The sequence below is a fragment of the Lactuca serriola genome, chromosome 7 (assembly GCF_051521515.1).
Source record: "Lactuca serriola cultivar US96UC23 chromosome 7, Lser_US96UC23_V15, whole genome shotgun sequence".
In the NCBI taxonomy this organism is placed as follows: Eukaryota; Viridiplantae; Streptophyta; class Magnoliopsida; order Asterales; family Asteraceae; genus Lactuca; species Lactuca serriola.
In genome coordinates, this window is record NC_136414.1 from 48,139,362 (window position 1) to 48,211,450 (window position 72,089).

The window sequence follows — 72,089 nt, forward strand, 5'->3', positions numbered from 1 at the left end:
TTCATGTTCCCCATTATCGAGTGTTTGAAGTTTTCTCCGATTGCTCCTGCACTTACAAGAGCTGAAACTGTTCCGATGGGGTTCTTGTCACAGATCTTTGCGACTGCTCACTACGACAAGGTCGTTGACATAATCTTTTTTGATGTCTTTGAGCATAAGGCATCAGTTTCAAAGAAAAGGTTTTGCTCGCTGTTAGGGTTTGAACCTTATTCTACGAGGGTTAACCCTGAAACGATTCCAATGGGGCACTTGTTCAACATGTTTTATAATATGGGTTATACGGAGGTGCTTACTACGGTCACGAAGTTCAAGAAGTCGTGCCTACCTCCACAGGGGAACGGGATGTTCACTGTTCTATTCAAAGGGTTATCTGAAAGAAGTGCTGTATCTGATGGTGCCAGTCGGTTATTTCTGTCCATAATGTATGGTATCTACAATGGCATCAACATGGATTATGGGTCTGTTTTATGGCAACAACTCATCCAGAGTCTCTCCTCTACCTCCAGACATTCTGAAATTTCATACGCTAGGTTCTGGACTCTGATCACGAAATGGGTGATGGACAAGTACCACGTCCCCATTGTCGCTGGTGCTCCAATGTCTTCGATTGGTACCTTCCATACCACGAAGATCATTGTCTCGGACGCTTCCAAGTTTCCGTTCAACGGTTCAATTCTAGAAACTATGTATGGCGATGTTCCTGCTGATAGCCGGATTATCAGAACATATAAGGAATTCAAGCGTTCTGGTCCGAGGGATCTTACTCCGGAGATGTTGAAGTCCATTCATGACGCCGAAAAGCCTGCTCTAAGAGGCAAGAAGGCTGATAAGGGGAAACAAGTGGAAAAAGGAGCTAAAGGCCCGTCTCCAAAGAAGAGGAAACCATCCAAGGCTGCTCAGTCTCCGCAGCAAAAGAGACGAAAAACTCAACCGAGGCGAAAGCTGATCATCGCTTCCTCCTCAAGTGAGTCTGAGGGTGAGAGTTCAGATTCTGATGACTCTCCACGTGGCAACAACCCACCCAGATCTCCTACCCCAGAAGTTCATGCCTCTACTTCTCCCATTAATTCTCCACCTAAAACCATTCCTATTTCTATTCCCCCCATAACTTCCACTACTTCAACACCACCCACTTCCATCCCAATACCAACACCAATATTCACCGACGCAACCACAACATCCACTGCAGATGTTAGAGCCAACGTATCTGATACAGGGGTTCATACTGATGCTCCCGAAACCACTCCAGTACCTGAAACCAGAAAAGCACCCGAACCTACACCTATACCCGAAACAACTCAACCCGAACCTACCCATACTACTACACCACCAGCTTCACCACTACCACCTTCTCCTGGTCATGCTTCAGAGGGAGACGAACCTTTCCTTGGAGGGGAAGATATGACATTTGACTTGGTCTACTATAGTCTGTTTCAAATACAGAGTGATGACGATGACGATGCTCCTGTCACAAAACGACATCTCAAGGAGCTCCATGACAAAGTTGACTTGCTCATCGCCTCCTCTTCCACTTCTCAGTCATCTCTTTCTGAAGATGCAGTTCAGAAGATTGTTGACGCTTTCTCCAAGGCTCAGCAAGATTCCATTGCTTCTGCCACCTCCGCCATCGATGCCTCAACAAAAGCCTGTCAGGATGCGACCGAAAAAGTCGATAAACTATTTTCTGATGCCTCTTCCTTGTTAAAGTCTTTACAGGAGAGTGCAAATGCTGCCAAGACTATGTTGGAACCAATTGTTCAATAGTTAGCAACGTCAGTCTCCACTGAGTTGAAGTCCTTCTCTTCTTTTCGTCAAATGCTTTCAGACGACAACTCAGCCTTTCGCACAACAATTGACGAGCGTCTCTCGAAGCTACAAGAAGGTTTGGCTGCTGAGAACTCTCTTATGGATGTTCTTGCCAAGAAGACCACTGCTCTGAAGGTCAAGAGTGTTCAACTCTCCAACTCTCAACAGGAGATTGACTCTCTTCGGTCCAAAAGGGAGGTGATAAAGTCGTGTGTTTCGGATGTCCACTCTGCCATATCCAACATCTTCGAAGCACATGATCCTATCCTTAACTACACTGTGAGGCGTGACCTTGCAGAGAAGCTGTCTCCCGCCCTTTCCCTACTCAGCAAACTCGAAGGGCTACTTGATTTCGTGTCCATTCCGAAACAAGGGGGAGAGAAGGAATCTATGTCCCAACCACCTCCTTCCTCAAAGGCAACTTACACTACCGAACCTCCTCCAGTAGGCCAAGCCTCCGGTTCGGGTGTGAAAGACAAAGGCAAGAAGATTGCTGAGGAAGAAGAGGAAGAAGACAAAGAAACAATTGCCGACTTGTTGAAGTGAAGAAGTCGACGCAATGAGGCTGATATCAGTGCTCGTGTGGCAAGAGAGGCTGAAGAAGCCGAACGTAAACAAAAAGAAGCCCACGACCTTCTTGAGAGTAGGAAAACTCTGTTTCCTGCCTGGACTCTCGAGAGGATGATAAAATAAGCCATTGACACACGGAGCATCTTGTGGCTGGAACCTGTAATTTCTCTTGATTGTTCCAACACTGTCGACTCTCAGTTCGACATGCCACTGACCCGAAAGGCGTTCATCTTTCATGCCTTTTCCAACGTTGCAGAGTTCCCTCATCCTCATCCATAGGTTGATCGGGACTTAATTAATTTCTATCTGAAGGCTGCTCAACCTCAGTATCAAACTTGGAGTGCTCAGAAAATTATCAACGTTCGGGTCTTGAAGCCGTATAGTGAAGGGAACTTCATCAACATTCGGTTCAAGGTACTTCCGGGATTTGCCAAAACCGAACATGCTATTTCCCTTGCAGATCTTCCAAACCTTAATCCCCATGATTGGATTATCTTGCACAACATCCTTCTCACCAACGAAGCTGAATATGGTCCCATCATCGACCATCTCAAGAGGATGCTTGTGTGCTACATCATGGAAGTTGCACTGATGGATCAGGAGATTGCAAGCGTATTTAAGAAGAAACCAAAAATATCTCCTGTTGGCTCTGCCAGTGATCTCAACCAAATGCAGATGGGTAAAATTGACTCAAGAAGGAATTCGGTCATGTTCACCAGGAACGAAGGACAGAAATGTCTTTTCGCTTTGGCTGACAAACACCTCTACACCACTGCTTTCTTAGAGCACGTTTTGGGGATCATCCACAGATGCAAGTAGAACTCAGCGGATGATGTCAAGTACTTCGATGACATGATACAATGGTACATTCGGTTCAGACAGACTATTCTCGCTCTTATCACACGTCTGTTTGATAATGTAAAGAAGGCTCCCGCTGCTGGCCCGAAGAAGAAGTAGTCTCGCTCCAATTTGACGCAAAGGGGGAGATTGTTGGGTCGTGTTTTGCATTAAGTGTTGCGTCTATTGGGCTCGTTAGCTAGTCCATTTTTGTATCTCCGGTATGGGCCTGTCCATCCTTGAGTTTAATAGGGTTGTATATAAATATAGGTGCTTGCATGCATCTTAGGTTAACGATAGAAACGATAGAATAGAACGATCAGAGCAATATTAAGAAGTTTATTATTATCGTTCTTGTAACCCTAAATCCTCTACAGCGGAAGTTCTTAGTCGAGCTCTGCTGAGGATTGTTTGATCTAATCAATTGACATATTTTGATCCATACTTGTCTTATTTATTGTTTTGAGTTCATCGCAGTACCTATTTCATAGATCTAATCGATCTTCACGTTTGTTATTTTAACTTATCAAGTATGATCTTAAGCTTGAGCTTTTTGACAAAGTTAATGTTGAGGTAAGCAGCCATTTATATTCTAAATTACTTTATTATATCATTATGTCATTTTCCTATATACTATATCTAGATTCAAATATATTCATATTTAAACTCCATTTATATTCTAAATTACTTTATTATATCATTCATTAGGCATGGAGGGTACCTAAAGTCTTGCGTCCTTTATATGATCTCCAACTGTTCTCGCTCAAAAAAACAACAATGATGGTAATACAACATTTTAAATCCATAACGTTTCCAAATATACCCTTATGTCATTTTACTTAATTAATAAAAAATTGAATATGTGACAGGCTTTACGCCAGCTAAGGCAGATCGCTCTAGAAGCTTCAAAAACCTCATTGATTTCAACATCTTCTGATTCTTGTGATTGCAGCTAAGACAATCAGGTATAAATATAATTATGGTCTTTCTTATAATCTTTTGTACTTTACTGACATATTCTTGCGGTTGCAGCTTGTTGAACATGTTGCTACATGCTTAATTAAAATAGAAGAAAGAGTACAAGAATCCAATGAAATGCTTGATGAACTTTCTAAACGTGGATTGATTCATCAAGTGGCATATCTGATAGACCTGATCAATCGTACCACTCTATCTTATTCTGTTCATACTGTATGTCCATCTTCTTCTATTTTTAGCAATTTTTGTTTTTTTTTCCAATCTTTTTTGAAGAACTCTTGTGTATTTTTATGTAGGGTTTAATTGGACTACTTGTTAAACTTGCTTCTGGTTCTATGGTGGCTGTGAAGACACTTTTTGATATTAATATAAGTAGCATTTTGAAAGAGATCTTGTCAATATATGACCTTTCACATGGAGTCCCTTCCCCTCGAACAATTGATGGACATTATAATCAAATGCATGAAGTTTTGAAGTTGTTGATTCAGCTTCTACCCGTTGTATCCATTAGCTGCAGAAAAAGAAGCTTTCTTGGTGACTCATCCTGATCTTGTAGAGAAATTTGGGAATGATTTATTACATGTCTTGATCCAAGTTGGTTATCATTTTTCAATCATGTTGTACTGATTTCTTGCTAACTTTTACAATTTCCCTGATATGCCCTTTCTTTTCTTCTCATTTCTGAACAAGTTGTTGATTCTGGGGTGGACGTATATATCTGTTATGGGTGTCTATCTGTTATTGACAAGTTACTTTATTATAGTAACTCTGATATGCTTCTTGATTTGCTTAAAAGCACCAACATTTCAAGGGGACATAATCTTGAATTCTTGATACTCAACTATACTTTTTTCTATCAAATTTCTTTTCAGTTTTAATGGTTTCATGTTGGTAATTTCTCAGGTTATACAATCCATAACTTAAAGCTGAATGGGATTCAGCCAAAATGGCCAATAAATAGAGATTAGCACAGTACATATCGAAAGTAACAGGCGAAACAATTGACCCAAATACCCTTTTTGACATTCAAGTGAAGCGCATCCATGAATATAAAAGACAGGTGTTGTATATCTTGGGTGCTGTTTATAGATACAAGAAACTAAAGGTACATATCTTATCCTATTGTTTCTAGTTAACAACTGAATAGATAGATAATCATAATCATAGGCATGGAAGTGGAGGAAATATGGTCCTGAGCTCACGCTCACACACCCCAAGGTCCACTGCCAAGGCAGTAAGAGATATCAGACCAGAAGTACAAATGAATGGTAAACATGATAAAGAAAAAGGTGTTAATGTTCAAGTCATTGTGCGATGCAGGTTGATAGATCATTTGTGTTTGATAAGGTAACTGTCTTGTCTAATATCATTTATTCTTGTTCTTTCTAAATATATCCAAAGAACCACCTTTCATAGTATCTCAAGGAACAAAAGTCTTTCGTTCCCTATTCTATTTTAATAAAAATAATGTCTTTGATGGTGTTCCCAATCACTAATATGGATAGGTATTTGGTCCAAACTCTCAACAAAGGGACTTGTATTATGCAACTATCTCTCCTATTGTTTTTGAGGTTCTTGAGGGCTAACCATGCTTCCTTTTTCTTCACTGCTTCTTCAACAATGGAATGAGACCTATCTTCATTGTCACAAAGTTGATCCAAAGCAAACATACTATTTATCCATGGAGTTTCTTCAAGGGCGAGCATTGACTAATGCCATTGGGAATCTTGATATTCAAGATGCATATTCCAGTGCTTTGAACAAACTGGGACATGAACTTGAAGAAATCACTGAGCAGGTAATCCTTTAAAATCTTTCTAACATGATTAATATGTTCTATTTTTTAACTATTGCATTATAAAAGTTTTAGGAGAAAGATATGGCACTTGGGAATGGTGGTTTACAAAAATGCTTACATCATCCGAGAAAATCTTGAAGAAGGAAATGGCTGCAGTGAGAGCTGCTGTTGGGCGATCTGTTACTCTAGTTATCAAAAAGTCAGTCTTGACACCTATCTCAGAGGCTTTCCAGGTAACTGATTTTAACATACAATTTCTCATTTAAAATTAAAAAAAATCTAATTTAAAGTCTAAATTTGCTTGCAGAGAGGCATAGGTGATAAGGCTATAAATCAGTTGGAAAAACAGTTAATACTAAGCTTGAAGCAACTGTTTCAAGGCAAATTCAAGTCCAATTTCAAACATATGGAAAACAAGCTTTACAGGTATGTGATACAACAATAATAGATCTTTCTAAAATATAAAATGATGAATTTTGTTTTTTAAATTGTAAACCCTTTTTTACAGGAAGCACTGAAGAGTAGTATGGAAGCTTCTGTTCTTCCTGCTTATGAGATGTCCTGCAAAACAATGTTTGACCAAATTGAATCCACATTTCAAAAAGGAATGGTTGAATTTATACATTCACCTTTAGCATTTTCTTTGAGGGTAAGAATAATAGAAAGCACAATTCCTTCCTTTTTTTTGCTTCTTTGATGTTCATTTTTGTTTTTTTTTTTCAGGATAGTATCAATTTTGATATGAGGATTTTAGATCATAATAAGTCGGTTGTCCGCATGGCAAACTTCTGTGTGGTTTCTGGGCATACGGTAAGGTGTTTGAATACTTTAATATAGGAAAAACCAACTAATTTTATCTTATATTTTGTGCTTTTTTTTAGGGATAATTTAGGCTCTATCAATTCAGCCCATTTGTTTTTCTTTGTTTTGGCAGGTTAATGGTGTAGCACAATTCCACAGTGTCATCTTAAAGGCTGAATTATTTGCAGATTATGTGTCAATATGGCCAAACAAGTTTCAAAATAAGACCAATGGCATTACTCCTAGATGTTGGCTCAAATTTTGTAGTCCTGAACTTAGTCAGATCATAACAAAATGGTTAAAAACAGACAAGTGGGTCACTAACCTAGACCTACTTGTGTGTCTGTGGGAGGTGTGATGCTTTCATTTTCATTCTATTATTATGTAAAAATGACCAAAATGCCCTATAGTGGGACAAGTAATATGAAGTTTGCACTTAATGGATGTCGTATTATAGGAACATTAGATGGGGCTAATGTTGAAATCAGGGAGGAAGTTGGAGAGGAATTTTTCTTCCTTTTTGGAGCAACAACAGATAAAGTTCCATTTTATTTCTCATTTATTTCTAAGTTAGGGTATATGGTTTTAGTTGAAAGGTGAAGATGAACAAAGGTTTGTCTCTTTTTATTTCTCATTTTTTACTAAGTTTAGAAAATAAATGGAGACTAAATAAATGTCATAATTTTTGTTTATATCTCCTTCTCTTCAGTTTGCTTCTTGCTTCCAATCTATGCCAGATAACAATGGAGATTAATGTATGTCGGTTAATAGCCTCTTCTGGAGCATATAAAGCAGTAAGTTATTAATATTTTTTAAATAAATAAATGCTCCTCAATTTGCAAAATGAAAGGGAATAAAAGTAAATAAATGTCAATATTTTTAATTTGAAGGTGGTGGAGTGTCTAATTAGGTTGGTTGAAACCTGATGAGGTTCCCATGGTAAGTGTAATTTGGTGTTTTGCAAGTTTGTGTCACCACAACAACTAATTTCTCATGTTTGCTATGATACTATTCTGCTTGTGCAGCTTGTAGAATATGTGCTAAGTAAGGTCATGGAAGAGCTTGAGAATCGCATTACTAGTCAAGTTGAACAGGTAAAGCTTCTTAGCTATGTTGTTTCCTAATTTCCTTGCTTGGTGTTTCAAGGACATATAATAATAAGCTACATTTCCTTCTATATAACTTTTTAAACAATTTTTAATAAGACACAAATATACAATCTTATAACTTTCTACTTCATATAATGTCTAATCATTTGTTTTTTTTTTCAGTCAACTGTTAACTTATAAGTAATTGGAGGTAAGGAAAAATTATAACCATGGATGATTTGCAAATTATCAAATTTTGATTTATTAATACACAGTTAAACGAGGTGAAAGGAGAGGATGTTATTTGTTTGATAAAGAATTATGCTACTCTATCTGGTTCGTTATTCACCTTGCATGTATCCCAAATATGTATTGAGCTGCCAACTCTCACTGATAAAGATAAGGAGGTGAGGTTTCTCTTTTGTGATTCCATTAGATGTTTCTTATCATATAGTCATTTAAGTTGTAAGTTTTATGGAAAATTGTAGGTTAATTAGCACATGGGGAGTGCGTAACAAGATTTTTGCAAAGATAGAAAATTTTGAGGTCGGATGCCCACATTTTTCAAGTTGTATGTAATCAAATTGTCTCATATGTCACATTGGGGAGATTACTTTAATGTCACATTGAAATTTCATCGAATAGTATAGCGATAAATAGAAGAAATAGCAATGTACTTTCATCTATTATTTTTATGACATTAAATTTTATGCAATGGATTTTATTTTTTTGTATATGATATTTTATTTTTTATTATGAGACATTAAATACAAATTTAATTTGAAAATTAGTAAATCAATAAATAATATTTTTTTAAACATTTAAAATTATGATACGCAAAAATGTGTGTCATCTTCATTTATGACATGGCCTTTCTTGATAGGGGCTTTCTTGATATGCATTGCGTTTGATTAACACGCGCGTCGTAAGGTTACGACACGCGAATGCGTGTCGTCATCCTTTATGACAGGGCCTTCCTTGATACGCATTGCGTGGTGTAAACGCGTGTCGTAATTGCGCGTCGTAAATGTGCGTCGTCTATAGACAACGCGCAAAAGCGCGTCGTCTCTCTTTATGATAGGGCCTTCCTTGACGCACATTTGCGTGTCGTCTGAGCATTTTACGACGCGCAATGACCGTCGTAAAAGGCTGTTTTTCTAGTAGTGTAATTATAACATGCCACTGTTGCTTCCCTAGCAACTTGTAAAATTTACTAATGAATCTTTATACTACTTTAAGGAAATCTGTCTTCCTTGCCCTTAATCTTTTAATAAAACTCCCAAGGGTTTCAGTATCTTAGTGGGTTTTTTTGGGGATGAAAAGGGTTATTTAAAAAAAATTTCATTATGCATGTCGGGCATACGATACGTGCGTTGCGCACTGACAAATCAAAATTAAAGCCGAATTTTGAATTCATTCGAAATTTTCCCCATACCTTCCTTCTGTTCTTTTCTGGTTTGTTTTCAAGTGGTTCTAACGCACGACACACCCTTTGTGCCTTCCTTCATTTCGTTCGACAACTCTACCATCAGGTAACCCTTATACTGAATCTTAACATAAAATTTGGGCTAAATTTCAAGTTTTTAGGGTTTTAGGAGGTTTTTTTTAATCGACGAATTGGTGTTAGTTTTTGTGAAATAGATGATCCCTAAAGCATCTTATACTACAAACCCCTAATAACAACTCGTAAACAAATGAGATTTATAATGCAAACACTCCACAACAGACTTTCTGATGCATGACTGACACTCCTAACAACCCTTAACTACTCATTTTATTGAAACCAACTAGTTCGTGAGTCTCCCGGCTTCCAACAATGCACCAACACCGAAAGTACCACATGCAAAAGAAAAAAAACAATCATGATCATTAGGCCCATAGCCTATGTCTGGAATGCTCCTGGTATTCCGCCGATCTTGTCGACATTCCATCATTCGCCTGGATACTCACGACCAACACCACGGGGCCTAAAGATACTAATCCTCATTCAACCGCCTTGCAGGAACCCAATCAACGTCCCTATCAACGCTAACCAAACGCAACAATGCCAAACTCTTTTACCACACATAATTCCTTTCACAGTACAAGCTGTTACCAACGTAAAATCTGACGAAGACATGGTCGCACACAACCAGATAATGTGATAGACGGTCACGCTCTTGTTCAAATTCAAAGGCTATAACCTAAATAAGAACCATGCATATAATTCAAACCAAGTGATCATTGCTATCTTTTCCAACCCACATATACCCCTCACGACAATATCTAATGAACTTACCACAACACACACCCTTAGGGAGCCCATAACCTTAACCAAAATGGGAGAAGTACTAGAGTTCTAACGAAATGATGAACCCTAATCATTAACAGAAGACATCCTCATGAACTATCGAAACAAGATCCCACACCTTGATTAAGACTGAGCAAACCCTATCAATACGTAACTATCTTGATAAAACTGTTAAGGTTATCCAGAAATGCTGCTAAGAATCTAGTTGGATCCATCCAAATACCAACCCTGCCAGCACGACATGCCAAAAAAAATTATATTCCATGTAGATCTAATGTCCCATCTAGAAAACTAAGCAACACTGTCCCAAATTCTACTATTCTAGACTCCTAATAACCAAGGATATCTTCCAAACTCGAGCCGAACTTGTTGATAGGTTGATGAATCCGCTGAGCTTCAACTGATACCGTTCAAAACATACAAAAAATCTCCGCTTTGATGATGTATGAAATGACCAACGATCGAGAATGCATTGACACCTAGTCTAGTGAACCAAAACCCACGCGGAGCTGAACATACCCTTCTCTGAAACTGACTTGCCGATCGAAAGCTGCCCAATCTAGATTGTAGGTAGCAATCCATACAAATGAGCTGACAAGTCCTTCAACAAACGATACTCAACCTGAGAGATCCTAGCGCCTCCTCGTCTATTCATTGGCATCCCAAAAGGAACCAATGGCTACAATGAGCTCCTTTACCAACTGCTTCCTGCTATGAGACAAATCGTGTATTTCCTAAACACATACATCCGATAGCCACTTGCTCTACACCCTTGACTTGACCAAATCTTAAATTGAAATCCCGCATATCCCGCACCGTAGACCCCTATGAACCATTCTTTTGACACCACACACACTCGAACATATCGATGATCCTCCTAGTTGAATACCTAGTTCTCCCCCACTTAGGGTTCGAACTACCACCCACTGGTGTTGTAACCAAACCATATCTCAAACTAGCTCCACCAGGTACAAACCATCCCCGACTCTGGGAATGTATAAATATTATAGGATGTTCTTTCAGATAAGGACCAAGCAAAACCTAAGAAATTTTGATCTCATATGAAGACATCAGAAATTTCAAATCATAACCACCTTTAACATTAAGGATTTCATGCAAATACATATGCAAAACACCAAATTACTACCCAAAAACATACCCTCCTCGCCTGCAATCTCAACCTTCAATTCATCGCAAAAATAGTTCATAAATACGAAAAGGCATCATTCTTATAGTCGGGATACCTCAGAGATAACAAAAGTTTTCGCTCCCGATTTGGCTGAAACCATCAGCTAGCACCTGACCTGCCTATATCCCAAGAAGCAGACCCTTGGTCTCATCACGAGGCAACCATACCCCAACAATCCTCTTATGCATTCCAACACTATCATACAACCTCCAAACAACATAGCCAAGTAGTCACATGCTGGGTTTACATCCCAACTCTGAAATTCACAAGCCTGCCCACTCCTTCTCTGAACTTGGAAAACTGGAAGGACATAACCCGTGCCATAGATAGTGACATTCCAATCCATCTTCCCATCATTCATCCTCCGACCAAAACTCTCGATCCGTTCTCGACAACTGCTTCCTTCTTGAGTCCCGCGGCCCAACTGACACTACTTGAGCAAGGTTCTTGAGACCTCAAAATAAACTAACTCACTTATTTCTGCACCATTCAAACCCAAATTTACATGAAATCTAAAGCACGACAATCACCAGAATCATCCTTAGCCTGAACAACCATAACCAAAAGATTGAAAGATACATGAAAGTTGCCACAATTCATGGCTATCAAACCATGCTATCTAACCTCAACCAACTCCTTAGAATCCACGTGACTTCCTTGATCTAAGTATGGATCCTGTGCTTCTAATAGTATGAGCCCAATACTACCTTCCTCACCTATCCATACTTTCCTCAAGAATCACACTGAGCCCTCTAAGTTACGTACTCAAAATAGTACTTCTAAAACCTACTAAACAGCGTAGCGACCGCACTAAAGCACTTCCTAGGCTCTCTTATGATCCACACCTCACCATACCATCAACGGAAAAATGACCCCCATTGGTGCTAATTAACTACTGCATGAATAGAATCACATACAACATAACTTTAATAATTTTTTATTAACATATTGAACCCTACAATGGTTGGACTCAAATTAGAGCTGCGCCATAAGACCAAATCCTTCACTCAAAAATTATTTAACCCGTGCAACTGATGGGTTATGAGAATAACCTCAATCCTATGGTGTTCATGCAACCCTAATTTCTTTGATATAGGTTTTTCTAAGTAAACATACAATATTTAATACCAAAGCAACAAACTCTAATTGACTAGCATACAAATATGAAAATCACATATAATTAGGGTTAGAAAGTTTACCTTGATTGTTATGTAGCAATAACAATCACAATCCTTCTTGATCTTGATTTCTGAAAGCCTTGTGCCTCAAATGTTGCACCTCTAATGGAGTCACAAACACCACTAGCAACAAGGCGACTTAGGAGAGGGAGAAAAGGCATCAAAACATCCAAGTTCCTCTTAGGAATGCTTAGCCACGAATTTGAGAGCCTTAGGGGTCCTTATATAGTTGGGGCTACTAGGGTTTTCAACTCGGAAACACTAATCCAGCTACTTAGGTAGCCCAATGGATCCTTCCAAAAGGCACTTGGACGATTTTTATATGCACTCTCATATAGAATTTCTCCATTGCATCCTTATGGATCCTAAGCCCAACTCTGTAACTATCTTATAATTACAGTACCGGTCCCCTTTATTTAATTAATCTCTTTTGATCAGAAAATTAATTCTAATTAATTCTTGATCAATATTAATTAAACAATATGATTTCTCTTTTAATATATTATTCATATAATATATTAATAAATCATAATTAATCCTGTTTCTCCTTAATTCATCATATCAGTTGCTATGGTGAAGGCAACCCAAAAGGATGATGCTCATAATCGGGTCAAGTGCATACCAAAATAGTTATGGGCTTAGACACCTAATCCAACAGTCTCCCACTTGAACACGTCTAATAACTATTTTGTATAGAACTTCAGAACCTGATCATCAATCATAGCTTTCAAAAGCCGCTGTCAACTTTGATCTTATCAGAAACGTGTCCTTTAGATAAGGGATCATATATTCATCCATTCTAGATATCATATGAACTAAGACATGGATTTTAATCATACTCTCTGTCCATGTGTTGTTTCCCGATTTCCGATTTATGACGACTGAAAACAGACTACAATTGAACACATCAACTTAGTCCCGACTTGGCCAAGCGCTTAGGGTGTCATCACTAAATCATCGAGGGGCTTACAGATATCGCTTTTATCCCACTTTGGGTAATAGGAATGGATAAACTTTGACTCAAATGCTCGCTTGTATCTACTCATCAAATCACACACAACAATATGTTTTATAACACCAAGTTACTGGCGCGTTTACATATTATCAATGTGCAACCGAATTGTAAATTACAACTCACATGTCTTGGTTTCAAGAATATATGATGTTATCATGTCACTAATCACCCATGATGAAATCCATGAAGTGATTCATGTGCGAGTGGGTTTAATCCAATACTCAAATCTTATTTTAGGAGCACTCATGAACACTACATCAAACTTTTGCTATGTCTAAAACTCTTTAGACAATCTATAGTCGAATTCATGACAGTCTAGCTTCAATACCTAATTCCAAAGTATTTATCGACTATGGATGGTTTGAATAATCTTATTATTCGGGAAGTCAAAACATGCGAAGTGAAACACAAGAATAATCGAATCCAATATCGTCTCAAGCTTTTGAATATAAATAAAACACCTTTTATTTAGTCACCATATCGATTACACATTATTCATTGTATAATGTTTCGGATAATCAATGTAATAATTGAATTGAAAAACAATAGTTGTCCCATGCTTCAAGCATGCACACTATGCTTACCTATGGTCGTTACATTGAAATAGATCAAATGAACACATTTCCAATGATGCTCATTTCATAATTCCTAATCCTTATCATAAGTGTAAGAATACCAAAATTCTTGCCACTATCAGAATATGTTAGATTCTAAAATTTTATGCAACGATCCTTTTGTAATGTCACAACACGAAAGCCACCAAGACTTTTCCAATGATATTACAAAGTACTCTATGAAGTCTCACATTCAAAGTACATTCCTTTGAACATCATTATTGCATAAAAGTTTCTAATCTACATAGATTCTTAATATCCAACTCCCATTATGGAAACATTTCCATATTTGCCATATGACAACTGATTCTAAATAGAATCCTATCTATTCATAATAATGTCGATATGGTCCATCCATTACAATACTTCAAACTGCCCACATGTAACCAATCCTTGGCAAACCTTAGATTTTCCTTGATAGTTGTTTAATTAATTTTAGTCATATCTGGTTTTGGTCCTTTTTTCCCTCTTAATGCCCAGGCATTTGGAAAGGACAAAATCGTCGAATATTACATTTTTTGTAATCGATCCTATACCCGAAGTGTATGGGATACGATACATGAAAACATGATACTTTACCAGTTTCTTGCTATAATATTGCCATATATAGAATTCTTTTAAGTTGAACCTTTTCAACATAACATTCATATATGTCCTTTGACTAAATTTAATTAAAATTTCTCGATCCAATCTTTTAGATCTTTGAAGTGAAGTATACTATTCTCTCCCTTAATTATAGCAAAACATATCGTTAACCCCTGCAACTTTGCTAAGTGAAACTTTTGTTTTCTTTAATTAATATTGATAACTTGCAATACTTAACATAATAATCTTGCTCCCACTAACATGATAATTATATCCTTACCAACATAACACTTATGCTCCCACTAGCTTTGACACGTATTCAGAAAATAGTTGGACTTCTAGAAATCAATACTTATTGCCTTCCAAAGTTCATATTTCTAATACGATATGTCTTTATCTAAGCTTCTTAAACTCATACACCTTTCCTTAGATAGCTCACATGTGTGTCTAAACTATTTCGGAACCTACAATAGTAAGTCCCGAGTATTCAGACTTATTGCTATTTCTCACAATTCGAACTATGTAGAGGGATGCTGTAATCATAATCGAATTTGAGAATTCAAATATTACAATTTCTATCTCCTTAAAATCTCTCTTAGTGAAAGCGTTTCCTCACAATCATTTTCATGAAGCGGAGAGAAACCTTATCACTTAGATTTTATGGTGTATGTGTTCCTATCCATGTGAATTGTCATAACCATAATCATAAGACAAGGTTTAAGACAAATCCAAGCTCATATGGATTGAACTTGTTCATTCTTAATTTATTTCCATCAAGGGTCCCACCATTGCTTCCAAGTTATTTAGCAGCTCACCTATACTAGTCAATGTACTTTCATTGAACAAGGTGCTTGCCTTTATGTAGTCTAAGTAACTTTACTGGAATGGCACAAAAACAAGAATATGTCAACACGATAGGTTACAAAGCTCAAGTCATGTGCTAGTGTCTAATATGTTTACTCTTGATTAGTTCTTGAACCTTTTCAAGATTATATAGACTCCCACTGACCTCTTGACATATAAGATTCTCTTGTTAAGAAACATTTATTGACAAACAAATATTTAGGAGTTAGTGAGGATTCTTATCAAGACAAACACTACATACAATTGATCTTAGTTGGTCTTTGTCTTATCCAAGACATCACAACTTCCCAATTTCAAACGTGCAACAGTAAGAAAAACATTTTTCTACTCCACATTTGATGAGTGTGTTAAAAAATTCTTAAGACGTGTCACTCAAGTCACAATCTTGGAGTATGACTCTAAGACTTGATTTTGGAATGAAGTATGATTCACCTTTTGATTTAACCATTTCAACAATTTCCTATTCCACTTCTTAGCCACACTAGTGCACTAAGGTGTCCTTCGAGGATCAATTGTGATATAGTTTCAAATCACTAAGACGATCATAAAACATGATACTAAAGTACTCTCCCATCTTTTTAGATTGGAGAAACTTTTATCTTTCTGCCTAATTGATTCTTCTTATTCGTTCTGCCATTCATTGAAACTTTCCAATGATTCTGAATTATACTTAATCTTGTAAGCATAACCACATTTACTAGATTTTTAGTAAATCATGACGAATAATCTTATTGTTATTTGTGGTGGACTTGACCAGTGTATAACATTGTGTACCAGATCTCCTTAGTCTTTCACTTGACTCACATACTTATGTGAACAAGGAATTAATCTTAATTTTCGAAGTACCAAGATTTCCATACACCACATGACTCAAATCATATGATTCCAAGCTTCTGTCCAATTGAAACTTGGGCGATGTGAATCTTTCCTTACTTAGAAAATTTCGACACTACCATAAATAACATAACTAAGAATTACATCCACTTAATATTGCTTATAATAGAAACACACAAGCATTAATTTTCACAAATGACATTGAAAGGAGATACAAATAAGAGAAAACTCAAAATTTATTTTATTTATAAAAAGGTGCAGAAAACTTGTCCTTACAACACAAATTCGAATGAAAACTATGCTATTACATATTCCTAAGCAATCTATCATAATTTTAAGTAGCAACTCAAAAATCGGATCATTGAATCATGCGATCGAAATCCATTTCTTCACGATCTGACTCAACTCACTTCTTCCTTTAAGCTTCATTTCTTTTCTTCGATCCTACAAAACATCAAAATGTAATGTTATCACATCATGTATTTAGAATCTAAAATAGAAAACTTAATAGAGTTAGATAGTGGATTTTACCTGAAGCAGAGTCATACATCTTGACTCTCCCATCTCGTAGATCTCTCAGGTAGTCAGGGCAGCTTCGTAACCAATGCCCCCTCTTTTGGCAGTAGAAACATATGGATTCTTTTGGAATGGTACACGGGAATATCTCAGACTCAGCCTTTCTCTTGTGTAGAGAGAACTTATCTGGACTTCCAATGTTGCCATTGCCTATAGAAGGTTGGGTTATTGATTTATTAGACAAATTTGCTCGACCAGTGCGCTAAATCATTGCTGATTCAACAACAATAAGCAAATAAGTCAAATCAATGAGGGTCACGTCGTGGTCCATCACATAGTACTCTCTAATGAACTTACTATATGATTCAGGAAGTGACTGAAGAACCAAGTCAATAGCCAACTTCCTTGAGACATCGACACCTAACATTCCCAATCTATCAATATGCAACTTCATATCCAAGACATGAGCACATACAGACTTTCCATCTTCGTGTCTTTTTTCCAATAAGGCTTGAGTGACCTTGAACTTTTCAAGTCTTTGAACACGTGGGTTAGGGAGAATTATTGGAAGAGGTGGAGGTAGTGAATCATGATTTCCATTTCCACAATCCAATCGTGGAACGTCATCTTCATGTGGAAAATTTTTTCCAAAGGATTCGGGAAGACCATAGTTGATAGACTTTGACATCTACAAAATGGGAGAAATTCAAGTTAGTTGATTAGAATCCTTAATATAACCCCCAAATGAAATATCAAGGCTAGGACCCAACACAATATCCTACAATATGGAAGAGGGATGCCGTAATCCAAACTGAAGAATATTTGAAGGTAGGTAAATGACGATTTACCAATTTCCACCATGAAAAACGAAAAAGAAATGTAAGTTTTAAATGAATTGAAACTCCTAGATCTTTTGAGATTCATTGAACTTTTCAATGGCATGTTTAGCTCTCGATTGTGCCCTTCATGTTTGCGACTGGGATGCCGAGGATCACAAACAAGGTGTGGATAACCATGCAAATTAGCATGGTACTCTCGATGTTACAAATCACCTAATCAATGTGTCGGTTAACCACACACGCTCCATTGATCTTTGATAAATTATGAGCTACCCATTGCCAGCCTTCATTGGTCCCATATTAGTGTGCCGGTCAACCATACACGCTCCATTAATAACCAACAAGGTGCAATGTGCAATTTCATGGATTAGCACCAACTCCACATTTTTCCTAAAGTAACTAAGATTAGGGAATTTATAAAGGTGTTTAGTTACTTCGTATTTCATTATACTTATAATGGAAGGTTGTGTCCTATCCTACCCGTTTGGATAATGACTCTCCACTAGTCAAGAGTGCGGTGTGTAAGAGTGGATACCCATTCAATCACCATTTTATAGGCAATTTCCCTAAACACCCCTTATAGACCAGCTTCATGAATGAGGCCTACTAACGGTAAGACTGACTCTTTACTCATATATATATATATATATATATATATATATATATATATATATATATATATATATAATATTAGACTTTTAATTTTATATAGTATAAGGATGTATTTTACACTTTTAAAATACTAGGTGGTCTAATTTAATAAAGTATACTTTTAATTTAATTAAACTTAAACCATATCATTATGGATTTATTAACTCTCTTTTAATTATACACTTAATTAATTAATAAAGCCATAAGGGTGTAATTTGAACTTTTTCAAAATACTAGGGTTTTAGAATTTAATATTTCAAAATTAAAACCTTTTAATTAAATTTTAAATTCCAAAACTTGAGGAAAAATTTTGAAACTTTTCAAAACATTAGACTTTAACTATTTAAATTTCAAAAACTAAAACTTTTAAGTTCAAATTTAAACTATAAAATCTGAAGAGTGTAAATTGAAACTTTTAAAACTTACTAGGTCATATATTTGAATCATAATAATCCTATATCATCCATATTTAACCAAATCCGTTAATTTTAATAAGGATAATCATTCCAAACATAAAAAATTGATTTTAGGCAATAAAAAACGAGTTTTGGTAATTATCCGTAACAAAATCTACTCAAAAAATCGAAAATCCCGGCAATAGCACCCTGGACTCTCCGAGTCCACTAATGGACTCGCCAAGTTTAGGCAACTCGCTGAGTCCACTGATGGACTCGCCGCGTTCAGGCAACTCGCCGTGTTCAGGCAACTCGCCTAGTCCACTGATGGACACGTCGAGTCGGCGTCGCAGACAACAAAAATTCGACTTTTTGATCCTTTGGCAGTTCACTTTTGCATCTATTCAACTAGAAAAATGACCTAGACTTTGATACCACTGATGGGTAATTAGCATAACATCAATCCTATGGTGTTCATGCAACCCTAATTGCTTTGATCTAGGTTTTTCTAAGTAAAAATATAACATTGAATACCAAAGCAACAAACTCTAATTGAATAGCATACAAATCTGAGAATCACATATAATTAGCATTAGAAAGTTTACCTTGATTGTTATGTAGCAATAAAAATCACAATCCTTCTTGATCTTGATTTCTGAAAGCCTAGTGCCTCAAATGTTGCACCTCTAATGGAGTCACAAACACTACTAGCAACAAGACGACTTAGGAGAGGGAGGAGTGGCACCAAAACATCCAAGATCCTCTTAGGAATGCTTAGCCATGAATTTGGGAGCCTTAGGGGTCCTTATATAGTTGGGGCTACTAGGGTTTTCTACTTGGAAACCCTAATCCAACTACTTAGGCCTTAAGCAACCTAATTGATCCTTCCAAAAGGCCCTTGGACGATTTCTATATGCACTCTCATATAAAATTCATCCATTGCATCCTTATGGATCCTAAGCCCAACTCTATAACTATCTTATAATTACAGTATCGGTCCCCTTTATTTAATTAATATCTTTTGATCACAAAATTAATTCTAATTAATTCTTGATCAATATTAATTAAACAACATGATTTCTCTTTTAATATATTATTCATATAATATATTAATAAATCATAATTAATCCTCTTTCTCCTTAATTCATCCTATCAGTTGATATGGTGAAGGAAACCCAAAGGGACGATGCTCATAATCGGGTCAAGTGCATACCAAAATAGTTATGGGCTTAGACACCTAATCCAACAACAACATGTGACTTAACGTATCCAGCTAATATTGAATTCACACTAGAAAGAGTCCTACAACAATAAGCAAGAAAACTCAATAGGAAATAAGGCATCATACAACAAGAAATTCTATCATGCAATCCCTGAAGATCCCTATACTACAACTAGCATGTTGCTCTGCCATATCATAAAAAATAATAGTGCGGGTAACTTGGGGTATACTTTCTTGCTCCGACTGATTGTACACATCGCATCCTTCATTGGCTGTATTTTCAAAATAATTTTGAAAACCATTCAAAAACTTTTGCAATTCCCTAGTTTGAGTATGGATTCACACAAATGGTCATCCAATTTCCTCATACCAAGGCTCTGATACCAACTTGTAACAATCCAAAAATAAAAAAAAAAATTTCAAAATCAACCATTAACCAATATTGTTTACAAAAGGAGTCATTTTCTAAAAAAAAACATTATTTCAAAATCAGATTTTTCCTAAGACCTAGTGACATAAAACGGGAAGATGTGCATGATCACGTCTTTTCTTTCCCACGATCCTCATAAGTACCTGAAACAATAAACTAAAATTGTATATCAAAGCTTAGTGAGTTCCCCAAACGTACCAACACACCACATAGCAAACAAGCATACAAATATAAGCAGCCAGTCTGACTGGACCGCCTTGTAGGGCCTACAAGCCATCTGGACCACTCTATGAACATTTGGCCTGATTGGAGTGCCTCGTAGATCCTACAGCCTATCTGGACCACTCTATGGGCCGTCGGCCTGACTGGACCTCATCGCAGAGCCTACAATCGATCTGGTCATCCCCGGGTGTATTGGCCTACAACACAAAGCATGACTGCCTCAACCCAACACAATATGTCGACATATGTAACAAAAAAACTTAAACACATATCCAAAAATATAGATAATCATACAAATCTACCAATCAGTCATATGTGCCTTTGACCCACGGTACTGTAAGGAAAACTCACCTGTCAGTCCGAACAAATAGTTGAATAAATCACTACTTCGAATACCGGCTCTACCCGTCACCTATTATTCAAATCATGGCCCAAATTAACTTAATATCTAAATACCCAAAATACCCTTTGGTTAAAATTTGTCAAATCATGGTCAAAGTCCAAAAAGTCAAAAAGTCAACCAACTCAACTAAGTTGAGTACGCCCAACATACTCAGCTTGTACGCTTAATGTACACAAGGTCCATAATCGGGGATCTCATTGCGTATGTGCGGCGTACGCTCTTATACACCCAACATACTCAGCTTGTAAGCTTAGCATACACAACGTCCAAAATCAGGGATCTCATTATGTACGCACGACGTATACTCATGTACACCCAGATTACGTTGGCTGAGTGAAATCCATCCGTTTAAGGGCTTATTCCATTATGTCTTTTCGTGAAAACGCAAATCTGGTGCCTAAATATCGTCTTAAGTCATAAAGTTTCCAACTTTATGACTAACTTTGCATGGCTAGGAAGTGCTCAAAACTAAAAGCACTAAATTCTTAATCCATTAAGACATCGAAACTCTTTCATTGAAGGGATAGAAGGGCCAATATCACATTTTTATTGTTCATAATAGCTCCATAATGGATAAGGTTTCCAACTTTATCCATTACAATGGTCACAACAAAAAAAAATCTAGTCTTTATGTCTCAAAGGTACCCAGAAGCGCATCTTTTTCAACTCAATCCATTAAGTCCAAGTCTCCAACCTTCAGATTTGAATCAAACGATGTTTAGATGGATAAAGTTTCCAAATGTCCATAACAAGGTCATAAACTTTGAAGATCTAAACTTTATGCACTTAAAGTGACCAAAAGCTCATAGCACCCAACACTAGCTAGATCTAATAATTTCATCATCAAGATTTAAACTTTATACCTTTAAAAGAAAGATCAATGTGAACAAAGTATGGATCTACAAGCTCCAATGCAACCAACACCTCTTCAATGAGTTCCTTCTTCTCCAAGGTGCACCAAGAACACTCCAAAGCACTTAAAACACCTTCTTTTTCCTTACAGGGATTAATATAGGGTTAGGGTTTCAAGAAAGGGTGTTGGAGAGGTGGAGGCTGAGAATGGAATGGGTTTGGGGAAGTTAAAGAGATTAAATAGGGCTCAAACCACGAAAATAGGGTTTGGGCACTGATCGCGCACACCATGTGTACTCCTGGTACGCCCAACGTACTCTACAGAAATATGTAGTAAAGCTCTACAATATTATCTAAATATATTAGACTAAAAAAATTCTGAAGAAAAAATCCATATTTCATGCAACAACCCAACATATGACTTTTCCCTTTCTACCCTTCAGCCCAAAGCACAATTCAAGGGTAAAATCTCTTAACTATCACTACCCCCTCCCACATGGACTAAACTTTGCCTCTTTAAGGCCCAAAACATTATGCAATTGACTTTCGATCCATGGCTCAAAAGTGGTAGGAAACATGAAGTTACATATAGTGTCTAATCCCAAGGTTTCAATGGACATTGGCAATGGTAGCATTAGTGATAAAGAAAAGATTTCTCTTCTCAATCGAAAGGGATTGGCCAAGGTCAAACCATTTGATTGTATGGTAAAGAGAAAGGTTTATTTTGAGATCGTTCCATATTTTGACCCCATTGAATCCACTTTTTTCTACTGCTATTTGAAGGGACATTGGAAAAGAAGCTTCCAAAATACCTGAAAGATATTTAAGATGGTAAAGTTAATTTGAGTGACTTTACTTTAGGTACATCCATTATCTAAATCTATAAGTTCCTATTCTTAGAATCTCAATACATATTGTGATGATCAAATTTTGATGGTATTGCATAATCTAAAAGAAAGAAGGAAGCTTGGAGAAAGTGAGCTAAATCTAATCGTGAGAATTAGACTTTTATTGCATGGTTTGATGGTCAGAATTTGGAGCTACTACCAAGGAGTTAGGATAATTTAATAGATTTCCATTACTTTTCAACGATGTTTAGAAACATAGTTTTTCATATTATGCATTGTAAGGAAGAGTTCTAATTTTCTTTTTATAAAAAAAATGAAGTTTTGTTTTATGAAGTTTCCTTATTTATATTTCCTTGCAATGAAATTAATGAAAGTGTTGCTTATGTTTCTAATAATAGCAATATTAATTGTGGATTTGATTCTTCTAGAACATACTTGTGGCATTATCATTTTTAACCAAGTCAAAAGAAATATCATCACCATGTTTCAATTGGACATAAACTTTTTAATGCCAGATACTAGGTAATTTCATTTTTGACCCAAAAGATTGAATATGTTGTAAAATTGGACCTTACGCTAAGCGTACTTGGGGTGTACGCTTAGTGTAGCCCTTTTAAATGAGTTGCATGTTCAGGTGAGTACATTGGGTGTACCCATGCGTACGTTGGGCGTACGTGATAAATGAGAAAACCCTAATTTTCGGGTTTGAGCATTATTTAAACATCCTTATCCCCTAAAAACCTTTTCCTTCATCAAAGTCCACATCCCAAAACATCCCTTGCTAACCCTAATCCATTGTGTAAGCATTTTTGAGCTTGTGAGTGTGTATTTGTGCTCTTGAAGGGAGAAGAAGATAGTGGATTCATCTTGGAAGCTTCAAGCAAGTGTAGATTTGGAACTTCCTCCTTACAAGCAACCTTCCGTAGGTATAAAGTTAGAAAATTGATGAATATTCTCCTTGGATCTTGCTAGTTCTTAAGTTTTATGCATTTTGGTTTTTAGGTGTTAAGAACCATAAAAATGTGATCTTGGTCCTTTTCTTAACTCCATGTAAGAGTTATGGTGTTTGGTTTGAGTATTAAATTAGGGTTTTGGTTTTTGGACCACTTCTAGCCAAGGAAAGTCATAAAGGTGGAAACTTTATGACTTAGAATGATATTTGGATCGAGATCTAAACTTTGGACGTTAAATCTTAATCGATTAAGCACTTAACAAGAAAAAGTATATTCATGCTGTGTACACTGGGCGTCTTAGGGTCCCGTATTTTGGATGCATCGCGATTACACTCGACGTAGTGACTGAGTACGCGGGGTGTCTCAGTTTGTGTTGATTTTCCTTTGACTTTTGACAATTTGACTTTGACCAAAATTTTGACCAAGTTTGACTTAGGGGCATTTTGGGTATTTTGAGTAGATGTAGGATGGTGCTATGGTGTAGTGCTATGTGAATATGTATGATTATCTGTGTTGTTATATGATTTATCCATTGCATATGTCGACATAGTGTGGTATGGGTTGAGGCTTTACTAATATGTGTATAAGCCAACAAACCTGGGCATTATTGTGTGATGACTGTGGGCCGAGGGTAATCAGACCTACAATTATGAACCCGAGGGTAATCCAGTCTGATGATTGTGGACCAAGCATGTATGTTTGTATATGTTATGTTATGTGGGGTATTTTAGGGGAAATTTACTAACCTTTGCTATAAAATTGAAGTGTTATGTTTCAGGTACTTTTGATGATCGGGTCAAGGCGAAGGCGTGATCATACACATCCTTCGGTGATATGTTTTAGGGATTTCATGATACTTTGATTTTGGGATATTTGTATTTGATACTTGGGTTATGACTTATGTTTTGATTGGAAACAATGATTTTACTTAATTGAAAAATGAAAAATTTTATCGTGATTTTTGGGATGTTAAAAACTTGGAGTTATACAATTTGATTTGAATGATGCATGAGAATTTTGTTCATTGGAAAGTTATGACTAATTCTTTGCTCACATATTTATATGATGAAAGTGAATATTCTTGTGTTTTTTCGGAATCACATCATAGCTACACGAGGGAATGTGATGTTGCCTACTCTGCTCTGCCGCAAAAGGGGGCCACTTTCTTGCCCCCAAAAAATGCCAGTTCCACCATCAGGGTCCATCAAGCACCATAATTCTGTTCCGAGGCTGCATTTCATTCCATGCTCAAGACTAATATTTTGCAGTTTGTGTCTACCCAACGTTTCCGTACTCTCTCCAAGCTTCAGGATGCCGCCCGAATACAGGAGATAAAGATTGAGACTCAAACGAGGGAGCAGGGGCAAGGTCCCATTCAGTTATAGCCTGCAGCCAAACAGTTCAATCCCGTTGATGCAAGATTATGAGGATAGAGGGGACACACTTGTGGCAAGTGTGGAAAGGCGCATGAGGGTGTTTTTCGATCAACTTATGGGTGCCACAAATGTGGAAGTTAGGGCCATGTTGCTAAAGATTGTCGCAAGCAGGCCTTGTTAACGAGCATCATGATTTTTTTACCATTATGAGCAGGTTGTCCATGTGAAGACTAATTGTCCCTTGCTAACCGCCAGACCAGTGCATGCACTAGCCCCAACTACTTTGATGATCACGGATGGATGCCAGGGCAGGGAAGATCCCCTGAGGGCTTGAGGTCATGCTTTCTAGCTCATGACAGAGGAGGCCATGGCAGCGTCGAGCATCGTTATTGGTATGTTTTCATTTATGGTTATGTTGATTTATTTTATTGTATGCTTATGATTTTATTTATGTTAGATACCTTCTTAGTGACTTCCTTGCCAACTCTTGTGGTTTTTGACTCAGGTGTGAAACATTCCTTTGTGTCTCAGTTGTTCAATAGGAATTTTGATATGTATCTTGGAGAGTTGGAGTGTCTATTGCAGGTTTCGATCACTAATGAGCCTGGGGTTTCTACATCGTGTGTTTTTCATGATTGTACCTTGGAAATTTTCAGGGTGTCTTACCCGATCAATTTGATCACTATCCCTATGAGGGATATGTGTGTGATAGTAGGGATGGATTGGTTGAGCATATTTGGTGCTATGATTGACTCTGAGGGACAGCAGGTTGTGGTTCGAACCCCAAGTGGGGAAGAACTGATCATTTATGGGGAGGGTAACAGGGTTGGATCAACCTTTTTTTCTACTAGCAGGGCTCAATAGTATCTTCATCATGGATGTTTGGGATATATTGCTTATGTGATTGATACTAGGGTAGAGAAAGGGTTTCGGTTTCAGATGTGCGTGTAGTCAGAGAATTCCCAAATGTATTCCCAGAGGAATTACGCGACGTGCCTTCCGCGAGGCAAGTGGAGTTACCTGATCCCTGGTGCAACGTCGATTGCTAAGGCGCCGTATCCCTTAGCACTGCCAGAGATGCAGGAGTTGTCCTATCAGCTTTAGGAGCTTTTGGGTAATCATTTTATCAGACCGAGCAGTTCTCATTGGGAAGCATCGTTCCTGTTTGTGAAGCAGAAGGATGGTTCACACTGGATGTGTATTGATTACTAGGAGTTGAATAAGTTGACAGTGAAGAACCATTACCCACTTCCATAGATTGATGATCTCTTCGATCAGTTGTAGGGTGCATCTTGGTTCTCCAAGATCGATTTGAGGTCGGGGTATCTTCAGGTGAGAGTTGAGGAGGAGGATGTGGAGAAGACAACGTTCTGAACTCGTTATGGTCATTATGAGTTCATGGTGATGCCGTTTGGGCTCACCAATGCACCAACAAAATTTATGGATTTGATGAATCAGGTTTGCAGGCCAATGGTTGATTGATCCGTTATTGTTTTTATCGATGATATCTTGGTCTATTCCAAGACCATGGAGCACCATGGGGAGCATCTTTGAGAGCTGTTGGGAGTTTTGAGGAGGGAGAGGCTTTATGCCATGTTCTCGAAGTGTGAGTTTTGGTTACGGAAGGTCCAGTTCTTAGGACTCCTCGTTAACCAGAATGAGATTCTAGTTGATTTGGCCAAAATGGAGGATGTCATGTAGCGGGAGGTTCTGAAATATCCTTTGGAGATCAGGAGGTTTTTTTTTTTTTTTTTTTTTTTTTTTTTTTTTTTTGGAATTAGCAGGATAATATCATTGGTTTATTTAGGATTTCTACAAGGTTTCCATACCTCTAACTTGTTTGAAGAAAAAGGGTGTGGATTTTCGTTGTTGGCTTGAGTAGCAGGCTGCATTTGAGACACTAAGAGAGAAGTTATATGAGGCCCTGGTGTGATCCTCCCAGTGGGTGTGGAGGGTTATGTAGTTTATTGTGATGCTTTTACCACTAGTTTGGGGTCAATGCTCATGCAGCGAGGGAGAGTTATTGCATATACTTCTAGGAAGCTGAAGTCGCATGAGGTTTGATATCATACGCATGATCGGGAATTGGAGGCAGTGTTGTTTGCCCTCAAGATTTGGCGGTGCTATCTATATGTATTACGATGTACCATCTACAAGAATCACAAGAATCTAATATATCTTATGGACCAGCCAAATCTGAATATGAGGCAACATATATGGCTTGATGTGGTCAATGATTATGGCTGCGGGATTTTGTACCACCCGAGGAAAGCGAATGTGGTCGTTGATGACTTGAGCGATAAGTCGGCTAGTTCTTCAGTTAAGGGCATATGTGTGACGATTTATATTGATTCGCCGCTTCTAGATTTGATCAGGGAGGATCAAGGCGAGGGAGTAAAGAAGGAAAATCGGAAGCATGAGCGAATTAGGGGTGAGTTTGAAAAATTTTCTACCAAATTTGTGGATTATTGACCCAATGCGGTCGATTTTTGTCACACCCCCAAACCAAAACGGCGGAAACGTTCGGGGGCGGAGGACGTCATATTCAGTATCATAACAATTCATAGTAAGGAAAGTACACACCACCATATATATAAAAAGGTTTCAAAATGTTTACATAATTGTATTTCTTACATGTTCAAAAGATAAATACATAAACATCTTTCAAAAGAAGTAATTAACGTCGGAGCGTTAATCCCCAAAAGTTGGTTTCCAAACCTGTTTAGCGGTTCCCTGAGAATACAAGTTATTTCAAAGAAAAAGTGTCAACAATTAAGATGGTGAGTTCATAAGCGGTTTTGAGAAAATGTATGCCATTCCAAAGTTCGTGCGTTTTCCAAGAAAATCCCTTATTTTCTTATAAAAGTATGAAATTGATATGTGCATAATTAGTTAGTTATTTAGCATACATTTTTATTCATTTTAACTAATTACGTGAATAATATGGACAAAAGGTACTTAATATTGTTTAAATTTTGTTTTCAGTCCAAAAGACATGCTTGGGAGTGAAAGGGAACAAGGGAAAGCAATTGAAGGCCAAATAGTGAAGATTGAGGGACAAAAGTTCAACTACTCGGCGAGTACACGAGTCTACTCGGCGAGTCCAACTGAATATTCCAGAAGATAGCCACGACTCCTGATTTAAGACGGATAACAACGAGTCTACTCGGCGAGTTGGGTCTGCTACTCGCCGAGTACACCCAGTTTTGAGATATCTATAAAAACCAAGCCTTTATCCGATGGGACTACTTTTCTGGCGCTTTTTGAAGATCCTTCTGCGATTGAGAACCCTGGAAGACGCTGAGGAATTCTAATCTTCAACCTTTTGAAGAATTGAAGCAACTAGGTTAATCATTCCACTTAGCTTTAGGATTTGAGTATGTCTAATCTAGTTAAACTTGTTTTTGTGTGTGATTTTACTGCAACTATGAGCTAATTTCGTTTTTTTTTCTGTTTGGGGAATACCAAGGAACTCCTATGGTTTAATTCTTAGTTTTTGATTAATTGTTTATTGGTGATCTATTAAATTAAGTTTGTTAAAGACCCTTATGCATTAATCACAATTATTTTCTGTTAATTGGAAGACAATTAAGCTGCATGAACATCTCTTAGTTGTTAACCTCATATGTCTATGTGAACACTAATTCATATGCTTAGGAATAATGATTATGAAACTAAGATTAATAAGACAATAATTAGATTAATGTGTGAGCTTGTTTGAGAAACCATCAAACAAGAGGTTAATTGAATCACTAAATTGATTAACCCTACAAATCTTATTTAATCCAAATCATTAATCTAGGGAATTAATTAGTTTAAACACTTGATCACCGCTCAAATTAGTTAATTGTCTAAGGGTTAGGAGTAATCAACATGAACCTAACCACTATAATTGGTAGCCAATAACAATTAATCTATCATAAATACAAATAACCATAGGAGTGAATTGGTTGAACCTAAATAGAAACATCTTTATCAAATTTGGTGAATTAGTTGTTTGCTTTAGTTATTTAGTTAATTAAGTGTTTTATGGTGTGCTTAAGTTTCTAGTCTTGTAAAACTAGAAGAAAACATTTTACTTTCATTAATTGTTTTAGTTAAAATTAGTTATTAGTTTAATTTTCCGTTCCCTGAGTTCGATACCTTACTTACTAAATTATATCACTAAAAGACAGGTTCACTGCCTTTGTGTGCTAAATTTATTAATAAAAAGTAGGGATAAAACAAGTGCATTTTACACACATCAAGTTTTTGGTGCTGTTGCCGGGGAACGGTTCTAAATAATTAATCTAATTCCTAATTTTTCGATCCTTTGTGTGAGTTTACTTGCATAAAGTTACTTTATTGCAATTTAGTAGTTAGCAATTAGGTTTTAGTTTCTGTTTTAGTTTTAATATTAAGTTTATAATTTTTTCAAAAACACACTGGTACTCGCCGAGTGCAGTCGCACCTACTCGGCGAGTACAAGCGTATTCAGCAGTTAATTTTCGATTTAGTACATTTTTTTTGTTCTTTTTACGCTTTTATTCTGTTTATTTCAGGACTTTCATGACCAGAGGATCAAACACCCCGCTGGTACCCCCGTTTGAAGATCCCGAATCCGCATTAAAAAGGAACAAAGGAAAGGATGTGGAGAGCTCAAGTACACCAAAGAAGTCACCTTTGTCCAATTTGAAGACTGTTTTTGGGAAAAAGAAGAGCAGCAAATCAGGAGCATCCAGTGCCTCTTTGACAATCGAGGACCCAATTCAAGAAGATATTGAGTACGAGACCGAGGAAGAAGAGGACCCGACATACGAGCACGAAACCGAGTCCGAGGAAGAGTTAGCTATCATAATGGATAACATTGATGAAATCCCCATGGGAGAATGGAAGAAGAGGATGCGAGACGACACTGGCCCGGGACTTGTGCAACCCGCAATTCCCGCGACTGCTACCTTCGAGCTAAAGGGTCATATCCTATCTTTACTTAAAGAAATAACTTTTTATGGAAAAGACCATGAAGATGCCTACAAGCATTTGGACGAAGTCAATGATGTAGCTGATTACTTCAATGTTCCAAATGTGCCCCGCGAGACTCAGCTACTTCGTATGCTTCCGGTGACATTCAAAGGTGCTGCAAAAGACTGGCTCAAGTCACTTCCCCTCGGATCAGTCACCACTTGGGCCAAGATGAAAGAAGAATTCATTGATCACTTTTGCCCACCTTCCAAGATAGCCAAGTTGAAGAAGGCCATTGCTAACTTTGAACAACAAGCTGGAGAGTCGCTATACGAAGCATGAGAGAGGTACAAGAGCTTACTAAGAAACTGCCCACACCATGACCTAAACAGCCAGCAAGAAGTATCCATCTTCTATAATGGAGTTAATGTCACAACCAGACAGTTACTAGACTCGCAAGGCCCGCTCACAAAGAAGCCGCCCCCAGTGATCAAAGAATTTATTGAAGAATTCTCTAAACACTCTAGAGAATACCACAACCCTAGACATGATGTCACTAGGGGAGCCGCTTATGGAGTTACTGAAGACTTATCCGCGGTCATGGCTATGCTAAAAACCATGGATAGGAGGATGGATAAGATGGATCAAACAATCCATGCTATTCGGGTGGGTTGTGAAAACTGCAATGGGCCTCACCTCACTAGAGACTGTGATTTAGATGAGAATGGCAACAAGAAGGCGCAAGTGTGTTACTCAAGTGGATACCGATATAATGAAGACTGGCGCAAACAAAAGAAAGATTGGCTCCCTTATGAAGAGTACAAGAAATCCAAGGAGGAAAGGTTTAGGCAAAAAGGGAGAGGGTTCTACCAAAAGGAGGAGCCGGTGCAAGAAAGGAAGCCAAGCTTGGAAGAAATGCTCACAAAATTTGTAGCTGCTTCAGAAAAAAGACATAGTGACCATGATGCTGCAATTCAAGAAACAAGGACCATGCTTAGGAACCAGCAAGCATCTATCCACAATATAGAAACACAGCTTGGGCAACTTGCTCAACAAATCAACCAAAGGTCACCGGGCGAACTTCCTAGCAAAACTAAAAATAACCCACGAGGCGCGCACATAAACATAGTCACAACAAGAAGTGGGAAGATAATCACTCCCCTGGCACCTATTTAGACTGAGTCATCCAAGAAATCACAGAAGGAGGAGGCAGAAAAGCAAGCAGAGAACCAAGACATACAAACTGAAAGCTCTACTCGCCGAGTACCACGTATGGAGTCGGCGAGTACATCACAAAATCCCACCGAACAGATTCCTGAAAAACTTTACCAGCCTCCCATGCCATACCCAGCCCGAGCTAAGAAGGAGAAGCAGGAAGAGGAGTATCAGAAGTTTCTAGATCATATCAAGACTCTTCAAATAAACATACCCTTCATAGAAGCCGTCATGCAAATGCCCAAGTATGCAAAGTTCCTTAAGGAACTTCTCACTAATAGAAGGAAGATGGAAGAAGTGAAGAAGGTAGTGCTCAATGAAAACTGCTCAGCTGCCATGCTAAATAAGCTACCAAAGAAGAAAGGTGATCTGGGGAGTTTGACTTTACCTTGCCAATTTGGCAACTTGGCCACCATTCATGCCTTAGCCGATTCGGGAGCAAGTGTGAATCTAATGCCATATTCATTCTTTAAGAAGCTGGATCTCCCGGAACCAAGGCCAATTCGCGTGGCAATACACTTGGCAAACAAGACAGTTACCTTCCCAAGAGGCATATGCGAAGACATATTAGTCAAGGTGGACAAATTCGTCTTTCCCGCTGATTTTATCGTTCTAGACATGGAGGCGGATCCACAAGTGCCAATCATCCTTGGAAGGCCCTTCCTCAACACGGCAAGTGCTATAGTAGACATGAGGGACTCAAAGCTCACCTTGCGGGTAGGAGAAGATTCAGTCACATTTGGGGTAGACCAAGCTATGAAGTATTCAAGGAACAGTGACGACAAGACATTCTCAATCGATATGCTTGACGAATTATTGGAGGAAGGCATAACTGAAGACTCCAGCATGTTCACAACTGATGATGAAGAATTTGATCCAGAAAAAGACTTGATGGAAATTGAAAGACTGCTGGAAGAAGCAGATTATGAAGAATTGGTAAAACAAACTAATAGTTCTATGCGCCGAGTTCCTCTGAAGAAAAGGCAGAATTCGTGAATACGGCCACAAACTCGCCGAGTACCCTACCTGTACTCGGCGAGTCCATCAGTCAGAACCAAAAAACGGAGCTCAAAACTCTACCAGAACATTTGGAATATGCTTTCCTTGAGGAAGGCAACCAAAAACCTGTAATCATAGCTGTTGACCTGTCCAATTCTGAAAAGGAAGAGCTAGTACAAGTGTTGAAGAAGCGGAAGCGGGCCATAGCATGGAGCATCACCAACATCAAGGGAATCAGCCCATCTTATTGCTCCCACAAGATCAATCTGGAAGAAGGAGCAAAGCCGGTTGTACAGCACCAAAGAAGGTTAAACCCGAACATGCAAGAAGTAGTCAAGAAGGAAGTGGTCAAACTCTTAGATGCGGGAATTATCTATTCCATTTCCGACAGTCCATGGGTGAGTCCGGTCCAAGTGGTGCCCAAGAAAGGAGGGATGAAGGTCATAACCAACGAAAAGAACGAACTAATCCGACATGAACGGTAACCGGTTGGAGAGTGTGCATCGGTTATCGAAAGCTAAATGATGCGACTCGAAAAGACCATTTTCCCTTACCTTTTATTGATCAAATGTTAGAAAGACTATCGAGCCATAGCTATTATTGCTTTCTAGATGGATTTTCGGGTTATTTTCAAATACCCATAAACCCAATGGACCAAGAAAAGACCACATTCACTTGCCCAAGTGGGACTTTTGCTTATAGACGCATGCCTTTTGGGTTATGCAATGCACCCGCGACTTTTCAAAGGTGTATGACAGCTATATTCCACGATATGGTGGAAAAATTCATGGAAGTTTTTATGGACGACTTTTCCATTTTTGGATCTTCTTTCCATGATTGTCTCACTAATCTTGACTTAATGCTTGCTAGGTGTGAAAAAACCGACTTGGTCCTCAATTGGGAGAAATGTCATTTTATGGTCAAGGAGGGTATAGTGTTGGGCCACAAGATTTCCAAAATGGGAATTGAAGTGGATAGGGCAAAGATTGACACCATTGCCAAATTACCCCCACCAACTAATGTGAAGGGCATTAGGAGTATTCTAGGACACGCGGGTTTTTATCGGCGTTTCATAAACGATTTTTCCAAAATAACTAGATCTCTAACGCAATTACTACTAAAAGATGCACCATTTAATTTTACTAAAGAATGTTTAGAGGCATTTGAATTTTTAAAGGAAAAATTAACTAATGCCCCGATCATTATTGCACAAAATTGGAACTTACCTTTTGAGATCATGTGTGATGCTAGTGACTATGCATTAGGAGCTGTCCTTGGTCAAAGGGTTGATAAGCACTTTCAACCCATATATTATGCTAGCAAGACTCTAAACCTAGCCCAAGAAAATTACACCACCACTAAAAAAGAATTATTAGCTGTGGTGTATGCCTTTGACAAATTCCGCCCTTATTTGGTTTTATCTAAAACTACTGTTTTTACTGACCACTCGGCTATCAAGTATTTTTTTTCCAAACAGGATGCCAAGCCAAGACTGATACGATGGGTGCTAATTCTTCAAGAATTTGACATATAGATACGGCACAAGAAGGGAATGGAGAATGTAGCAGCTGACCACTTGTCAAGGCTTGAGAACCCGCAATTGCAAGAAGATAAAGTTGGAGACGACTTCCCGGACGAGTACATTATGGTGACAGTGGGAGAAGAGCCATGGTTCGCGGACATAGCTAATTATTTAGCTACAAAATACATCTCGAAAGATTTTAGCAGTCAACAAAAGAAGAAATTCTTTGCTGAATTAAAATATTACTTTTGGGATGAGCCATACCTCTTCCGAAGCTGTACGGATGGGATCATACGAAGATGCGTATTCGGGAAGGAAAGCCGGAAAATACTAGAGCATTGTGATAGCGGGCCCACGGGTGGACATCATGGAGCACACTACACGGCGAAGAAGATCTTTGACATTGGGTTTTATTGGCCCACAATTTTTAAAGATGCAACCCAATTTGTCAAAGAATGTGATGCTTGTCAAAGGGTGGGAAACATTTCATCTCGAAATGAAATGCCACAACATAGTATCCAAGTGTGCGAGGTGTTTGATGTGTGGGGAATTGACTTCATGGGACCATTTCCCATGTTTAAAGGGAACAGATACATACTAGTGGCGGTGGATTATGTATCCAAATAGGCGGAGGCACAAGCATTACCAACAAATGACGGTCTAGTGGTGGTGCGTTTTTTAAAGAAACCATTTTCACGATTTGGAGTCTCGAAAGCCCTTATAAGTGACCGAGGCACACATTTTGCCAATGACCAATTGGAAAAGGTGTTAAAGAAATATGGGGTAACCCATAAGTTTTCCACATCATAGTATCCACAAACTAGTGGGCAAACCGAAGTGACAAACCAAGCCTTAAAGCGAATTTTGGAGAAATCGGTGGGGAACAACCGCAAGGAATGGTTGGATAACCTAGATGATGCACTTTGGGCTTTTCGTACATCTTTCAAAACACCTATTGGTACTACACCATATAGGTTAGTTTAATGAAAGCAATGTCATTTACCGGTGGAGCTAGAGCATAAGGCGTTTTGGGCTTTAAAGAGTTGTAACTTCAACATGGAGGAACTAAAGAGCAACCGGTTAATGCAAATGAATGCTCTTGAGGAGCTGAGGAATGAGGCATAATCTAGTTCATGGCTTTATAAAGAGAAGACCAAGATGTGGCATGAAAAAAGGATTAAAGATAAACAAATTCATGAAGGCCAAAAAGTGTTGTTCTTTAACTCAAGACTAAAGCTTTTCTCGGGAAAACTCAAGTCAAGGTGGGATGGTCCTTTTCTAGTGAAGACGGTGTTTCCGCATGGTGCTATAGAGATATTATCAAGAGATGGCATGCCTTTCAAGGTCAATGGTCATAGGGTTAAAAAGTATGAAGAAGGAGTCCCCGGGAATGAAGGAATGGAAGAGTTGCTGCTGCTGGAAGGGATTGCAACCACATAGAAGGGGAGGAGTCCAACTGATGACTCCCTAAAAAGAAGTGCTTCTCGGGAGGCAACCCGAGTTTCAAGTTTGCATTTTCTTTCCTTTTCTTTATTTTCATTATTTTTTCTTTTCTTCATCTATTTTTGAGAACATAACTGCTTGAGGACAAGCAATGCCTAGAGTGTGGGTGGATGGTTTAAAAAAAATGAGAAAATACATAAATTTTTCAAAATTGTCAATTTTTTTTCAATCTGCAAGGTTTACTCACCGAGTAGGCACGTATACTCGGCGAGTACCTGCCCGAGTAACCCGAAAAAACACGTAACTGCATTTGTACTCGGCGAGTAGGTCCTTTCTACTCGGCGAGTAGCCGATTTACACGGGTGAAATATAAGTCTGTAAAAAAAGAGGGTTTTTCACCCATTTCATCTCATACTCGCCGTGCACAGCAAATCCTCGAGTAGCCCCAGGCGATTTTCGCGATTTCATCCGATCTCTCCAATTTTCTACTCGATTGTCGTCATTCAACCAAAAAGGTAACATCTTTATACTATAAACTCGTTAAAGGTTCGATCTTTATCATAGATTTGCCTCGATTTTGCTTGATTTCGGATTTGGGGGTTTCCTCAAATTCTAGGGTTTCAAATTAGCCATAAATTAGGTAATGTTAGGATGAATTTCTTTATGATTTATGGTTAGATAGGTCATTACAACAAACCCCTGTGAAAAATTTGGATTCTTGGACAGTTTATACAGGACTGGCACAAACAGTCCCGATGTTCATCCTACTCGCCGAGTAGGTCGTGTACTCGGCGAGTAGATGACTATTCAGACCCAATTTCTTCGTTTTTAATTACTGGGTATTGTTTGTTTGTGTGTTTTTTGATGTTTGTATGCAGGAACAATGTTTAGAAGGGGGCAGTCTTCTCGTGGGGGAAGCCAAAGTGATATTCCATGGCTTTCTTTTCAACAACTAACTTCCAAGTCATCACAAACAAGGGCCAAGAATAGATTGGAAGCGCTCAAACAGAAGGAAATTCATTTACCTAACGCAGTTGACTGGGGGTGGTTAGAAAATGTAGGATTGGAGGAGGAGCTTACACCTTACTTGGTGAAAGAATGCAGTTTGGGGTATACCACCATCACATGTGATGGGTGGTTACAATTATTCAAGATTCAAGAATCCGTGTATGTCGAGTTGTGCTGGGAATTTTTCGCTACCATCTCATTCCGAGGTGGTAGTGAGTATTACAATTCCATCACAATCTCTTTTTCTTTGGGCGCGGAGCTGCGACAATGCAGCATTGCTGAGTTCTCTTGGAGGTTAGGCATCTATGACCAGAGCATGATGATGACTGAAGACTTTGAAGCTTTCTTGGAGAACTACCATAAAGAACTTCCGGAGGCAGTTGTGGCCTCAACATGGTGGAACCAGATCGCTAACCGAGTGTATATTCCTTCCACCGCCCAAGAAGGCCACATTCGCTCACCAATCCACCGCCTCATTCACCGATTTGTTGCCAGCACCATCAACCAGAGGAAGGATTGGGACAAGGTCCCAACCCTTGACATCTTCTATTTATGGAGTATCATTACTCCCGACGCCTTTTGCAACCTCCCATATTGCATTGCCAAATTCCTCGCTGAAGGGGCGGTTAAAGAAAAAGTCAACACAAAAATCAATGGAGGCATGTTTGTGACTAGGCTAGCGAGGTCGTATGGGATTTTAGATTTGCCACAAGCTCGGGCACTCACGGTTATCCACCCTCCACCATTCAACACTGCACTATATCGGAGGGCACTGATAGTCAAGAAGTTTGGCGATTCCTTCACTATTCCACATGAAGACAAGCCGACGATTCCCGAGGAGCCGGGAAGGCGGGTCTGACAGCGTAGCGAGCGGGTGCGGGAAGACCCACCGGTTATTCCGGTGGAGGAGGACAATGATGGATGGAACCAATTGGAGTACCGCCGCTACTTGGACGACATTGGACAAGGGGTGAATTACAATAACCAATCTTTTGAATACCTTTTTCAACAAATGAATATTGCCCCAAGACCCGGTCCCGGATATCCATATATTATGAATTGGGATGAGCGGATGAGGAGAAGAGAAGGAGAAGGAGGAAGTGGCACGGGAGGAGCCGATATGGAAGATGAAGGATGAAGAATTGTTTTCTTTTATGTTTTTATGTTTATGATGTTTTGGACAAATGTTAAAACACTTGGATGATGTTTGTTTTTGTGGGTTGATTATTATTGTCACTTTTAGTTGTTTAATTTTTTTTTTCAGGATAGAAGATTAGGAGGCATGCTAATTTGTGAGGGTCAAGAAGGGATTAAGAGATTTTCAAGAAAAAAATGGAGTTTTGTCCTTAGGATTGAGTCCGTGAAAGTTGAGAGCAATAGAGTGTGCTATTACTGAAGGAAATTAGAAGAGAGGGTCAGTTTGCATTTCCAATTTCAGAACCAGAGGAAAAGGGAACGTCAGCTGGACCAGTTTTGGCAACACAACGTCTAATCGCTGAGTGCACACACTCTACTCGGCGAGTACATGAGTTATTACACGATATAGTTCTAAGACAAGAGCTACTCGCCGAGTCCACGATCTACTCGCCGAGTATACTGCCAATTTTCGATTTCCAGAACTGCTTTGGGCACTTTCACTGCAACATTTACTGACTTTTTGGGAGGAATTACCAATGGAGATTTTCTTAAGAAGCTTGTTCCGTGAAATTTTCAAGCTATCAACCACACGATATTTGACACCCGAGCCATGGATGATCTGTTCCCATGGCTAAAGTCAAGAGAAGAAGGAGATAAAGAAAAGAGTATCAACCTATCGACTGCTACCCCAGTGGAGTTTGTTCCAATTCCCTCTATATATTTGCATTTTTTTTTGCATAGTATGCAATGAGGGCATTGCATAAAATAAGTGTGGGGTAGGGGGTTGGTCACATATTAGAAAACTTAGAATCTTAATTTAGGCTAATTTAAAAAAAAAAATTGTTGCATACCAAAAATATTACTTAGGGATTTAAATTAGAAAATTTTGGTAAAAGTAAATTAGGATTCCATATTAGAATTGTGTTGATGATTGCATGAAAACCCAAATGTTTAGTTGAGCCTATGTTTAGCAGCCTAAACCTGAAATGTATCCAGGAACATTGTTATCGTTAGCCAATAAAGGTTGAGGTTGAGCGCCCCTGCTTAAGCATGTAGGGATTTGAGTAAAAAAAAGAGAGGTACATGTTAAAAAAAAGGAGAGAATTACAAGAAAAGTTGAAGAATTTTGGAGCAAATAAAGTGAAGATCAAAAGATCAAAATTCCGAAGATTCAAAAAGTTGAAGACACCAAAGATCAAACAATAAAGGTGGTGAATTCAAAGAGATCAAAGATCAAATTATCAAAGGAAGTGAAGAATTCTAAAAGAGCTCCACAGTGGTATCAAAAAGTTGTAATTCTAGATTATGTATGTTTGGGTTGCTCAATTAAAAATACCTTGAGGGTAAGAGGTTTTCTGCGGATGGATTCAGTGGGTTGCATAAAATGAGCATAGTTCGGGGTGAGTGGGCGAATGTTTATGAGTATTGTGAGTATTTGGAGTATGGGGGGTCCTTAGGAAAAATTTTAGACACAAATGTATGTGTTGCGGTCTTGGCATAATGGTTGGGTTAGATTGGAGTTGTTATATGTGATTCTGATATGTTTAAAATTTAGTTTTGCTTGGGGGCAAGCAAAAGTCAAGTGTGGGGTAATTTGATATGTGCATAATTAGTTAGTTATTTAGCATACATTTTTATTCATTTTTAACTAATTATGTGAATAATATGGACAAAAGGTACTTAATATTGTTTAAATTTTGTTTTCAGTCCAAAAGACATGCTTGGGAGTGAAAGGGAACAAGGGAAAGGAATTGAAGGCCAAAGAGTGAAGATTGAGGGACAAAAGTTCAACTACTCGGCGAGTACACGAGTCTACTCGGCGAGTCCAACTGAATATTCCAGAAGATAGCCACGACTCCTGATTTAAGACGAATAACAACGAGTCTACACGGCAAGTTGGGTCTGCTACTCGCCGAGTACACCCAGTTTTGAGATATCTATAAAAACCAAGCCTTTATCCGATGGGACTACTTTTCTGGCGATTTTTGAAGATCCTTCTGCGATTGAGAACCCTGGAAGACGCTGAGGAATTCTAATCTTCAACCTTTTGAAGAATTGAAGCAACTAGGTTAATCATTCCACTTAGCTTTAGGATTTGAGTATGTCTAATCTAGTTAAACTTGTTTTTGTGTGTGATTTTACTGCAACTATGAGCTAATTTCGTTTTTTTTTCTGTTTGGGGAATACCAAGGAACTCCTATGGTTTAATTCTTAGTTTTTGATTAATTGTTTATTGGTGATCTATTAAATTAAGTTTGTTAAAGACCCTTATGCATTAATCACAATTATTTTCTGTTAATTGGAAGACAATTGAGCTGCATGAACATCTCTTAGTTGTTAACCTCATATGTCTATGTGAACACTAATTCATATGCTTAGGAATAATGATTATGAAACTAAGATTAATAAGACAATAATTAGATTAATGTGTGAGCTTGTTTGAGAAACCATCAAACAAGAGGTTAATTGAATTACTAAATTGATTAACCACTACAAATCTTATTTAATCCAAATCATTAATCTAGGGAATTAATTAGTTTAAACACTTGATCACCGCTTAAATTAGTTAATTGTCAGCCAATAACAATTAATCTATCATAAATACAAATAACCATAGGAGTGAATTGGTTGAACCTAAATAGAAACATCTTTATCAAATTTGGTGAATTAGTTGTTTGCTTTAGTTATTTAGTTAATTAAGTGTTTTATGGTGTGCTTAAGTTTCTAGTCTTGTAAAACTAGAAGAAAACCTTTTACTTTCATTAATTGTTTTAGTTAAAATTAGTTATTAGTTTAATTTTCCGTTCCTTGAGTTCGATACCTTACTTACTAAACTATACCACTAAAAGACAGGTTCACTGCCTTTGTGTGCTAAATTTATTAATAAAAAGTAGGGATACAACAAGTGCATTTTACACATATCAGAAATGCATATGAATGTTCATGTTGTGAATCGTAAATGGTTGTACCAGGAAAATCCCTTATTTTCCTATTAGTTGATTGTTTTGGATACAGGAAAATCCCTTATTTTCCTAAAGTAATAGGCAGCCTCAAATGTCCAAGACCCAAAATCACAAGCAACTGACATGCTTAAAAGGTTAAGGCAGAGTTTTATATAATAAAGCTATAAGAAGACCGCACTTGTTAGATGAAGAATAGTTTTAATAGCTACCCATTCATAAAAACAATATACCATAATAATTGTCTATCCGGTGAGTTTTATAACCATACTAAACAATATATGCCTGTGGCGACGGTCTTCAGGCGTCGAAATGTTTATGACAAACTGTCACCCAAAGGACTGTAGCTAACAGTCATGGCGCGAGATCATGACTTCCCGTATAGATCTATACACATTTGACACACTCTCCAAATGGGAGACTCTGGTTATAATAGACAGGACTTTAGGTAGTACCTTTTAACAAAAAGGTAGCATTGCAGATGTAATCGTCTCATGGATTCTCATCTAACTCTGTATTAAAGTGATAGTTTTGTATGCACTGTTTATCCTCTTTCATAATGTTTGACAAAGCATAAATCATAAGTTCTTTGAATGCATAAAATGGTTTAACAAGGATGGCTACCCTGGATAATATGCATTTTGTATAAATATGGTGCATGCAAGGTATAACTTGAGTTTTCTCGTTTTCACTCGGGATTAACCGGGTGTTTGCTTGTATTCTCCCCCAAAATGTATGAAAAGTACATTATAAAGTGTTTGAAGGTCTATAACAGGGGTATGAACTCACTTGATTGAAGTGGTTGTTTTGAAGTAGTCGAGAGAAGAATCGAGCAGAACTTCGACTAGAGAGAGTTGAAATCTCGGGATCCTCAGGGATCTCAGGAGTGTAGAACTTCCTTCGGGACTCGAGTATGAAAAATCGAGGCTTCGGGAAGGCTTATCGAGGTAATTACGTAGAGTAACGACACTTAGATGGAAAGAGATGAGCACCAAACTCGGCACCCTTAAGCTTCTATTTATAGGGCTGATTTGGGGTCTCACATCGTGAGTTTTGGATTTCTCACGTCGTGAGGCTTAGTCAGCATGATCCTCTTCGACGATTTGATGTGGCTGACACTCTGGAACACATCAGTCACGAGCTCACGTCGCGAGCATGGTTCCCTCACGTCGTGAGGCTGAGTCAGCTTCGGATTTTGTGTCCTGAACTTGTAAAATCCGTAACTTTCGCGTACGAGCTCCGATTTCGACATTCTTTATATGCACGTGTAGGTGTGAAAAGGCTCTACAACTCTCGTTTAGACTCTGTCGGCTAATTTTGAATTTATTTTTATTATACTATTTTTAACAGGCCGGACCTAGAAAAGGTCGTTTAAATTCCGTAACTCCTTCATCTGATGTCCATTTTCGTTAGACTTTTTACTGTTGTACTCCTATTGTCGGGGTCTTCCACTTTTGTTTAGGTTGTGTTGGCTAAAGACCGCTCGATCTCTATTTCGAGGTTTTTAGCTGTCTACTGCTAGATCAGAAACTTTCAAAAATCATAACCTCCTCATACGAAGTCAGATTTGGGGCATTCTTTTTGTGTATGTTCACGGTTTTGAGATATCTGTGACTTTCATTTAGACACCTAAGGTTGAAAAGTAACTTATTGAAATTTCTCGTTTTATGCTTAACAACGTATTACCGGTAGCGTTACGAATCTTTGATTGGTCATAACTCCTTCGTTATAACTCGGATTTTAGCTTATATGTCTGTATCGGAACATGACATCCCGAGGTTTTATTATTAAATGAAAATAAATTCTCTTTGAGAAATGTTTTGATAAGTTATTATCATATCTTGTTTTGGGAACAAATTTCGCAACCGTTTTCTTTAAAAGATTACTCTGATTTTATAAAACAAAGCATAAACAAATCGGTCTTTTCTGGCCGTGAAAATGGGGATGTCACATTTAACAATGATGGCTACCCTGGATACTATGCATTTTGTATAAATATAGTGCATGCGAGGTATAACAAGAGTTTTCACATTTTCACTCGGGATTAACCGTGGGTTTACTTGTATTCTCCCCCGAAATGTATTAAAAGTACATTATAAAGTATTTGAAGGTGTATAAAAGGGGTATGAGATCACTTGAGTGAAGTGGTTGTTTTGAAGTAGTCGAGAGAAGAATCGAGCAGAACTTCGACTAGAGAGAGTTGAAATCTAGGGATCCTCGGGGATCTCGGGAGTGTAGAACTTCCTTCGAGACTAGAGTATGAAAAACCGAGGCTTCGGGAAGGCTTATCGAGGTAATTACGCAGAGTAACGACACTTAGATGGAAAGAGATGAGCACTAAACCCGACACCCTTAAGCTTCTATTTATAGGGGCTGATTTGGGGTCTGACGTCGTGAGTTTTGGATTTCTCACGCCGTGGGGCTTAGTCAGCATGATCCTCTTCGACGATTTGACATGGCTAACACTCTAGAACCCATCATTCACGAGCTCACGTCATGAGCATGGTTCCCTCACGTCGTGAGGCTGAGTCAGCCTCAAATTTTGTGTCCCGAACTTGTAAAATCCGTAACTTTCGCGTATGAACTCCGATTTCAATGTTCTTTATATGCACGCGTAGGTGTGAAAAGGATCTACAACTCTCGTTTAGATTCCGTCGGGTAATTTTGATTTTATTTTGATTATATTATTTTTAACAGGCCAGACCTAGAAAAGTTTGTTTAAATTCCGTAACTCCTTCATCTGATGTCCATTTTCGTCAGACTTTTTACTGTTGTACTCCTATTTTCGGGGTCTTGAACTTTCATTTAGGTTGTTTCGGCTAAAGACCACTCGATCTCTATTTCGAGTTTTTAGCTGTCTACTGCTAGGTCAAAAACTTTCAAAAATCATAACTTCTTCATACGAAGTCAGGTTTTGGGCGTTCTTTTTGTGTATGTTCACAGTTTTGGCATATCTTTGACTTTCATTTAGACACATAAGGTTGAAAAGTATCTTATTGAAATTTCTCGTTTTATGCTTAACATCGTTTTACCGGTAGCGTTACGACTCTTTGATTGGTCATAACTCCTTCGTTATAACTCGGATTTTAGCGTTTTTTATATTTTTGGAAACCTTATCACGATATGTACCCCATAGTGTACCCAAACAGATCTTTTTGAACATTTCATTTTCGATGATATTCTTATTACTTTACAAAGAGGTTACAAGACTCGACTTTTAGTCATTACATTGACCTGAAATAACGGGTTGTTACATCATCCTCCCGTTAGAGGGAATTGCGTCCCGAAATTAATTACAAAATAAAAGTTTAAGGGCTAGGTAAGAGATGTGGATACTTCTGTTGCATCTGATCTTCTCGTTCCCATGTGAATTCAGGTCCCCGCTTAGCATTCCAGCGGACCTTCACTATTGGTATGCGACTCTTTTTAGTTCGTTTGATTTCCCTATCCATGACCTCGACGGGTTCTTCCACAAAGTTAAGATTTTCGTTAAGTTCGATTTCGTTGAGTGGAATTACAAGAGTTTCGTCGGACAAACACTTTTTCAGGTTAGATACGTGAAACACTAGATGTACTTTGTTAAGCTCGATCGGAAGTTGAAGTCTATAAGCCACTGGACCAATCCTTGAAGTAATTTTGAAGGGTCCAATGTACCTTGGATTTAGTTTTCCACGCTTCCCAAAGGGTATCATTCCCTTCTAGGGTGAGACCTTCAGTAGAACGCGGTCACCAACCTGAAATTCCAAGGGTTTTTGTCTTTTGTCGGCATAGCTCTTTTGCCTATCCCTCGAGGCTTTCAGACGTTCTCGAATTTGAACGATCTTTTCAGTTGTTTCTCTAATGATCTCCGGACCAGTGAGAGTGCTATCAGGGACTAGACCTTTTGCCAACTGCGTGTCGCCTACTTCCGCCCAACATAGAGGTGATCTGCGCTTACGAACGTAAAGGGCTTCAAATGGAGCAATCTTGATACTAGTATGATAACTGTTGTTATAAGAGAACTCGACTAATGGTAGGTGAACATCCCATGCTTTATCAAAGTCAATTACACATGCTCGCAACATGTCTTCTACGGTTTGGATCGTTCTCTCACTTTGTCCATCAGTTTGTGGGTGATAGGCTGTACTCATATCCAACCTTGTTCCCATGGATTTTTGCAACGATTGCCAAAATCTGGAAGTGAATCTACTGTCTCTGTCCGAGATTATAGACATCGACACTCCATGAAGTCGCACGATCTCTCGGATGTAGGTTCTCGTTAGCTTTTCCATCTTATCAGTTTCCTTGATCGGTAAGAAATGAGCAGACTTGGTTAGTATGTCGACGATCACCCAAATGGTGTCGTGACCACCCTGAGTCTTGGGTAGTTTTGTTATGAAGTCCATGAAAATCTGTTCCCATTTCCACTTAGGTATTTCGGGTTGATGAAGTAGACCTGAGGGCTTCTGGTGTTCTAGTTTTATCTTGGCGCAAGTCAAGCACTTGCTCACATAGATAGCAATTTCTGCTTTCATGTTTGGCCACCAGTAGGGTTGTGTGAGATCCAGATACATCTTATCTGAACCTGGGTGTACGGAGTATGGAGTCTTGTGTGCTTCGTTCATAACTATCTCTCTGAACCCACCAAACTTTGGTGTCCAGATTTGGTTCATGAGGTAGCGCACTCCGTTACTCTTGATCTCTAGATTCTTGTCCATCCCTCTAAGGGTTTCACCTGTCACATTTTCGGGTTTCAAGGCTTCTATTTGAGCTTCCTTGATTTGCGTCGACAAATGCGAATGGATCGACATGGTTAATGACTTCACTTTTCGACCAGAGTACTCCTTACGACTAAGGGCATCAGCCACTACATTTGCCTTTCCCGGATGGTAACGAATCTCACATTCGTAGTCGTTGATCAATTCGACCCAAAATCGTTGTCTCATGTTTAACTCCTTCTGGTCGAATATGTGTTGAAGGCTCTTGTGGTCTGTGAAGATGGTGCACTTGGTACCATATAGGTAGTGCCTCCAGATTTTCAGAGCGAAGACCACAGCTCCAAGCTCTAAGTCATGCGTGGTGTAGTTGACTTCATGCGTTTTCAGTTGTCGTGAGGCATACACAATAACCTTTCCTTACTGCATTGGAACACATCACAACCCTTGGTTCGAAGCATCGCAATACACCACAAAATCTTCGATCCCCTCTGGAAGAGAAAGAATGGGTGCACTGCATAGGGCCTGTTTCAGGGCTTGAAATGCAGCACCTTGATTTTCTCCCCGGTTGTAGGTCACACCTTTCTAAATTAGGGAGGTAAGAGGCTTTGCGATGCTGGAGAAGTTCTGAATGAACCTTTGATAATAACCAGCAAGGCCTAGAAATTGGCGAATCTCCGTTGGTGTAGTTGGTGCAGACCAATTTTCGATAGCCCTGATCTTAGATGGGTCCATGTGGATTCCTTCTTCGCTGATCACGCCGAGGAAGTCCACCTTCCTAATCCAAAACTCGCATTTTGAGAACTTCGCATAAAGTCTCTCAGCTCGTAATGTCTGTAAGACTTGTCTCAGATGTTGGCCATGCTCTTCTTTACTCTTTGAATAAATGAGTATGTCATCTATGAATACTATCACAAATTTATCCAAGAATGAACGACACACCCGATTCATTAAGTCCATTAATACGGCAGGGGCATTGGTTAGTCCGAACGACATCACTACAAACTCGTAATGCTCGTATCTTGTTCGGAAGGCCGTCTTGGGAATATCACTCTCCAGGACTCACAGCTGGTGATATCCCGATCTCAGATCGATCATGGAGAAGTAGTTGGCTCCTTGGAGTTGGTCGAATAAGTCTTCGATTCGTGGTAAGGGATATCGGTTCTTGATGGTAAGTTTGTTGAGCTCTCGGTAGTCGATGCACATCCTAAATGATCCATCCTTCTTTTTCACAAACAACACTGGTGCTCCCCAAGGCGAGAAGCTCGACCTGATGAATCCTTTGCTGAGTAGATCATTCAGTTGGCTGGATAGCTCTTGCATCTTCGCTGGGGCTAATCGATAGGGCGCTTTGGTTACTGGGGTAGCTCCGGGAATCAGATCGATTCTGAATTCGACTTGTCTCGCGGGTGGTATTCCTGGAAGAGCTTCGGGAAAAGCATTGGGAAATTCTCATACGTCAGGCATGCTCTTGATGTCCTGGACTTCGCGTTTCACATCCACGACATTTGCTAAAAACACATGACATTCCTTGCGTAGGCACTTCTGAGCTTGGATACACGAGATAATACGAAGAGTGGTACTGGGTTTGTCGCCATAGATTATGAGGGTTTCGCTGGTTGGTAGATTAATACAAATAGCCTTATCGTAACATAAAATGTCCGCATGATGAGAACTCAGCTAGTCCATGCCTATGATGACATCAAAACTCTTAATCGAGACTGGCATGAGGCTGATTGGAAAGGGATTATCGTTTAGAGTTAGGGTACAGTTTAAGTATATCTCCTTAGTGCCCTCTGTTTTACCGTTGGCCATTTCTACTATAAATGGTTCTCTTAATGATTGGGGTGTTTGTTTCAGCAGGCCTTTAAAATTATGACTTATAAAACTCCTCTCCGCTCCACTATCAAACAAAATGCATGCATATGAGTTATTGAGAAGAAACGTACCCGTAACAACAATGGGGTCTGCAACGGCTTCTTCCTGTCCCATTGCGAACACTCGGCCCCTTCCGCTGGTATGCCTGTCGTTTGCCTTCGGGCAGTCCCTGTGGTAATGTCCCGTGGCTCCGCACTCAATGCAGGCGCGGCTTACTCCGGCATTAACAGTAGGGACAGCTTGTTGGGCTGGCTCCTTGCAGAAGCGGACCGTATGCCCCTTCTTGTTGCACATGATGCATTTGAAGTCACTGCAAGGACCGTGGTGGTGGAAGCTGCAGTGGTTGCACTTCGGAAATCTGCCACTATATGAACTTGTGGGTGTAGTGGTGGAAAGAACAGTGACAGCGTGAGCCGCTACCACTTGTTGTTTCTTGGGATTCCCCTGTAGTGTTTCCCCCCCTTCTCTTATTCCAAGGCCTTCCATTGCCCTGTACCTCCTTTGATGGGTCGGGAGTAGCTGCAACAGTACCCTGTTTGACCCCGTGGTCGATGAGTCGCTGAGTCAGGCGCTTAGCGCTGTTGAAAGTGATAGGGTTGGAGGCCAAGATGTGACCTTGAATCTGGGGTGACAACCCCCAAATGTACCTCTCAGCCTTTTTTGCTTCTGAGTTGACCATGACGGGGCACAAAGCGGTAAGGTCGCTGAACCTGGCCGTGTAGGCTACTAGGTCAGACCCAGTCATCTTCAGATTCCAGAGCTCCTGCTCTAGGTTTTGTATCTCGCCCCTTGGGCAGTATTCCTCAAGTACCAGGACCTTTAAGTCCTCCCAACTTAAGGCCTTGGCGACGGTGAGAGTCACGGACTTCACATAGCTTTTCCACCAGGTGAGGGCTCGATCAGTGAGGGTGCAAGCGACGAACTTGACTTTGCTCTCTTCTTGGCAAGAGCAGATCTCAAAGACCGTTTCGGTCTTTTCGAACCATTGCATCAGTGTAATGACTCCCCCTGTTCCATTAAAAGCTTTTGGCTTTGCGTTGGAGAACTCCTTGTAATTACATTCCCTTACTTGACCATGACCAGTGCCATGGTTGGAATGATTCGGGCTGCTTCTTGCCCCTCCATTTTCGTTGGAGTTTATTTGAGAGAGGGCGGCGGTTATTGCTGTTGTGATAGCAGCCTGGACCATGGGCGGATCATAAGTTGGTGGTGGAGGTGGTATTGGTATCGTGCCCGGCCTGGGTCTTAGGTTTGGACAAGGAGGCATCGTGCTGCCCAGAATTAAAAATGAAAGATCATTAGTTTTGGTGGTCGAGGGTTGAATGATAGTGAGTTAACTATCTTTAATAGTTTAAAATTTTGGTTTGACCTACACAGAGCTTCGAGTTTGATTAACAAATGGAGTTTGAATAGCAATAGATAAACTCATGAACTCGAATGAAATGCACAAAATTAACACACGAAAGAGATATTCCCTATATATATATATTAAACATATGGTTGCGTTACATCCGAAGTTAGAACAAAATTGACCTTTCAAAAGGTCTCCGATTACAGAACGTTAAAGAAAGTAAGGCTTTTAGCCGATGGTCGTATTCTATATCAAAATTTGGGAGTTAGGCGAGCACTGCTCGCGGCGCGAATTGCGCTTGGAGCTCGATTCCGCATCTGATTGCTTGGCTCCCATGAGATGCCTGTCAAAGGCAGCTTGTTGCTCCCTCAAATCTCTCATTTCGGAGAGAGCTGCAGTCATTTTCTCTTAGACAGAGTTGGTGTGGAGTTGAGCATTCCCTTGTAGCATGTCAAGGTGTCGGATATCAGCTGCGTTATCCTCCATCCTCATGTTAACCTCGTGAATCCGGTTTCCCTGGACTCCGGATTGATAAGCGTGATTGGGAAGTTTGCCTACCATAACTATGAGTGCTCGATCAACTGAACTTCCTCCGCTGACATCGTAGAAATCCCGACACATACGGTAAGGAGGACGCAGTCCTTGCTGCTGCCTCCAATGATGGACGTGGCTTCCCCAGACGAGAGTTGGTCCTTGAAATCCTATCCTGAAAGGAAGTCGAATGGATAGAGGTCGGACGGCTGGTAGATTGATTACCTCTGGCTCTGAGGCTGAGCTATCTGAATCTTCTTCTTCCTCGTCTTCCATGGATTCCTCCTCGGGGTCATCTACAATCCATCACTCATTACCTTGGTTGGTGTAGTAGGGGTCGCCGGGGTGATGGAATCCAGCCATTGATTCTACACGAGAATAGGGTTAAGAATTGACTATAAGCTAAAGCATGTAAAGTTTTAGCCTTAAGTTTGACGGTTGAAGATATCCAAATACTCCCATAGTATTCTTAATGATATGCTCTTGGTAAGTTTTAAATTTGTTGTCCACTGCATACACTCCCTGGCATACGTTAGTCAGCTCTCAGACAAATATAGTTGATCAGGCTATATTCATCCTAGTTCCGATTACATGTCCCAAGGCACACCTGCACTGCACAATTTATTTATAATACTTCTATATTGATTTATTTATGACACTGTTATTAATATGAAATGAATGCATGCCTACTTCACAAAAATTAAACAAATTAAATTTTTTAAAAGTGTGACTCTTACTCATAGTGTTTTTTCCTAGTTGTGTTTATAGTTGTATACCAAAAATTGTTTTGATATACTTAATTCACTATAAACAATGCTCTTATACCAATCTGTCACAACCCAAACCAGAACGGCGGAAACGTTCGGGGGCGGAGGACGTCATATTCAGTATCATAACAGTTCATAGTAAGGAAAGTACACACCACCATATATATAAAAAGGTTTCAAAATGTTTACATAATTGTATTTGTTACATGTTCAAAAGATAAATACATAAACATCTTTCAAAAGAAGTAATTAACGTCAGAGCGTTAATCCCCAAAAGTTGGTTTCCAAACCTGCTTAGCGGTTCCCTGAGAATACAAGTTATTTCAAAGAAAAAGTGTCAACAATTAAGATGGTGAGTTCATAAGCGGTTTTGAGAAAATGTATTCCATTCCAAAGTTCGTGCGTTTTCCAAGAAAATCCCTTATTTTCTTATAAAAGTATGAAATGCATATGAATATTCGTGTTGTGAATCGTAAATGGTTGTACCAGGAAAATCCCTTATTTTCCTATTAGTTGATTGTTTTGGATAGAGGAAAATCCCTTATTTTCCTAAAGTAACAGGCAGCCTCAAATGTCCAAGACCCAAAATTGCAAGCAACTGACATGCTTAAAAGGTTGAGGCATAGTTTTATATAATAAAGCTATAAGAAGATCGCACTCGTTAGATGAAGAATAGTTTTAATAGCTACTCATTCATAAAAGCAGTATACCATAATAATTGTCTATCCGGTGAGTTTTATAACCATACTAAACATAATATGCATGTGGCGACGGTCTTCAGGCATCGAAACGTTTATGACAAACTGTCACCCAAAGGACTATAGCGAACAGTTAGGGCGCGAGATCATGACTTCCCGTATAGATCTATACACATTTGACACGCTCTCCAAACGGGAGACTCTAGTTATAATAGAAAAGACTTTAGGTAGTACCTTTCAACAAAAAGGTAGCATTGAAGATGTAATCGTCTCACGGATTCTCAACTAAGTCTGTATTAAAGTGATAGTTTTGTATGCAGTGTTTATCCTCTTTCACAATGTTTGACAAAGAATAAATCATAAGTTCTTTGAATGCATAAAATGGTTTAATGTAACGCCCGAAGATCAGGGCTAGTCAATTTAGAGATGATAGGCGTCAAAAATGAATTTTTGATGAAAGATTATTTAGAATGAATAATCTTAACTAAGTTGTAGTATATGTTACAAGGATTCCGTACATATAAAGAACGCTGAAATCCGAGTTATAACGAAGAAGTTATGACCTGTCGAGGTTTCGCGACAAAACCGGCACGACACAGCGCGACGTAAAAAGTGAATTTACGTTAGAGTGATATTTAGCCTTAGCGATCTAAACGAAAGTCGTAGAGTTCGTTAAACCATGAGCGTGCATAAAAACAACGCCCAAATCTGACTTCATATGAGGAAGTTATGATTTTCGAAGTTTCGACTTAGCGGTATGCAGCCCGAATACTCGATTTGAGACCGAGCGGTTTTTAGTCGAAACAATCTAAATGAGAATCGAAGATCTCATTAATTGTAGTAAAACGATAAAAAGATAGGCGAAAACGGACGTCGGATGAAGAAGTTATGATTTTATAACGGAGTTTTCCTGTCTCGGCCTACTAAAAATAAATAATAAAAATAAATTCGAAATTAGCCGACGGAGTCTACACGAAAGTTGTAGAGCGTAGTCTCACCTACGCGGGGATATAAAGAATGTCGAAAACGGAGTTCGTGTGAGGAAGATATGAATTTTTGAAGTTTATTAAATATTTTCGATATTTAATTTATATATATATTCTGATATTATCCGAAGGGGGGGGGGGGAGTCAGCGATCTTATCGTCATTACGCCCAGCGTAATCTCAAGTTAAGGAGGTCGAGGGCAACTGAGTTATTTGCTCATTTCTTCCCTTTCTCTCGCGTTTTTGCATCATTTTTCGTGCAAGAATTATCCCAAAGCCCCGATATCATTCCCGAGCCCCGAAGCAAGTCCCGAGGCCCCGAAGATCCCGAGAAGTGCAATTCCCGAGCCGAAGCTCTGCCCGCGAGGAGTCCGGTTTTTGTGAAGATCTTCCAGATCTGCCGAAGAATACTACTTCTACAAGCCGTAGTGCTGTCCGATCATCTTCTAATCAAGTGAGTGTGTAGTTACTTTCTTCTAACACATAAATATTAAGTATTTGTTATGAAATACGTGCTATGTGTATAATATAAAGTTGTTTATATGTGTGGGTGTATAGTCCCTTTCATAAACACGGGTATAATACAAGTATTGTTTGAATGTATTAAGTATATGTTTGGGTGAGTGTGTGGTCACTTTCTTCTAACATATAAATATTAAGTATTTGCTATGAAATACGTGTTATGTGTTTATATATGGTTGTTTATTTGAGATGAGTGTGGAACGGATGTTTTATATAGGTGTTAAATGAGTTAATATGTATATGTATTTTATATCTACAAATATGTTGGGTAGAACATGGGTAGATGAATTAGATGATGTGTGATGATAATTAGGTGATGAGAAATAGGTGATGAGAAATATGTGATGATAATTAGGTGATGAGAGATAGATGATGATAGATAGGTGATGATAAATAAGTGATGTGATATGAGAGGAGATACCATAACCTTGACCGGCGATGTGGAAATTTGGCGATGTAGTCATCTACCAGAGTATAGATGGCGACCACGGACTATTCTAGATGACCCCGTGGAAACACCAGTAGGATCATAACCTGTAGGTGATGAATTACGAGTCTAGGCAATGTTGTGGCTACGTATTCATGCGATGATACTCTAACCCATAGGTGATGAATTACAAGTCCATGCGATGTTGTGTCTACGTATTCATGCGATGATAGTCTAACCCTTACTATGAATTACGAGTCTAGGCGATGTTGTGGCTGCGTATTCATGCGACGATAGTCTAACCCTTATTATGAATTACTAGTCCAGGCGATGTTGTGACTACGTATTCATGCGATGATCCTTAGGAAAAAGTCCTTAGGAACAAATATATAAGGAAATGTGATTTAAGGAGATGAGAGGTAAATACGATGTAGGAGATAACCCTTAGGATAATTCCTTAGGGAAGGTACTTAAGATTAAACGAAGATAATGGGGATGGGTAAATGGGTTGATTTTATGATGATTATATATATATATATATATATATATATATATATATATATATATATATATATATATATATGATATAATATTGTGGGTTGAAAACCCTATATGCTCACCAGGCTCCCAAGCCTGACCCACTCAGTTTAATTGTATCACAGGTATCGATATGAAGTTGCTTTGAACTGAGAGATTAAAGGAGATGTAAATCATTAGTGTAATTGAATGTAAGTTCTGTTTATGCTTATATGTCTGTATCGGAACATGACATCCCGAGGTTTTATTATTAAATGAAAATAAATTCTCTTTGAGAAATGTTTTGATAAGTTATTATCATATCTTGTTTTGGGAACAAATTCCGCAACCGTTTTCTTTAAAAGATTACTCTGATTTTATAAAACAAAGCATAAACAAATCGGTCTTTTCTGGCCGTGAAAATGGGGATGTCACATTTAACAAGGATGGCTACCCTGGATACTATGCATTTTGTATAAATATAGTGCATGCGAGGTATAACAAGAGTTTTCACATTTTCACTCGGGATTAACCGTGGGTTTACTTGTATTCTCCCCCGAAATGTATTAAAAGTACATTATAAAGTATTTGAAGGTGTATAAAAGGGGTATGAGCTCACTTGAGTGAAGTGGTTGTTTTGAAGTAGTCGAGAGAAGAATCGAGCAGAACTTCGACTAGAGAGAGTTGAAATCTAGGGATCCTCGGGGATCTCGGGAGTGTAGAACTTCCTTCGGGACTCGAGTATGAAAAACCGAGGCTTTGGGAAGGCTTATCGAGGTAATTACGCAGAGTAACGACACTTAGATGGAAAGAGATGAGCACTAAACCCGACACCCTTAAGCTTCTATTTATAGGGGCTGATTTGGGGTCTGACGTCGTGAGTTTTGGATTTCTCACGTCGTGGGGCTTAGTCAGCATGATCCTCTTCGACGATTTGACATGGCTAACACTCTAGAACCCATCATTCACAAGCTCACGTCGTGAGCATGGTTCCCTGACGTCGTGAGGCTGAGTCAGCCTCGAATTTTGTGTCCCGAACTTGTAAAATCCGTAACTTTCGCGTATGAACTCCGATTTCAATGTTCTTTATATGCACGCGTAGGTGTGAAAAGGATCTACAACTCTCGTTTAGATTCCATCGGGTAATTTTGATTTTATTTTGATTATATTATTTTTAACAGGCCAAACCTAGAAAAGTTTGTTTAAATTCCGTAACTCCTTCATCTGATGTCCATTTTCGTCAGACTTTTTACTGTTGTACTCCTATTTTCGGGGTCTTGAACTTTCATTTAGGTTGTTTCGGCTAAAGACCACTCGATCTCTATTTCGAGTTTTTAGCTGTCTACTGCTAGGTCAAAAACTTTCAAAAATCATAACTTCTTCATACGAAGTCAGGTTTTGGGCGTTCTTTTTGTGTATGTTCACAGTTTTGGCATATCTTTGACTTTCATTTAGACACCTAAGGTTGAAAAGTATCTTATTGAAATTTCTCGTTTTATGCTTAACAGCGTTTTACCGGTAGCGTTACGAATCTTTGATTGGTCATAACTCCTTCGTTATAACTCGGATTTTAGCGTTTTTTATATTTTTGGAAACCTTATCACGATATGTACCCCATAGTGTACCCAAACAAAGCTTTTTGAACATTTCATTTTCGATGATATTCTTATTACTTTACAAAGAGGTTACAAGACTCAACTTTTAGTCATTACATTGATCTGAAATAACGAGTTGTTACAATTTTGGGTACCATATTTTGGCGGGATCAGGCAGACTGTGATGGATGAGGCATATAAGTCCATATTTTCAAAACAAGTTACCTTAGATGGCTAAGGGACTTGATGAAATATGGGTTATTGTGGACCGTCTGAACAACAATTCCCACTTTCTAGCTATTTGGAAGAGCTCTCTGGATGAGAAATTGGCCGATGCGTATGTGCATGAGATTATCGCTCGACATGGTGTTCCAGTTTCCATTGTATCTGATTGAGACGTTCAGTTCACTTCTCCATTTTGGTAGAGGTTCCAAGAGGAACTGGATACGAGATTGCATTTTAGCATGGGTTATCATCTACAGACTGACTGCCAAAGCGTGCGTACCATCCAGATGATCAAGGATATGTTGAGAGCAAGCATTATAAATTTAGGTAGGAGTTGGTACTCCTACGTTCCTTTGGCTGAGTTTTCTTATAACAACAACTATCACTCCAACATCGATGCGTCATCATTTAAGCTTCTTTATGGGAGGAAGTGTTGTACCCCAGTCTGTTCAGGGGGGGGGGGGGTCGGTCACAGAGTCATGGGAAAGACTGAGGTAGTTCTTCAGACGATAGAGCTTATCCAATAGACCAAGCAGAGATTGCAAAAGTTTAGAGTCGACATAAGAGTTATGCCGACAAACGTCGATCCGTGTTGCAGTTCCAGGTCGGCAATATGGTTTTACTAAAGGTGTCACCCTGAAAGGATGTAATATGCTTTAGGAAGAGGGGCAAGTTGGGGCCTTAATTCATCGGGCCATTTCGAGTAGTTGTCAGGGTAGTTAGGGTGGCCTATCGTTTGGATCTACCTAAGGATCTCAGATAGATTCATAACACCTTCCATGTTTCCTAGCTTCAGAAGTGTGTGGCTGATGATTTAGCAGTGGTCCCTTTAGAGGATATTCAGGTTGATGATCGCGTCAGTTATGTTGAGAGGCCAGTGGAAATTTTGTAAAGGAAGACAAAGGCCTTACACAACAAGGTGGTATCATTGGTCAAATTTCATTGGCCGCATCAGAAAGGTTCCGAATGGAATTGGGAACCCGATGCAGAGATGCGAGAGCACTACCCTGAGTTATTCACGACATCTTACTTCAAGGACGAAGTTTGATTCAAGTGGGGGAAAAATTATAACACCCAAATACCAGGTATTTTCCTTTTTGAACCAAAAGATTGAATATGTTGCAAATTGGACCTTAGGCTAAGCGCACTTGGGGCGTACGCTTCACATAGCCCATTTAATTGAGTAGCGTATTCGAGTGCATATGCTAGGCGTACCTGATAAATGAGAAAACCATAATTTTGGTATTTGAGCACTATTTAAACATCCTTATCCCCTCAATACCCTTTCCTTCATCATCCTCCACCTCCCAAAACATCCCTCGCTAACCCTAATCTATTGTGAGAATTTTTGAGCTTGAGAGTGTGTATTTGCGCTCTTGAAGGAAGAAGAAGATATTGGATTCATATTTGAAACTTCAAGAAAGTGTAGATCTAGAACTTTCTCCTTGAAAGTAACCTACAGAGGGTATAAAGTTAGAAACTTGATGAATATTCTCCTTGAATCTTGCTAGTTCTTAAGTTTTATGCATTTTGGTCCCATAGTCTTGGTGTTCATGAGTATGGTTTACTCAAACCATAAGGGTTGTCCTTTCAGACGTTTTTAGGTATTAAGAACCATAAAAATGTGATCGTGGTCCCTTTCTTCCCTCCATGCAAGAGTTATGGTGCTTGGTTTGAGTATTAAGTTAAGATTTTGGTTTTTGGACCACTTCTAGCCAAGGAAGGTCATAGATGTGTAAACTTTATGACTTAGATTGAGATTTTGGTCGCGGTCTGAACTTTGGACGTTAAATCTTAATGGATTAAGCAATTAACAAGAAAAAGTATAATCAAGTTGAGTATGGTGGGCGTACCCGTGGGTATGCTACGTGTACTAGCCAAGGGTCTCATATTTTGGATGGATCGCGAATGCGCTTGGCGTAGTGACTGAGTATGTGAGGCATAGTCAATATGTGTTGACGTTCCTTTGACTTTTGACTTTTTGACTTTTACTTTGGCCAGGATTTTGACCAAGTTTGACATAGGGTCATTTTGGGTATTTTGAGTAGTAGTTTGAGTTTAGTTCACTATTTATTATAAAGGTGACGGGTAAAGACAACAGTTGGAGCAGTGATTTGTTCAGTACATTTCAGACTGTCAGGTAAGTTTTCCTCACTATACTCGTGGGTCGACGGTACCAATGCTTTCCCACTAGGTCATGTATCCTAGAACATAAGATGTTGCTATGATGTAGTGATCTGTGAATCCGTATGATTATCTGTGCTGTTATATGATTTATCTATTGCATATGTCGACATAGTGCGGTATGGGTTTAGGATTTACTGTTATGTACGTAAGCCAATAGACTTGGCATTCCAATCCAATGACTGATTGGGCCGAGACAATCCAGTCCGATGAATGTGGTCCGGGGGTAATCCAACCCGATGGTTGTGGACCGGAGGGTAATCCATATATAAGCATCATTAACTCTTCATTCCTCATTCCTCATTCCCCCTATGACCTCCAACCTTCATTTCGTCCTTTGAAACCCTAAACCCTTGTGTGTGATCATTTGAGCTCAAAAGTGTATTTTTGTGGTGCCTTTGAAGCGAATTGAAGAAAGAAGCATTATCTTGGAAGATTAAGACCTTCTAGATCGAGGAACACCTCACCTTCAAGATCTATTTTGAGGTATAAAGTTATGAACTTGATGATTTTATCCATATATCTAAGTTAGCCATGGAGTTGATGTCCTTTTGGTCCCATTATTTGTGTATTTTGAGTATGAGATACTCTAACCAGTTTAAGTTGTCCTTTCAGTCACTTTGAGGTGTTTAGAAGCATAAAAACGTAGTATTGATCATGTCCTTGTTTCCACGCATGTGTTTTGACGTCTTAATGGATTAAGTGGTTGAGGTTTTTGATGTTAAGACCTTATGGGCCATGCAAGACGATGAACTCTAAAACTTTATGCTTAAAAACATAATTTGGGACTAGGATCTGCATTTGGACGAGTTAAGTTAGAGTTTTAAGCTCTTAATTAGTGAAGAAGGGAGCTACTGCATACCTAGTGTGTACCAAATGGTACACTGTGCGTACAAAGATTTGGTACGATGCCTCAGACCTTGAGTACGCCCCGCGTACGAAGCCTAAGTCGACTCGTCCGACTTGATTCGGCTGAGTTGACTCGGTTGACTTGTGGATTTTGAAGAGTTTAACCAAGTGTATTTTGGGAAATGTTATTGATTTAGAATGGGAAATGTTTTGATATTTAGGATTTGGATTCAGCCGATTGTCGGAGTTGGGAGTTATTCAGACTGCATTTAGACTATGAGGTGAGTGTTCCTTACTGTACTTACGGGGCGAAGGCACCAAGGCCGGCCCATTGGATTGATATCCTAGTTACCGTGTGTTGCTATGTTGTAGTGATCTGTTAGATCTGTATCCTGGCATATAAGATGTTGCTATGATGTGGTGATTATTTAGATTTATATGACTACCTGTGTAATGACCCAATTTTCAAAGTAAAACTTTTGTTTTAAAATAAGCAACATGTTGTCATACATTAAGAAATCCAGTTATAATTGTTTTCAAAACATAAGTCAAACACAACTTCATTCCAAACATCAGAGTGTCCCAAAACGTCTGTGAGAGAGTGCACGCCGCGTCATCACGCCTTGCCCTTGGAACCTGAAGTACCTGACACATAAACAAACTTGTAAGCACGAAGCTTAGTGAGTTCCCCAGAGCATACCCCACACAACAACCACATAACGTGCATGCTATAAAAGCTACCTAAACACATAAACATATCTATCAGCTATAAAGCTACCTCTACCAAATAACACATATCAATTAGCAATAAAGCTATCTCTACCATTAGCCACAATGCTATCTCTACCCTTAGCCATACAGGCTATCTCTACCACTAGCAATACATGTTATCTCTACCGTTAGCCTTAGAGGCTATCTCTACTAGTAGCCATACATGCTACCTCTACCATTAGCCATACAGGCTATCTCTACCACATATCAATGCATAAACATGCCACACACCTCTACGCAAAAAGTATACCAACTATCATAAAATGGGTCGGCCTTGGTGCCTTAGACCCATTGGTATGGTGAGAAAACTCACCTCGAATGCAGAAGCTTCCTGAAGAAATCCTTAGCTGTTGATCTGACCACTCCCTACCCAACAATATCGAAACAGTGTACCCAATTAACAACTGGGTCCCATACCATAACCGTTAACCCATGCATGGGGGGGGGGGGTTAAAATGACCATTCTACCCCTAGTCCAACTTGGTCCATATCTAATGCCCAAACCAAGGCCCAATACTAAGTAAGCTTCCTAAGCCCACTAATAGCCCACTAAAGGCCTAATTAGCCAAACTGGGCCTAATCCCTTTAATGGGCCTTACCTAAGCCTAATTATATTCCTTGGCCCAAATTATTTGTTTTCTAATGGCCCACTAAGGCCCAAATACTCAAACATGCCCCAATGCACAACCCAATAATTCATGACCAAACCAGATAAAGTATGCGGGGCGTACATCTACGTACACAAAGTGTATGGGCAAGATGGCGCATACGCTGGGCGTACCTGCACATACGCTCAGCGTAATACCTCTGTTAAGACCTTTTCCCAATAAGTTCTAAATACCACTTTCCAGAGGCTACAAACTCATATCCATGTCCTCTTCCACGCCTTAATCCGTAAAGTTTCTTACATGATGGCTTGAAACCCATCAAATAAGCCTAAACTCAAAATATGACAACCTACTTCCATGACAATGGTCCTATCTGTTGCATGGCTCCAAAAAGACCATCAAGGTATCAACTTTCTGCTCTAGGAAGTCATTTAGCACTAAGGGTGGCAACCCCTGGCCTAGAAATCGGATTTAAGCTATAAAGCTTCCACTTTTGGACCAAAAACTACTCCATAACAAAACCACACTAGATCTAAGCACCCTTAAGTAAAGTTGTGAACTTTATACCTTCAAAGAGTTCCAAAAGATGATGCTATCTCAGATCTATGAGCTCTAGCTTCCAGGAATCCTCCTTGCCAATCTTCTTCCTTTCCTCTTCCAAGCTTACACCACCAAAATGAGCTTCTTGAAGTCAAAATCACCCAAGGATGAAGAGATGTTGCCTTCTAAGGCTTCTCTGGGGTTGAGGTACAGATAAGGAGGCTAGGGTTTTGGGCCATTGTGTTCCTTATATAGTGGCATGCCTTAAAATTAGGGTTTCTGGACACTGGGCGTATGCCAAAAATCTCCCACGTCCAACTCCTTTCATACATTGGGCGTAATCCAGCTTACTCTGGGCGTACCCACGCGCCTCCTATTTTACATGCATGGCCCTTCTTTGCCAACTTTTCCATTGAGGGACCATAATTGTTAACAACTTCAAAATGCTATAACTTCTTCTTCCTAAGTCTGTTTTCGACGAACTTTATATCCACAAAAAGGTGGTGAGAAGCCCTACGCTTCTAGCAGCACCCTGGCCCAAAACTTCTTGAGCAAAACTCCAAACCCTTGAAAGACCAAAAGGCCCCTAGCCTTGGCCTCCGAAATCCATAAATGAATACTTTCAGAACAGGGTGTTACAACTCTCCCCCACTTAAACTAGACTTCTTCCTCGAAGTCTTTCATTACTAACACCCATCGCCCCATCAACTAATCTGCGGAACGCAACCGATGATTCTACATGCTAAAGAACATCCCTCAGATACTGAAAGCCGACTCGGTCTTCCATTATGAAGAAAGCGGACTTCAAACTTCCGCAAACCCCCAAGCTACTCCGCACACAAGAATCATCACGATAGACACTTCTGCCCGAACACCATGATGCCCTTAATCTTCCTTCTGGAAGAACTGGGACCTCCCAGGTCCGACCCTGTCTTTCAACTGACTGGAACATCGCACACCTACCCGATTGTTGAGCCAAAAACACCCTCAGCAGTTTCCTGTGACCTCCAGAAAATACCTTGTCTAACCAAATTGCCCTATATCCTTCAAGCCATTTGATCCATCCGATCGAGATAGGCTGTCAACCCGCCGCCACTGATTCCGATGCAACGACGAATGCCACTAGAACAACTACAGACTTACATCATACTCGACCTCCCTTGATCTGACCTTTCCTGGGTTCAGCATGTCATGGTCCCATTACTGATGGAACCATTCAAGATGCATCGTGATGGTTGCGCCACCACCGAACCATACCCAATCGTTACCCTAATATACTGCATATGATGCCCTTGGCATCCTAACACTTCCGAGTCCCATCTCCCGGAGTCAACATCCTAAACTGAATTCGCGCGGACCCTGCTTCCGATTCCCCTCCATAACTAGTCGATACTCTGCCACCCCCCTGGGATTCGTTTATACGTCATAACCCCCGATTACCCATACCCGACCGGTAATTAGGCATCCTCAGCCGATTTTAGAGATTATCAGCCTCACACCCAGTCCAACCACCAGGCTCCCAAGAGATCAAATATTAGGACCACCCAGCCATAGTCTTTCTGCGTTCTACACCGCTTATCCCCGAGATCCTACAACTCAGGGTTCAAACCCTGATTTCGCCTAAGTTGTGGATTCCCCATGGACTTGCGAATTGCTCTACCCTGGTCTAAGCCATCGAAACAATTCTGTGGATGCCACTGCTGTAACCGTATGCTTACAACACTGCCAACTGAACTCAACTACTCACCGGACCATACCTGATCCCCTCCTCCAAATCCTATTATATGGCGTCAAGAAGACGCGATCCAAAAGTTGGGGAGTTTCCCGAACTCCCATCCCTCGCTATCATATATTCAGTTGGCCCCTAAGACCGCCTTTCTTCCCCCAATGGGGATGTGAAATGAATCCTCGTCTCACACTCGCTTCCAACCTGGATACCGAGTGATCCTCCCTCACTTAGATTCAACAAGATCCGCTCGACTCATGAGTGTCGGAGGATTTCCCCAAACCCTCTTCCGTCCAATTAACAGTCTGTCGATGGCTGGCGACTAATAGGGCTAGGGATCCACGAATAACCCCTTCCAGACAACTTGACTCCTGAAATCCAGCTAGCACTTCTCGAATCTCACAATACCAATAACTTTAGTTGCTCAAACTGACACCACTCTCGCAACACTCGCCATGCGATCCTATGCAATCTCAACTTTGAGTGGGAAACCAAGACTCCCGACGTATCCCAAGACTTCTTGCTAAGCGCAAGAGACACGGACAATCGGGTAGCACCTGAATCAAATAAAACATGCACCAACATACTCTTGACCAAAAAGGTCCTTATACTAACATAACATACACATCATTCCTATGAATAATAAAGAGCAGGGAATAATAGACACATACCAGCCACATCGCTTGGCGCTACCTGAGCCTCCTCAGTGATCAACTGAATTGCGAGGCTCTTCACCACTGGAGTATCCGCCTTCGCAGGGCGGCCATCGGTAATCCTCATTGTGGCCGGTGCAGGCACCGTCACTGCTCCTCCTCCTCCTTGCAACCTCGGATAATTAACCCGCTTATGGCCGGTCTGGTTGCAGTGAAAACAAATCAAGCCCTTTGTAGGGTAGTCCCTGCTCAAGTGGCCCTGCTGGCCATATGCATAGCATCCCGTGCCTGTGATACAACAAGCTCCATCGCGCACCGTACTACACTTGGCACACCTGCCCTGACCCTTCTGACTCCTATTGGAATTGTCTGAGGTCTTCAGCTTCTTAGCCTGACCCCCTGTTGCCTGCGTCTTCTCCGGCTTCCGCTTAGTACGGAAATCCAACTCCATCTCTCGTTCCTGGGCCTTCTCTACCCTCTCATTCAAGGTTTTGCACCCTGTAAAGCTCACAAACTCCTGGATATCATCCCTCAGCATAGAATGATATCTCGTCCTCCGCATCCCCTCATCAGTAGCATACTGCGGGATCAACAAAGCTCGTTTCCGAAACTTAACGATGATCTCCGCCACAGTCTCGGTGGTCTGCTGAAGGTCATGAAACTCCCTCACCAACCATTCCACCTCAATGGATGGTGCAAATTCCAAGTCGAATCACTGAACAAACTCGACCCAAGTCATTTCAGCCACACCGACTACTCCCACTTGACTCGTAACCACGCCCCACTAATCCCAAGTACTGTCTCTCAGCATACAAGAAGCAAATCCCACCTTTGCCGCATCCAGGTAAGAACTCATGCGTTGGGCGTTCTCGATATCCGCCACCCAGCATCGACTGACAATGGGGTCCCTGGCCCTGAAAAATTCCGGCGCCCCACATGCCTTGAACTCCCGGAACGAGGGAGTTCGGTCCCCAATCTGGCCCGCAACAATCTCAACTCTGAATGATCTGAGCTCTCCTCCATGATCACCATAATTCCCTCCTTGACCGTCCCAAATATGACTTGGGTTGCATCAAGGATGCCCCTGGTAACCTCAACTGCAATAATCTCGCACAGCCTCTCATCAATCACATCAGTAGTGTCGCCTGATCCTACCCCAGATCCCGATCCTGAACCTCTTGCTCCAAATCTGTCACCACCATGCTGGAGTAAAATATCATAAATCATAATGATCAGGATCTACATAAAGGGATCTCCCCACACAGGTCCTCCTTGAAGACGTCAGATCTAACATTGGTTCGGGTACATGTCATGTGCTCTCAGTAGTACGGGCCAAATACTACCTTCCACACCTACCTATACGTTACCCAAATGCTCTACCTAATAACCCGAAATTGTCTCATAACTAATCCATATTCCACAAACTACCGCATACATCAATCTTTGGTTGCCCTAAGATTTACTCTACTCATATTAATCAGACCAATCGTGATAGGTTGCTCTTATGCATGCAAATTGTACACAGAAAAAGGATCAAATAGACTTTCGAATAAAAGATTCTACCCTAGGACCATAACTATACGAGGAACAGGAAATAAGGCCAAATCGATCATTCTGAGGCTATAAGCTCCTAACCGTATACAATTTTTAAAGCATACACATAGCAAGTTCCACATAATCAACAAGACTCAAATATCATAATAACATGGATAGCACATTGGGGAATCACTTACTCGGCTCAGCTGATCACGCGCTTCACACTCTCATCTTTTCCTTTCCTTCAAAAGCTTTTTATGTTAGTTTTGAAAACAATTTTACCATTTCCTTAGTTTGAGTCCTGACACACCCAAGGGTATGTCTGAATCCCTCAAACCAAGGCTCTGATACCAACTTGTAATGACCCAATTTTCAAAGTAAAATTTTTGTTTTAAAATAAGCAACATGTTGTCATACCTTAAGAAATCCAGTTATAATTTTTTTCAAAATGTAAGTCAAACACAACTTCATTCCAAACATCAGATTGTCCCAAAACGTCTGTGAGAGAGTGCACGCCGCGCCATCATGCCTTGCCCTTGGAACCCAAAGTACCTGAAACCATAAAAAAAACCTGTCAGCACGAAGCTTTGTGAGTTCCTCAGAGCATATCCGACACAACAACCACATAACATGCAAGCTATAAAAGCTACCTCTAACACATAAACATATCTATTAGCATACAACTACCTCTACCAAATAACACATATCATTTAGCTATAAAGCTATCTCTACCATTAGCCACAATGCTATCTCTACCCTTAGCCATACAAGCTATCTCTACCACTAGCAATACATGCTATCTCTACCGTTAGCCTTAGAGGCTATCTCTACCAGTAGCCATACATGCTACCTCTATCATTAGCCATATAGGCTATCTCTACCACATATCAATGCATAACCATGCCACACACCTCTACACAACAAGTATACCAACTATCATAAAATGGGCCGGCCTTGGTGCCTTAGACCCATTGGTATGGTGAGAAAACTCACCTCGAATGCAGAAGCTTCCTGAAGAAATCCTTAGCTATTGCTCTGACCACTCCCTACCCAATAATACCGAAACAGTGTACCCAATTAGCAACTGGGGCCCATACCATAACCCTTAACCCATACATGGGGGGGGGGGGGGGTTTAAAATGATCATTCTACCCCTAGTCCAACTTGGTCCATATCTAATGCCCAAAACCAAGGCCCAATACTAAGTAAGCTTCCCAAGCCCACTAATAGCCCACTAATGGTTCAATTAGCCAAACTGGGCCCAATCCCTTTCATGGGCCTTACCCTAAGCCCAATTATATTCCTTGGCCCAAATTATCTGTTTTCTAATGGCCCACTAAGGCCCAAATACTCAAACATGCCCCAATCCGCAACCCTAATAATTCATGTCCCAACCAGACAAAGTACGCGGGGCGTACATCTACCTACGCTAAGCGTACGGGCAAGATGGCGCGTACGCTGGGTGTACCTGCACACGCTCAGCGTAATACCGTTGTTAAGACCTTTTCCCAATAAGTTCTAAATACCACTTTCCAAAGGCTACAAACTCAGATCTAGGTCCTCTTTTACGCCTTAATCCGTAAAGTTGCTTACATGATGGCTTGAAACCCATCAAATAAGCCTAAACTCAAAATATGACAACCTACTTCCATGACAATGGTCCTATCTGTTGCATGGCTCCAAAAAGACCATCAAGGTATCAACTTTCTGCTCTAGGAAGTCATTTAGCACTAAGGGTGGCAACCCCTGGCCTAGAAATCGGATTTAAGCTATAAAGCTTCCACCTTTGGACCAAAAACTACTCCATAACTAAACCACACTAGATCTAACCTCCCTTAAGTAAAGTTGTGAACTTTATACCTTCAAATAGTTCCAAAAGATGATGCTATCTCAGATCTATGAGCTCCAGCTTCCAGGGTTCCTTTTTGCCAATCTTCTTCTTTTCCTCTTCCAAGCTTACACCACCAAAATGAGCTTCTTGAAGTAAAAATCACCTAAGGATGAAGAGATGGGGCATTCTAAGGCTTCTCTGGGGTTGAGGGACAGATAAGGAGGCTAGGCTTTTGGGCCGTTATGTTCCTTATATAATTGCATGCCCTAATATTAGGGTTTCTGGACATTGAGCGTACGATGGGCGTACGCCAAAAAGCTCCAATGTCCAACTCCTTTCATACGTTGGGCGTAATCCAGCTTACGCTGGGCGTACCCACGCGCTTCCTATTTTCCATGCATGACCCTTCTTTGCCAACTTTTCCATTGAGGGACCATAATTGTTAACAACTTCAAAATGCTATAACTTGTTCTTCCTAAGTTCGTTTCCGACGAACTTTATATCCACGAAAAGGTGGCGAGAAGCCCTACGCTTCTAGCGGCACAACCCAGCCCAAAAATTCTTGAACAAAACTCTAAACCCTTGAAAGACCAAAACACCCCTAGCCTTGGTCTCCGAAATCCATAAATGAATACTTTCAGAACAGGGTGTTACAACCTGTATATGCTAGCTATTGATTGTTATGGTATATGTTGTATATGTTAATATGTGATGGTATATTGGGTTGAGGCAGTCCTAATTTGTGTTGATGGCCAAGATACCTAGGGCGGTTCGGATAGACTGAAGGCATAGGAGGTGGAACAGTCAGGCCAAAGGCCTAGAGAGCGGTCCAGATAGGTTGAATGCTCGGTAAGGTGGTCCTGTCATGTTGAAGGCTTTGTATGCATGTTGTTGTTTGTTATGTTTATGTGGTGCTACTTTGGGGGAACTCACTAAGAATTGGCTTACAATTTTAGTTTTGTTGCAAGTACTTTTGAGGATCGTGGCAAGGCAAAGACATGATTGTACACATCCTTGGCTTTATGTTGTTGATCTTAGGAGACTCTGATTTTAAATAATGCTTTTGGAAACAATGGTTATGTAAACATTTATTTCTAGTAAATGAGTTGTTTTGAAAAGTTTAAATTTGTTGAGATTTTTGAGGTGTTACACTATTCCACAAGCTTAATCAATAGGCATATACATGCATCTCTACTAGCATTCTATCATGCAATTCTCAACATATCTTTACCCCTAATCTAGCATGCAATTCTCATATATTCATATCAAAACAATAAGCATAACACATGTATGGATATTTTGGGAAATACTTACTTGAACTTGGTTGATTGCACGTATCACACCCTTTTTCTATGTAGAAACATTTTTTGAAAAACTAATTTCTTTCAAAAAGTTTATCAATTCCTCAATTTAAGTTTAGCAACGTCTGAGAGTGTGCCCGAATCCCTCAAATCAAGACTCTGATACCAACTTGTAACACCCTAAAAATACCGATTAGAATTTTCATTTTAAATAAGTCAAAACCATTCATTCATTATCCCAAAATATGACCAGAGTAAAAATATTCGCAAAGCATCAGAGTAAAATCATAAACAATCACTGTGGAATAAAATCTTCAGGGGATGCAATACAATCAAGTCGGGTCCTTCCTTTTGAAACCAAAAGTACTTGAAAACATTTAAACACAAAACAGTAAGCACAAAGCTTAGTAAGTTCCCCAAAATACCACATATCATTGGGCCTATCCCTAAGGTGTATTCCAAACCAACATACAATCATGGGTCCATCCCTGGGGTTTCTCCCAAGAGGTTCTTGAGATGATGGAGGCTGATAAAATGCCCAAAAATGCAGAACAATAAGCTTAAATACATTGAAAACCCTAAAAAAATCATGGGTCTTGGGCCTGACTGGTCCCCACGTCGTGAGCTCTAATCCCCATGTAGTGGCTACAACTTTTATCCAAAACCACCTCAACTTCAAACATCCATGACTTCTTCATTTCAACTCCATTTTCGGCAATCTTTATATCCACAGAAAGGTATTGACAAACCCCATACTTCTATCTAGTTAATTTTGGCTTAACACATGCCGAACTAAAACTATAATCAATGAAAGAAGCCTATCATATAACTTTTCCCATTTTACCCCTTAGCTTTAAAACATAAACCAAGGGCTTAGATCACCAACCAATATCATCAACATCCAATAAGGTCTAAACCCTATTCCATTGAAGCCCAAGGTTTTTACTTAATCCATTTGTTGCTTGCAATCCCGAAATAAGAAACTTCTCAAAATAGGATGTTACAATGTAAACCCTAACTCTTGTATGATTTTTGAAATTATTAGGTTTGTGCTAGATTTTGTTGTTCAAAGTATGTTGCCTTCAAAGTGTAAGACATAGATCCTTTTAGGTTGCATGTGCCCTTTCTTAATTGTTAAGTGATTTTCCACATTGAGCATTTTTGTTGTAACCTAATAAACCCATCAATGTTGTTCACTAGTAAGAAAATGTGCATCACCAACTCCAACACACTCAGAAGAAGCACTAAAAGAACTACTAGCAGGAGCATATGAGGAATTCATAAAAAAAGATTTATTATGATTATTTTGATTATTAAATTTTTTTTCTTGGTTTAAAATCTTTAGGTTAACCAATTAGTTTGTAACATTTCTCAATTAGATGACCTTTGAGACCGTAGTTCTTACACTTTTGACTTCTGCCCTATTTTAGTTTAAATCTGAATTACTCATTTCATTAAGTTTACTTTTAAAAGTAGATGATCCAGGTTTTGAAACAGTTGAAGAGGAAGTAAGAGACCTATTATTTTGATGAGAGTCCTCCCCTGAAACAATAGAGAAAGTAAGTTTTACATTGCGTAAGGGGTCCATCAGAAGAATGTGACTCTTTATTTGGTTAAAATAATCATCAAAACCACTTACGAATTGCATTAACTTCATAAGTTTAGCATGATCATTTAACTTTGTAGCAGCTTCACAAGTACACTCAATGAGATTTGTAAAACCATCAAATTCTTTCCATACTGAATCTTATTAAAGTATTTAGAAAGAGAAGAACCATTTTGATTATGAGAATTAGTATGTTGACGAATATTTAAGACAACAGATCCATCAGCTTTATTATAAGTTTCAAAAAGTCCATTCTAGATTTCCTTAGCAGATTCAGAGTAAGCATGACCAGAGTATATAAACACAAACAATGATCCACGAATCTAAGAACACGCAACAACATTACATGTTCCCACTATAGAGAGTTAGCCTGATCATTAGATTCCTTTCTAATTGATCCATCTAGAAATCTTAATCTGTTTCGAGCCTTAAGACTCCTAATCATGGAGCTATGCCACACGCGAAAGTTTTTGGCCCCGGTAAGTTTAATATTCACAATAGAAGTTACAATATTATTAGAAGGGTGAATGTATAATTGGTCATTAAAATTAACAACATCATTTTTAGTTCCAGTACTAGATTCATTTGTAGAAACGAAGTACCTGGGAGGCTTAAAACTGGCCATACACTTCCGGTGGTTAGTTGAAGCAAAGGAGTATCTAGAAGATAAAAAACGGTGGCAAGATTGGTTCAAGTGATTGGTGATGGCAGACCAATACGACATGGACTACGAAAGAGTTACATGGCTTAAAATCACTGGTGTCCCGTTACAATTATGGGATGAAAATAACTTCTCGATTATTGCTAGTAGATATGGTAGAGTTATCAATCCATTTGACGGCATTGCAAACAGAAGAGATTACTCCATGGGAAAAGTCGGTGTTCTCACTTTTGTAAAGAGATGGATCAACGATGAAATCACAATCACTTCAAATGGTCAAGAATGCAAGGTTGGTGTTGTGGAATATACGGATGAATGGTCTCCATTCAGAACTGCTCCTTTCGATAAGGTTGGAGAATCGGATGAAGACGACGATAATTCGGAAGGAATTTCTGAAACGTGGATGGAAGATCAGATGGTGGAATCAGAAGAAGGTGAAATTCGACCGGAGGATGTGACGGCAACTGACGTCCAGCCGAACGACCATCAAATTTCGGCAACCATAATACTATCTCCGACGAAGTCACTGACTGTCAAAGGAAACGAAAAGTCCCCAAACAATTTACCGTTGAATCCAAATCACGAGGCAGCGTGCATCAATGCATTAACTAATATTAATTCTGGTACGTCGTATGAAATTCCCAACGTATTTTCTAGGTTAACTAATACCCACAATAAGGAGCATACCCCCATAAATGGGCCATCAGATACATATACTTATGGGCCATTGGAGAAGTTAGTCCCACTTGGTTGTTTGGGCCATTTCCCAACAATAACGTGCCATTTTCATTTACATCACCTTCGGCCCAAAAAAATGATTCACATTCTAATTCAAATAGTGGAGGTGGACCCAAACACAAAAAAAGAAAAAGAGATAAAGTAGTGCTGATTTCCCCAAACTCAAATCCCTTATCAAAAGACCTCAACGCAATTCCTCCTCCTACCTCCAAACCATAATTGGTGATTTCTAATTCCTCCATAGAAAAAATGGTCCCAGACGTGAATCTCTTGAATGAAGTAGGAGATAATGAGGTGACAATTGAAACCTCTCACTCAACAGAAGCAAGAGATATAGCTGCGATTGGAATTTCAGTCGGATTCCAAATTGATGCTAACGACCCAGTGTTAGCTTAAACAAAGGCAGATTCTGGTGAGAAAATCGTTATCCCATGAATTGCATGACACTTAACATCAGAGGTATTGGCGAAGAGGCAAAGATTAAGTGGGTCAGGAAACTGAAGCAGGTACACAAAGCTAATTTTGTTGGGATACAAGAAACACAAATAACAAATTTTGAAAGAATTGATGTGAACAGGTGTTGGGGATCCCTAGATTTTGATTTTCAAGGCGTAAACTCCAATGGTAGATCAGACGGCCTCCTATCTATTTGGAACAAGAATTGCTTCTCCAAAAAGGAGATTATTAAATCTCGACATTACTTAATAATAATTGGCAAGTGGATTGGAATTGAAGGCGACACAATACTTGCAAATATTTACGGTCCTCATAGCCTTGGAGAGCAAAAAAGATTATGGCACGAACTATCAGCCATCAAAGAAGCAAAACCTGGTAACTGGACCATTTTTGGTGACATCAATGTAGTACGAAGAGATGAAGAAAGGTTCAATTCGAACTTTTTCCCCGCAAGTGCAAAACATTTTAACAAGTTCATTCAGGAGACAGAACTGCAAGATCTTAGGATGGGAGGTGAAATCTACACATACATGTCCAGGGTCGGCGCAAAATTGAGCAAAATTGATAGGTTCCTAGCCTGCTCGAACTTCCTATCAGCCTTCCATTCATTAGCCGTTACCGCGCATCCTCGGGAGTTATCCGATCATTCTCCGGTCACCCTAATCAGCACTTCCTCAGACTTTGGCCCTCCCCCTTTCAAATTATTCAACTCATGGTTATTACAAGAAGGATTCGACTATACAGTTAAGAAAGCTTGGGCGGAGTTCCATGGGTATGGTAATCCGGATGCATATCTCGCTGCAAAACTCAGATTTCTAAAAAATGAAATCAAAGTTTGGAAGAAAAAATCAGACGAAAAGGCAAATCAAGAGATTTTGAAAATTAAATCAGAGGTGGCAGGAATTGAAAAGGTTGTTGAGTCACGATTACTTTCTGATCAAGAATTAGAAGTCAGGAACCAGGGTCTACAAAAAATTCTCGAAATGGAGAAACTAGTAGTGATGGATCTAAAACAGAAGGCTCGGGTGAAATGGAATGTTGAAGGAAATGAAAATACTAAATTTTTCCATGGGTTTATAAACAGTAAGAACAAGTCTAAGAGAATTAATGGTCTAATGTTAAATGGAAAATGGACCTCAGGTGCCAATGAGGTTAAAGACGCAGCCTTCCAGTTCTTCAAAAACAAATTCACGGAGACCAGGACTTCGAGACCCAAGCTCATTAGCCCACATTTCAAATCCATCACAATAATGCAGGCTATTAAACTAGAAACTCCGTTCAGCCATAAAGAAGTAAAAGATGCAGTTTGGGCCTGCGGAAGTGAAAAGGCGCCAGGTCCTGATGGTTTAACTTTCAAATTTATAAAGACCTACTGGGAGATTATTAAAGATGATGTAATGAAATTCGTTTTGCACTTTGACAAATTTGGGACTTTTGCTAGAGGTTGCAATTCGACTTTCATATCACTGGTTCCTAAGGTCAAAGATCCCATCTCTCTCACAGATTACCGGCCCATCAGCCTTATGGGATGTATGTCTAAAATCATTTCGAAAATCCTTGCCACCTGAATTAAATCTGTTATCGGGGATCTTATTGGAGATGTACAGTCAGCGTATGTAGAAGGCAGGAGTATCCTAGACGGCCCACTAATGATAAATGAACTAATTTCTTGGTCAAAAGTGGCTAAAAGGAAGATTTTAATGTTCAAAGTTGATTTCAACAAAGCCTTCGATTCCATCAACTGGGAATATCTTGATTCGGTACTCTCACAAATGGGTTTTGGTAGTAAATGGAGACAATGGGTCCGTGGCTGCCTCCACTCATCCCGGGCCTCAGTGTTAATCAACGGTTCACCAACTTTTGAGTTTGGAATATCTAAAGGAGTTCGACAAGGAGACCCTTTATCCCCTTTCCTCTTCATCATTGCCATGGAAGGCCTCAATGTGGCACTCGAAGCTGCAAAGGTAAACGGTATCTTCAAAGGCATCCAAATCCCAAATCACGGCCCCACCCTATCACACTTGTTTTACGCGGATGATGCCTTATTTGTGGGTGAGTGGT

The 72,089-nt window shown here is 39.5% G+C and overlaps 1 non-coding gene across 1 annotated transcript; it reads right to left on the reverse strand.

Moving 5' to 3' along the window:
* Positions 1–30,374: 30,374 nt before the first annotated feature.
* LOC145065160 (small nucleolar RNA R71) lies at positions 30,375–30,481 on the reverse strand. The gene has a single exon (XR_013688308.1). It is a non-coding gene; the product is annotated as a small nucleolar RNA R71 (small nucleolar RNA).
* Between the last annotated feature and the right edge of the window lie 41,608 nt (positions 30,482–72,089).